Raw genomic sequence first — 61,552 nt, 5'->3', positions numbered from 1 at the left:
ACCCCACTTCCGGATTTCCTCCATAACCAGGGTGCCAAGTTACCTTTCCTTCTAAGAAGGCTACAGGTTTGATTTCATGAAGAAACTGAATCAGAAAGACTATAAAGTCAGAAATGCACAGCTAAGAGGGGTGTCAAGGTGTTAGACTATAAGTGGGTAATAGTGAAAGCTAAATACTGAATTATGAGGCCATTTTAACCCCCATCACATTTTGATGTCTTATATGTGCCCTCCAGACAGGAAATTAAAAGATTCTTCTCCAGGGAAATCATTGGTCTGAGAGAAAAGATCTACAGATAAAGGCTTTTAGATAGTCCTCCAATGAAACAGCCAAAGTCCCATGTTATTACTCTGCAGGGAGGCCAATAATGGGCAAGTAAACCATCACCTGATAACCAAGTTTACAGTAGTTTTCTTTAGTGTCTCACTCTTAAATATGAATAGATGCTCAAGGATCACCAAGCATTAGCGTATGGTGGTGGCAGGAAAGATGAAACCCAATCCGATCATAAAGGAGAAGAACTGGGCAGCCCAGGTGGCTCAGCGGTTTAGCGCCGCCTTTGGCCCAGGGCCTGATCCTGAAGCCTCGGTATCGAGTCCCACGTCGGGTTCCCTGCATGGAGCCTGCTTCTCCCTCTGCCTGTGTCTCTGCCTCTCTCTCTCTCTCTCTCTGTCTCTCATGAATAAATAAATAAAATATTTAAAAAGAAAAGAAAAGGAAAAACTGTGAAGAATCAGAGACAATGAATGAAAAAGAAAAAAGTACTTTAAGGAAACCACAATTAATATCTTCAGAGAGACAAAAAAAAAAAAAGATATTTAATTCCTGATTCAAAAATAGGAAATAGCTCTTGGGATTAAAAATACAATAGCAAAAAAAAAAAAAAATACAATAGCAGAATTTAATAATACAATAGCAGAATCTAACCATCTACCTATCAATCTATCTATCTCAATCTACATCTATCTATCTATCTATCTATCTATCTATCTATCTATCTATCTATATCTATTTCAATCCAGAGCTGGAAGATAAGCCAAGAAGTTTCTCAGCAAACAGAACAAGATAGAAAACAGGATCTTCGTAGGGGCAGGAATGATTTGTTATTTATCTTCTATATTCCTTGCCCAGCATCGCATCTGGAAAGGTCTCTTTCAATGCTGTTGAACTCCAGGCTGGATTACAAAGTTTCTGTGTTACACTAATTTAGAATTCCTTATTTGCAACTATTCATCCATCAGGGACTATCTTTTTGCCAGAATTCACAGATGTCATAGAATCCGAAGTTTGTTTGTTTGTTTGTTTATTTATTTATGATAGTCACACACTGATAGAGAGAGACAGGCAGAGACATAGGCAGAGGGAGAAGCAGGCTCCATGCACCGGGAGCTCGACGTGGGATTCGATCCCGGGTCTCCAGGATCGCGCCCCGGGCCAAAGGCAGGCGCCAAACCGCTGCGCCACCCAGGGATCCCAGAATCCGAAGTTTAAACGGCAAAATTGAAACCCGTGAACGAGCAGGACGCACTGGAAGCGGTTAATGCAGCTGAAGCCGCGGAGCCTCCTCGGTGGAGCCCCACGAGGTTGCATTTTCCGTCGTGCACCCCCAGCGCGGCTCTACTATCCGGTGACAGCGCCCGGCGCCGCTTAGGCTCCCCATCCACACCACCTTGAAGGATGAATGACTGAATCAGCAAACGCAACCCACGCATGAGTGTGAACGGAGGGGAGCTTGCGCGGAGGACGAGGTCGGGAGGACACGCGGCTGCCACCGCGCGCGCTCCCGGCAGACACCCGGGAGGAGGGGCGGGGCGGGGCAGACGCAGGCCACGCCCCTTGATGGGTGGAGCTAGGCCGCTCGCCTGCGTGCAAGGGCTTCTGGGAGCCGAGCCTCGGGGTCTCGGGGAAGGGGCGCCGGGAGCCGCCATCTTGAGCTGCCGGCTTGGTCGCTGCGCTCGACGCCGGGGCGGAGTGGCGGCCCCGCGGTTACCTGTACCGGACGCCGCCGCCGGGAACTGGGCAGTTAAGACGCCGGCTAGAGTGCCACGTTAATGGGTAAGTCGGGGTGGGGGCAGGCCAGGTTGGGTGAGAACCCCGGGCCAGGTCCCTTTGGGAGTCACAGGGTCCAGGGGCCACTGTTATTTGCCCCTTTGCTGGCGGAGGCTCGAGGACCGGGCCGTGCTGCCGGGTATTGGGGTTCCCCCCCGCCCCCCGGTGTAGCGCGGGGAGACCGCGGGGGCGTGGCCGCCGGACCTGGTCCTCGCTGCCGCGAAGGTGCCGGAACGCAGAGCCTCGCAGGCGGGAGGAGCCCTGCGGGCCGAGCCGGTGCCGCCGCCGCCGCCGCCCCGGGCCTGGGCCCCGATTCTCGGTACGAGGGCTGGTCGGACGTCGCTCGCTCCCGGGACGCGGCTCAGGCAGCGCGTTACGAGTTTCCCGGGGCCCGGAATCCGGCCCGGGTGGTGGCCCCGGGGGCCTACTTGCCGCACGGTCGCGGCCCGCCAGGTGCAGGTGCAGGTGCAGGTGCCCCGGGGCGGCGGGGGGGGGGCTCCTGTCCACGCCGGCTAGGGTGGGTGGGTTACATGCTTCTCTCTATAGCCTGTCATCTGCCTCCCCTCCCAAGATGGAAATTTAATAGGTGTTTTCCTCGGCGGTGCCTAGGAGATGAAGGATCCGAAAGCTATGAAACGGGATAGTGATGCTTCAAAACACTAGGACATCGGCATTTACACTTAGGCTTTTAAAACATCATTATTATTATTATTATTATTTTTTAAGAGAACGGACCTCTGACCTAGTGTCTCTTAATTACAACGCTCGGTGATTCTTATTCTGTAGGGAAGCGACTTTTCTTGGTAAACAAGGTTCAGCTGTGTCTTGTCCTCGCTGCCTGTTCGGTTGTCGGGGCTCTAGTTGGCAGGCAGGCTCCCCGTCTTGTGCCGATGTTAAAATTTTTTTTTTTTTTTTTTTGCTGCTAGGCACCCAAACCCGTAGGAATGGAGGCTTTTTTTAGGGGCATGAGAAATTCGGTTGATAAATAGAAGAAGTTCAAATTCCAGTTACTTTCCCAGCCTCAAGCCAGTATTTTCAAAGAGCTAAGTGAAGAAAAAAAAATAAGCTTATGACTGAAAATAAAAGGAAATCCTTTGTGCAACTTCGAAGTATGGCCCAGTGGGTTGAGCGCCTTGGGCTCAGGGTGGGATCCCGGAGTCCTTGGGATCCAGCCCCCCTTCTCTTCCCCCCCCCCCCCCCCCCCCCCCCCCGCATCGGGCTCCCTGCAGGGAGCATGCTTCTCCCTCTCTGTGTCTCTCATGAATAAATAAAATCAATTTGTATGAGATAGCAAAGATAGAAAAGGGAACAATCCTGTTGGGCCAGGCACCTTTAGAGATGACTTTTCTTGGACTTGTCCCGTTTAAAGCAACTGCAGTGAGGATGCAGGTGTTCAGTAAGAAGTTAGTACTACATCCGAAAAGGAAACCAATGATTCATGAGTTGTTGGGAGTAGATTTTATTTGGTTGACGTATTTATATTCAAGGTTTTATTTTTTTTATTTTTTATTTTATTTTTTTATTATTATTATTATTTTTTTTGTATTTATTTATGATAGTCACAGAGAGATAGAGAGAGAGGCAGAGACACAGGCAGAGGGAGAAGCAGGCTCCATGCACCGGGAGCCCGACGTGGGATTCGATCCCGGGTCTCCAGGATCGCGCCCTGGGCCAAAGGCAGGTGCTAAACCGCTGCGCCACCCAGGGATCCCTCAAGGTTTTATTTTTTTTATAAATTTATTTTTTATTGGTGTTCAATTTGCCAACATATAGAATAACATCCAGTGCTTATCCCATCAAGTACCCCCCTTAGTGCTGGTCACCCAGTCACACCCCCCCCACCTCCCCTTCCACCACCCCTAGTTCGTTTCCCAGAGTTAGGAGTCTCTCATGTTCTGTCTCCCTCTCTGACATTTCCCACTCCTTTTTTCTCCTTTCCCCTTTATTCCCTTTCACTATTTTTTATATTCCCCAAATGTATATTCATGCTTTTAATTGTGGTCACCTAGATTAATGGTCTTAGAAGTACTAGTGTTGAGTGTGTAGGTTGGGGAGGCACAAGGTGATTGAATCAAATGTGGGGAGAAGATATTAGAAATTGTTTCTTTACCTTTTAAAACTATTCCCTTTTTTTAAAAAAAAAACTTTTGTTAATTTTATAATGGGATGGATTTTTAGCCTAGAAATATTTGTATATAAATAAATGTGGGGATGAATGCACTAATATATTTTGCATACGTGAGGATATGTGATCAAAAACAATTAGAGGCCAATGACCTGGAAAAGCCTAATGTTGTAGGTGATAAATACTAAGATGCATATTGCTGTGAACATTTCATTTTGCTAAAATGTTTTATACTTATTGAGCATAATGCAACAAGTAATGTTGAAGCCCAGTTTGCTCTGCAGTGAACTTATCTCTGTTTTTCTCTTCCCAGAGCCTAAACTCTTATTAATAAAACAATTTTTATATATGAAATGCTTAGAGAATAATGCTGAACATTGTTATTATTAATAAAGTTAGATTGAGCTGTTTCTAATGATAAGTATTTGTAGGTCCACAGTATTGTTGCTATCCATTCATTAAATCCTTTGAAAGAAGGATTTTCGTCAATTATAAATGCACTTTAATTGCTAGAATATACATGTGATAGGTTCAAAGACAGAGTACCTCTTAAATCATTCTGAAGTGCTCAGCCTATTCCATTCTACTTTTAGCTCCACCAATAATGAAATTTTTCTGTCTTTACCAGTGACCTAATTATCACATCTTTTGCCTCATGTGGTATTTACTTATTGTTGGAACTTGTATTCGTTCAATGAATCAATGAATGAATAAATTGAGTGGCTTATTTTTAGTGCTACTACAAATGAAATACTCCTTTGTCTTTTGAATTCCCTTCTCTTTCGGGACTCTTACTTCTGATTATCTTATTCCTCTGACCTATTTCTTTTGGTTTCCTTTGCTCTTTCCTTTTCCCAATCGAAGGTAAACGTTCTCAAGATTTCTCCCTTGGCCATCTCTCTTTTATAGCTCTGCATGATCTTGGGTGATCAGTTTGGACTCTTCATCAGTTTTGACCCTATTTTTTAACCATCTATAGGTCTTAATCTCCTGTATGTGCCCTAAGTATTAATAAGTATATAAGTATAACATGTTTAAAATGAAAATTACTATACATCTAGTAGAATGGCTACGATTAACAACAAAATTCTGACAATACCAAGTGTAGACAGAACACAGAGCAACAGGAAGTCTTATACATTGCTGATGGAAATGCAGAATGGTACAGTACTTTGCAATTTCTTATAAAAAATGAAGCATACACTTGCCATATTATCCATCAATCCTACTTCTAAATATTTACCTGAAGAGAAATGAAAACCTATATTTACACAGAAACCTGCATGTAAATATTTATAACAGATTTCTTCATAACTGCACTAAACTAGAAACAACCTAAATGTCCTTCAACTAATGAGTGGATAAACTGGAATATCTATGCAATAAGGTACTACTCAACTATAAGGAGGAATAAATTGTCAATAAATGCCAACAGTATGGATCACACAAATACACTGTGCTAAATAAAATAAGCCAATTTAAGAACATTTTGCATTTCCAATTTGGCTAATTTACGCCAAAGTAAGACATACTGTTATTAATCCACTTATGTGAAATTCAGGAAAAGTCAGAACACTGAAGATGGAGAACCCAATCAGTGGTTACCAGGTATTAAGGGTGGGAGAAGGGTTAATAAGAGCAGCAACCAGGTTTTTTAGGGAACATGGAGCTATTCTGTATCTTGATTGCCTGTGCATTTGTCAAACTCATAGAACTTTATACCAAAAGAGTGATATTTTTACTGTATATAAATTTAAAAAATAAAACAATTTTTTGCTTTCATCTCAAAACAAGCTCAAAAACAAGTAAGCAATCAAACAAAACCATTGCTCTGATACTCCATCTTTATTCCCTGTCTTGGCTTATTTTGTTGCTGTACTGAAATAGCTCAAGCTAAAAACCATGGAGTCATTCTAAGGTACTTTTTCTTCTTCACCACATATTCCTTACATTTATTTGGTCTCTGATTCTTATCGAATCAGTTTCTGCAATGTTTCTGTAATCAGCCAGTCTTCTACATTTCCAGTTTAGCTACTGGTTTAGTTCAGTTCTTTATCATCAAAGTTTGAAACAATCTCTTTAATTTTTTAAATTTCTTTACTCAGGATCAAGTCCAAATTTCTCAACTTGATTTCAGGAACCATATGTGTTGTTAGTTACCTTTCTAGCTTTATCTCCTGCCTTTTCTCCTACAAATCTTTTTTGTTCAGGCATACTTAATTTCTTACCGTTTTATGTTTATGCCAGTCTTCTGTAAGAATGCTGCCTTTGCATATATTCCCTCTGCTTGAAATGCTTATTCCTTCCCTTTTCTCTCTTCATCCTCTTCCCTGGCAAATTTTTGCTCTTTTAAGATAAATTTCAGAGCTGCTTTAGCTCCTTAGTTAGTTGCTATATCTTCCATGCTCTTACAGGATTTAATGCATATGTTTTATTGTATAGTCTGTCTTCAACATCAGAAATGGCAGATAAATGCCAGCCTTTTCTTCTGTTTATTTTATAAGCATTAATTGATCATGAACATTCTCTCTGGTTTCCAAAAGTAAAATTATCACATTATTTTATTTTTTTATTTTTGTAAAGATTGTATTTGATAGAAGAGAGAGCACAAGCAGAGGGAGGGAGAGTTCCCCTCGAAGCAGAGAGGCTGATGTAGGGGTTGATCCCAGGACCCTGGGTCATGACCTGAGTCGAAGGCAGATGCTTAACTGACTGAGCCACTCAGGCGTGCCTATCACATTATTTTAAATGGATAATGTTATATAAAATATTGTAAACATACTTGTAAGGAAGTTTATGTAAATGTTAATGTTTTAAAATACATTTATATTAAAACTACTTAAAAATAAAGTATACAAGAATTTCAGCATTTAAAAAGAAGTAATTATACAGTAGTACTGCAAATTAGTATTGCAGTCATGACTGAATTCATGACCCATGGAGCCTTAGTTCTGAAGACAGCATCTGAAGTAAACGAAAGCAGCCAGACCCCCCAAAATGTTTGAGGTGTGCTTATTGAAGCCTAATACCATATTCCATTGAAAATAAGATCTTGCCAGGAGCTGTAGTATAGAAGCTTTCTACCCAACTATTTCATGATTGATTATATCCTAGCTGACAATGATGTTAAGATGTGTCCCACTTCAGGAAGATCAAAACACCAGGCACTGGGGAGTGCATCTTAAAATCAGTGAAGTTAGGGTCAATGACTTTATCTGTATTAAGACCAAAATCCATTATTTGTTTGATAGTTTAGTCCAAAAATATTTTGATCTTTTTGTTTCCATTTTGATATGGGAATGAGGGAACATATTCTTTATACATAATTTTAAGAATTAATTTTGTCTGTCTATTTAAGCCGTAAGCATGAACTTAGTTTTCCTAGAGTAGACATCTCATGTTGTTTTGAGAATTGTCAGTATGTTTTTTCTTCTCTCCTACCCTTAAGATGCCATGGCTAGTCCAGGGAAAGATAACTATAGGATGAAAAGTTATAAGAATAAAGCCCTAAATCCCCAAGAGATGCGTAGACGAAGAGAAGAAGAAGGAATACAACTTCGAAAACAAAAAAGGGAAGAGCAGGTAGGTGTCTTAAAATATTTAATTCTGTGTAACACAGAAACTTCATTATATAGATTTTAGAAGTTACGTTATTATTGCTTATTTTTAGATAATTTAAAATGAAAAAATATTTTTAGGAGATTGAATAAATCTATTCTTTATTAGACTACAGGAATAATTCATGAATCAGAATCCTATGCTATTTTTAATCACTGAGAGGAATAGCTTTTCTGTTTTATTGATAAACATTTTATGTTCATCATGTTTTATCCCAGTGTTAAGGAGTTTTTTACTCGAGCCTATTTAGATCACTTCCATTTGTCATTATAAAATTTGACAAAAACATTACATTCATTTGTTGCTTTGTGATTTTCACAGTTCTTGCTCCTAAGTTAATTACAGTCTTCTTCCTATGCCACTCATACTGTTCCTTCTATAGTCTCATTAGCCAGCTAGCTCTCCTAGCCTTCCGTGTTTTGAACTTTGTATATGTGACATAAGGAACGGAAAAATCATTTAAAAGAGTATATCTCAACATTTTTCATTCCAAGATATACTTAAATTTAGAAGTATATGTAAGTAATTAAGAGGGTTTAGTCCTCACGTGCATGAATTAAAATTAATCTATAGGAAGGACTAGCAAATAATAAAAAGTAGGGAAAGTCCTCCTCTTTTAGATACATGATTTATCATCTCCTTCTATCTATAGTATCTAACACAGTCCTTACTACCAGTCCCTGCTATAATATAGTAAAGACTCGAAAAAAAATCTGTTGAGTACATGATTAGAAAGAACTGTATACTGGTTAAAGAAGAGCAGTATTTCTTCAGCTATCAAAAAGAATATACCAGATTTTTTTTGTATATTTTGATATAGGAAATGTATCCATATATCCCCCTCAGTGATCTCACTATGCTTCATTCCTCTTTTTTTTCTTTATTTTTATTCATTGTTGAAATAATAAGGATAGGGCCATATTTCGTTGAGAGGTGTTCTCTATTCCTTAGTAATCTGCTATATGTTTGTTAATATATCACATTATTTCTCCTATGTAACTAATTTGCTTTTTTATTAATATTTTCTTGGAAAAATTCTTAGACATCTCATATATCAGTGTGAGCATATGTGCTTTTTAAATGCTATAAATGTAAATATGTACTCCACTTATGGGACTCCACTTAGTAATCTGCTATATGTTTGTTAATATATCGCATTATTTCTCCTGTGTAACTAATTTGCTTTTTTATTAATATTTTCTTGGAAAAATTCTTAGACATCTCATATATCAGTGTGAGCATATGTGCTTTTTAAATGCTATAAATGTAAATATGTACTCCACTTATGGGACCGGCCACTGGTAGAAGACCTGAGGTTAAGAACGACCCAAAGCAGTCTGCAGGATAAGAGCTAACCAAGCTCTTTGGAAAGTTCTAACTTTTCAAAGATAATTTAGGTCATCATGGTATAGTGATTGAGAAATACTATTTAGAATTCTAAATCATCAGTTTTGTTCACTTAAATAAAAAATAATTCTATGGGAATTCAGTGTTTTATGGAAAGCCCAGTGTATAAAGTGATTTCTTTTTATTACAGTTGTTCAAACGAAGAAATGTCTCTTTGCCCAGAAATGATGAATCTATGCTAGAAAGTCCTATCCAGGATCCAGATATCAGTTCCACTGTACCCATTCCAGAGGTAGGTATTATGAAAATGTTTTTCAAATTATACTTCATCAATGTTTCAGAGCTACTGAATATAGCAGTGATTATTCATGTAAAATATTTAAATGATAAAGTATATTTTCTTTGTTTTAGGAAGAAGTTATCACCACAGATATGGTTCAGATGATTTTTTCTAACAATGCTGATCAACAGCTAACAGCAACTCAGAAATTTAGAAAGCTACTTTCTAAAGGCAAGAATTGTTTTCAATTTGCTTATTTGATATTATAAGATTCTGTAATAGAGTTTTACTTATTAGATATTTTTTATTTCAAGGCATTTTCCTTGTCAGTAGGTCATTAGTTCTTAATTCTTTAAAATGTATTTGTAGGGGATCCCTGGGTGGCTCAGCGGTTTAGCACCTGCCTTCGGCCCAGGGTGTGATCCTGGAGTCCCAGGATCAAGTCCCATGTCGGGCTTCCTGCAGAGAGCCTGTTTCTCCCTCTGCCTGTGTCTCTGCCTCTCTCTCTCTGTCTCTCATGAATGAATAAATAAAATCTTTAAAAAAAATAAAATAAAATGTACTTGTAAATAGATCTATTTTTTTTAAATAAAGTTTATTTAAATAAGCTCCATGGCCAGTGTGAGTCTTGAACTCACAACTTCAGGATCAAGAATCACTTGCTGTAATGACAGAGCCAGTCAGGGAACCCTAAAGGAAGTATTTTTTAATCCTTTTTGTTTTATATATAGGGAACATTAACAGACAAGATTCTGGAGAATCACAAGAGTATATTTTATGTTGAAGCCAAGGGAGGGAGAAAGAGTTGTTAGTACTGGATCCCTGGGTGGCTCAGCGGTTTGGCACCAGCCTTCAACCCAGGGTGTGATCCTGGAGACCCAGGATCAAGTCCCACATCAGGCTCCTTTCATGGAACCTGCTTCTCTCTCTGCTTGTGTCCCTGCCTCTCTGTCTCTCTTTTTCTCTGTGTGTCTCTCATGAATGAATGAATAAAATCTTTAAAAAAAAAAAAAAAAAGAGTTGTTAGTACTTAGATCGCCAATAGCTGAAATACCTTGATTTTAATTTTGCATATCTTTGTTTTAAAATTTCCTAGAGATTTTATGATTCTCAAAAGCCTTCTGCATTTCATGAAAATTGATAAAGAATCCTACATAATCCAGTAGCATTTCTGTGAATAATGAATGATATCTGATGAAATAGAGTATCATTTGGCTGAGAAGCATTAGAAAATGGTTGGTAGGGGCGAGGAGACATTGCCTGGGGTATGCTTATAAAGAATTAGCAGGAACATTATCTATCAGTTGGTGTTTTGAGTGTTAGGCTGTAATACTCCATGTTGTGAAGGTAACCTTCTAACAAATAGTCTTCGACTTAAAAAATTTAAATTTTTGTGTAGAAAATATTTTAAGATTTCTCTTACTATAATTAATGAATAAGAATTTGCTTTCCAGTAGCACTGCAATTATTAGAATATTTGTTTACTTCCGTTAAGTCCACCTAAGGGTTTTAAACTGGGTCAGTGAAACCTAGGAAAGAGTTATTTTGTGCATCCTGTAAATTGACACAGGGACCAGGTTATTGGTCTGTGTAATAACTTAATTCTTGTTTAATTTTTAGAACCTAACCCACCAATTGATGGTGTCTTTTTGTGTCTGTGTAATAACTTAATTCTTGTTTAATTTTTAGAACCTAACCCACCAATTGATCAGGTTATACAGAAACCGGGAGTTGTACAGAGATTTGTGAAATTTCTTGAAAGAAATGAAAATTGTACTTTACAGGTGAGTTCTAAAGTTTTCTTTCTTAATGTCCTTTGAGAAATAACATACAATGAAAGTTTCTAGTGAACCTCTACAATGCTAAATATATTGTAAGCATTCAGGAAATACTTGGTAATTAAAGGAAGAGGTAGTGCCTGCCACCTGTCTTGCCTTGGTCATGTTATGATTGCTGGTTTCTTTTTGGGACTGTTAATTTATTTAAAAAATTTGGGAAAACTATATAAAATGATTCCTAATGGTAATAAAAATTTTGTACATGTCAACCTTTAATAACTTTTTCATTTTAGAAAACCTCAAATTAAAATGTTAATAATTTTTTTTTTTGGCTCTTAGCTATTTAGGGTTGTAACTTTTTAGTATGAACACTTTTACCTCTTAAAATATTTTTATTTGATTAGTTCTTTTTTTTTTTTTTTTTGAAAAAAATGAAATGAATATAATCAACTAAAAACATGACCAAGGTTAGGTTTCTCTAAATGAGCATTGCTTCTCAGTTATACTGTAGTGACAGCTGTAAGATATCTTCCAGGTAATTGGCTGCTAATAGTAAATTACTGAAGTTTGCAAGTGTTTTACTGTTTTTTTTTTAAAGAAAGATTGCTTTTCCTGATTTCATTGCTATATATATTCTTATGTAGGAGTACAGTGTGGAATCTAATCTATCAGGAATTGCACAAGACCTGCACCTAGTTTATCTCTGCTATTGTCAGTAGTAGAAGATTGTTACTGGTATTTATTTGAGTAAGAATTGTTGAAATTGCAACTTAAAATGTTGTTCCACTTATCTGAGTAACTTAGAAAAGCTCTTCACATTTTAGATAATAAGCAAAGGAATGTGTTGCACATGTGAACGTTACCTATCATGACTTTTATGCTGAAAAATTTTGAGAGTGTTTACAATAAGGATGCCTGAGGAAAAAGCCACTTGGTATTATATATAGTCATACTGTGCATTAATTTTCAAAGTTTTTGGGTGTTAGCGCTGTAAGGACTAAAGGTCATGACTTCTAGTCCATTTGTTTTATGTCTAAGCCCCAACTCCATACTAAAACCCAAGTCTCCCGATACATAGCTTATTTTTTTTTAAGATTTTATTTATTTATTCATGACAGACAGAGAGAGAGAGAGGCAGAGACACAGGCAGAGGGAGAAGTAGGCTCCACACAAAGAGCCCAATGTGGGACTTGATCCCGGGACTCTGTGATCATGCCCTGAGCCGAAGACAGATGCTCAACCACTGAGCCACCCAAGAGTTGCATGATTTATATAGCTTATTATTTGGCATTTTAATTCTAAATGAATGAAAGAGGAAATGAGTAAATATGTATAAATAAAATTGAGTGCTAGTTTTAGCCGTATATTGTGTGTAAGTCTTTGTATTACAAAATTAAAATATTGTCCCTCTCTGCAGAAATTCGTCACTCTTTTTTGGGGAAGACAAACATGTAAATAGATTTCTGATGCCGTAGTATACTTAGTGCTATAACAGAACTATAAACAAAGTGTTTTAGGAGCACAGAACATAATTACTCATCTGTGTAAGGGAAGTTAAAGAAGACTTCACAAAGGTAGTGTTGTGTGGCTAGTCTCAAGGATGAACGAGAATTGGCAACCCAAAAAGAGGAAAGTTATTACCAGGTTGTGGGAACAGCTCAAAAAAGCGTAGAGTATTCAAGAAGAACATTGGGGAGTTTGGCATGTATTAATCATTGCAGTTAAGACTTAACAAAATTCAGCAATATGGGCTTGGGATAGCTATAGCTTTGTTCTGTTACCCAAGATCATATGAAATATGCAAGTTCTGATTATTGGTCTGTTGAAAAGGTTTTCCAGTGGAGGGCTACAAGCCATGGTGGCCTACAAACAAGTTTTGTTTGTCCTGCATGTGTTTTAAAAATGTATTCACATTTAGATATTAGCCTTTAAAACGTTGGGAATTTCATATGAAAATCTAGATTTTTGGCTTCTTTTGCAAATCAGAAGAGATGGCATTCCTGCCACTTAGTAAAGATCTAGTGGACCTGAATAGGACCTGGGCCCACCCTATTTTTTTTAATAAAGTTATTTTTTTCCCCTTCTTTTTAGAAATACCATAATCATGCTCTCCAGTTTGCTATAATTCCCTGGTTAGTCATATCACTCCTTTTATTGTTCTTTTATTGTTAATTATCTATTTTGTCAACTTGTGAATTCAGCAGTCTTTAATGCTTTCTCCTGGGTATACCTAGGAAAATATTAGGGGGTAACTTTTTAATTGTTCTTTGTTTGTTTAGAATTGGTTAGGACTATGGATTAGGACTAGGATTATATTTTTCCAATATAAATTCCTCCCTTAAAAATTTAGTCTTACACATGATAGTAACTACTTTTATACCTCTTAGTACTACTTTTGGATGAGTTTTCATTCTATTAATCATAGTGATAGGTACCTTTCATGTGAAAAGTTGTCTATGCCAAATATTTTTAAAGTTATAGTCACTCCTTAGTTTGTTGATTTGTAGATCATTTTCAGTAATTCACTAGTTAATTGTGTATTGGGAACCATGGATTGAATTTTCTGTTTTGTTACAAATCTATCTCATTTAAGTATATCAGAATTTAAGTAGGATTGATATGAGTGACTTCTCAGAGGTTCTGTTGCTCATAGGAGTACTATGAGCCCTGCTTGTGGATCTGCTCATAGTGAACTCTGACTTTGAACAAGTCAGCTAAGTCTCTGGAATTCTAAGTTTCTTAATTTCTTAAAATGGGGAGATTGGAACTAGATGATCCATGCCTAAGGAAAGAAAAGTACCTTTTAGGATTCTAAGTTCCATAAAAATACTGTTGCTCTATTAAGTAGTGTCTTATTGATTTTTGAACTGCTTGCTTTAGGACACCTGGCTCTCTGAATAGTAACCATTAGGAGTTTTGTGAATTATAATTTCACATGTGTTCATATATTCATGATTTTGAAATCTTTCATTATGTTCTTCTCAGTTTTTGTTTTTCCAAATTGAATCCTTTTTTAAAACTAAGGGTTTTATTTATGAAATCTGATTAATCTTCTATAATCATAAATCTTACAGGCTTGTCCAGCTAACTCTTTACTCCCTCTCTTCTTCCTTTCTTTCTGACATTTCTTTGGTGCTTTCATTTATTTCCTTAGTTTGAAGCTGCATGGGCATTAACTAATATAGCATCTGGAACTTTTCTGCATACCAAGGTAGTGATTGAAACTGGGGCTGTTCCAATATTTATTAAACTTCTTAATTCAGAGCATGAAGATGTGCAAGAGCAGGTATGTTTTTATATTTACTAGATTTTAATGCCCTCTAGAGAGTTGCAGGTGCCTTGCATTTGTTAAAATATAGTAATTTTTCTTCAGTGTCAATTTAGAAAGAAGGCAGAATGAACTGTCTCAGGCATAATCCTGGGTTCTCTCTAAGTGTGATCTCAGGTATCAGAAATTACTATTCCTGAGTATAAAACAGCATACTGGAACTCAGAATTAGTAATTTACCCAGTCACAGTAAATTGCTGAACCAAGTTTTAAACCTGAGCTAGTCTGACTCTGTATTTTTTGCATGTACATAGAATTATGTTGTTGTGTCTTTTTAAAATACCACATTATTTTTAATGGAACTATTTTTAAATAAACATTTATAAGTAAATTCTCAGAGTCGTAAAGAGGGAAAATTTAATCACATATACTTTGTACCAATGAAAGAAAATAAAATGTTTTGAAGTTTCTGTTTTTGAACTATTTTTATTGCAAATCGATTGTTGGTCCACCATTCCATTCATCTGTTTAGTTGATATTGGGAGGCTTTTCTAATGACGTGAACTATTCTTCCAAGAAAATTTTACTCATTACACATTATCTAGTCAGGTATGTACCATAATTTGTTACCTTTTATTATATATTAAAATTATTTTCAACTAATTAATATTATTAATATTATAATGAATATCATTATATTTCAGTCTGTATGTGTGTCTTGATTATTTCATTAGGCAAAATGATTTAACCCTGGCAAATGAAACATTTTTTTAATTCTTAATATTTCAAGTTGACCTTCGAAGAAGTTACACATACTGATTTCCCCAACAACAGAATATTAGACTTCAGGGTGAAAAATCTCTTTACTTCAAAAATTTTTTCTTAAGGTGGTTCTATGGCTTAGTTGGTTAAAGTGCCTGTCTTATAAAAATTTTTGTTAAAAAATAGAAAATAAATTTAGGTCTAGAGTAAATGTTAAAAATATTGACCCATGTTTTAGGTGTTAAAATTTTCCCAATTGAAAAAGTAACTTATGTCTACTTTTGAACTGACTTTAAAAATTTGAAGTGAGAATGTAATGAAATGATAAGTTGCATTTGCATAATTCATTTAATTGAAATTTAATAAGTGAATAATTTGATCTTCTACTTCTAATTATTTAAAAATTAGAATGAACCTGGACTAATTCTAAACTTATTTTCAAAGATCAATCCAAGCCAATTCTTGTAGTATCTTTACTTTACTTTTCTATATTTTGTCTCTCCTTCCCTTTTACAAATTTGTCCTTACCCAGTGAGTGGATTCCTTGGCATAGGTATAGGTAATTGCAAATTTCACTAAATTGATATATTTTGTCTCCATGTAGATTCAGCATAGACAGACTTTCTCTTAGTTGAACAGAATAATGATAATTTCACTAGTGTAATTAAAAAATGTTAATGCCCTGTTCTTCTTCGGTTGATTAAAAATATTGTTAATAAATGGTACTTTTAAACTTTCTTTACTGTCCTATTAACATGTTTTCATTTTTTTTTTAACAACTTGGAAACTATTACTTTGTTCATTCTGTAGAGAGAGTATCTCATTTAAGATATTGTAACAGAATATTTTTTTCTCATTTTCCTAAGGCTGTTTGGGCACTTGGTAATATTGCTGGTGACAATGCAGAATGTAGAGATTTTGTTTTGAATTGTGAAATACTTCCACCTCTTTTAGAGTAAGTACCTCTATCACAAATTAATACTAGTTTCAGAAAAGAAAACTATATTCTACATTATATTCTACATACATAATTATGTTTTTCAGTGATGCTTTTAAATTTGGTATGTGGTTAGCTGTATTTGCAAGAGCAATAGCTTAAACGTAGGTAAAACAAACAAAAAATTCCAAATTTATCATTTCTTTTATATTCTCTTAAGCTGTACTTAAGTTATACTTAACAGTGTTTTATTTATTTTTTATTTTTTTGATTTTATTTATTTGAGAGAATGAGGAGAGTGAGAGAGCACAAGCAGGAGGAGCGGCAGAGGGAGAGGGAGAAGCAGGCACTGAGCAGGGAGCCTGACACAGGGCTCAGTCCCAGGTTTCTGGAGCCAGAAGCAGATACTTACTTGACTGAGCCACCCAGGTGCCGCTAACAGTGTTTATTGTGTATTGATGCTTACTGTGTTGAAATAATAATTATACAAAATAAGAGTATGTAGTAATTTTTAGTACAATAAAAATTTAAATTTTGCTAAAGAAGGGCATCTTTAGTACATGAACGGATGATGTATATAGGATATCAGGTTTTTATATTTGATGTTGAAATGTTCAGAGATCAAAGATCGTAAGAGATTTTTCTTTCAAAATTATAATTTACTTAAATGATTTATCTACTGGTTTCTTTTTCAAATACATTATACACTTTTTAGAAAAGCAATTACCCTATAATGTAAGGACCTTTACAGAAATTACATAAAAAATTTTTTAAAAAATATTTTATTTACTCATGAGAGACACAAAGACACAGGCAGAGGGAGATGTAGGCTCCATGTAGGGAGCCCAATATGGGTGGGACTCGATCCCAGGACTCCAGGATCAAGCCCTGGACTGAAGGTAGGCACTAAACCGCTGAGCCACCCAAGTGTCCCACATAAAATTATTTGAAAGGTAGATTCCTTTATTAATCTTGGTTATTATTATTTACTAAGAGGGCTTTTTTTTTGTTTTGTTTTGATGCCACCTGCAGGTAGTGAAAAAGGAAAAACTAATTGAGATGGTTGAAAGGAAAAATTTTATCATTTCTGTGTTATTAGCCATCTTTTCCAAGCTGAAGAATTGAATAGGAAGAATTAATTTTTAGTTACTAGTTTGCAAAAGATATGTTATTCCTTTAGAGAGAGTAAATTTCCATAGACAGAGTGATTTCACAGTATTTCACTCAACATTGAATACTTACCTATGTGCAGGCTACTGAACCACTTGCTACGATGTCATTATGTCATTAACTTTGGACTTATTCAAAATTAATCCAAAGTTTTGGGAATTGAACTGAGCTATGAAAGAAAATAGTGATTTAGAGTTCAATATCAGAGTTATTTTGAAATTCATACTATCAAAAGTATCTCTTAAATTTTCAATTTGAGATTTTTTTAGCCTGATAATATGGTTCATAGATTAAGCACTTTATTTCTTTTTACTTTTGCTCTCTGTCTTGTTTTCTTATTTGTTAATATCTCAAGTTGGCAACAGTTTATGAAATACTAAGTAAGCATTTCTTAGTTTTAATTCCTTTAAATGTTCTAAGGAGCTTCTAATCATGACCAAAGAAACCAAACTAAAAAATAAAGCTCTAATGGAGAAAAAGTACCCAGGAATGTAGTGCTGGTTATAAACATAATAAATTTCAGAAAAGGAGTAGGCTTAAAAAATTAGAAAGTTTCAAGCTCATTAAAAAATTGAGAAAAGTAGTGAAAGAGTAATTATGTCACCTCAGCTACTAGATGCTCCCACTTTAGTTGGGCAAAAGGAAGGAAGTGATTGGCTTTTATTAAGATTATGGATTATTTGTTCATATTGAAATTCACATTTTAGTTAATGTTTAAGTAAATGTAAAACTTCTATTAATGTACGGTTTTATCAATTCTGTTTGAGTTTTAATTTGTTTTATTCTACTTTATTTGTTTCACAGTAAGCGTAACTTTGCAGTAACCATAAACCTTTCAGCAAATGTAAATCTTTTATTACTGTAGATTTCATATACTGACACATTTGTTTTAACTTTAATTTGTATAATAATTCCATTAATACAGATAAAGAAAAACAATATATAACAGAGTTTAGCCAACTACAGGCCTCAGGCCAAATCTGGCCTGCTTCCTGTTTTGTAAATTAAGTTTTATTCAACACAGTCATTCCATTTGCTCACTTAATATCTACAATTGCTTTTGTGCTGCATCAGCAGAGTTGAATGGTTGCCACAGAGAAAGGCCTGGAAAGTCTAAAATATTTACTGAAAAAGTTTCTCAGCTCCTGATTTAAAAAGTCAGTGTAATTTTTTTATTTCTAAACGAGTAATGGTTTTAGAAGACAATTAGGAAAACCTGTACAACAGATTTTTTTTTTAATATATAGTAATATATACATAACAAAATTTATCATTTTAACTATTTTAAAATGTACAGTTGTGGCATTAAAGAGTGTTTTGTACCTATCACCACTATCTAGTTCCAGAACTTTTAGCACCCCAAGGAGAAACCCCATACCCAGTAAGCTGTCATATTCCGTTTCCTCCTAGCCTCAGCTCTTGGAAACCACTAATATGCTATTTATGGATTTGCCTGTTTTGGCTATTTCATATAAATGGAATCATACATTGTGTCACCTTTTGTATCTGGCTTTTTTCACATAGCATATTGTTTTCACGGTTCATATTATAGCATATCAGTAATTTTTTTATCAGTATTATTTTTATGGCTGTATAATATTATATGGATGTACTACCACATTTGTTCACCCATTCATCAGTTGATGGTCATTTTTTTTTTTTTCGACTTTTGGATTAAATAGTATTCTTCTAAATACTCTTATACAAGATTTTGTTAGAATGGTAGTTTTCAATTCCTTTTAGGTATACCTATGGATAGAATTGCTGGGTCATACGGTAACTCTAACTTCTGGGGAACCACCAAACTATTTTCCATAGCAGCAAGGTTATCTTCATTCTCTGGGTTATCTTCACTCTTGATAGTGTCCATTGAGTCACAAAAGTTTTTAATTTTGATGAAATCCAGTTTACATATTTTTTTGTTTTGTCGTTTATGTTTTTGGTGTTGTATATAAGAAACCATTGCCCAATCAGAGGTCATGAATATTTGCTCTTATGTTTTCTTCTAAGAGTCTTATAGTCTTAGCTTTTATATTTTCATCTTTTTAAAGATTTTATTTATTTGACAGAGCACAAGTGGGGGGAGCATCAGGGAGAGGGAGAGGGAAAAGCAGGCTCTCTGCTGAGCAGAGAGCTCAACATGGAGTTCGATCCCAGGACCCTGGGATCATGACCTGAGCTGAAGGCAGATGCTTAACCAATTGAACCACCCAGGCACCCCTGTGTTTTCATCTTTGATCCGTTTCAAGTTTTTTATATGATGTGGGGTGTAAGGGGACATTCATTTATCACAGCATAATTTGTTGAAGAGAATATTCTTTATTCATTGAATGGTGTATATTGTTTTGATTACAGTACCTTTGTGGTAAATTTTGAAATCAGAACATGTGAGTCCTTCAATTTTCATTTTTTGGTCAAGATTGTTTTAGCTTTTGGGGTGCCTGGGTGGCTCAGACAGCTAAGCGTCTGACTCCTAATTTCGACTCAGGTCATGATCTCATGGGTTGTGGGATTGAGCCCCACATTGGGGTCTCTGCTCAGGGAGTCTGCTTGAGATTCTCTACCTCTCCCTCTCCTCCTCCCCTGCTCATGCACACGCTCTCTCCCTCTCTCTAAAATAAATCTTAAAAAAAAAAAATAAAGTGATTATCTGTAGAGTGTATTATAGATGACTCATAGGTTGTTGTTTGTTTTTGAGTTTTTACAAAATGTTATTCTGCCAGTCACTGCCTTAATTCAATAATTTGATCTGTTTATGTTCAGTATAATTACTGACAAGAAAGGACTTCTGCCATTTTATTGTTTTCTGTATATTTTAGATCCTTTTTGTTTCTCAGTTCCTTATTGCTACCTTTTGTGTTTGATTTTTTGGGGTAAGAGATTGTATTCCATTCTCATTTCCTTTTCTGTATATTTTTTAGCTATTCTATTAATGATTAATCCAGGGAGCACAGTTAATATCTTAAACTTACAGTATTCATTGGAATTAATACCAATTTAGTTGTGATACTATGAAAAAACAGCTTCTGTACATCTCTGCCCCACCCCCTTTAAGTCATCAGGAAAAATTAAATTATCTCTTGTATGGCAATTAAAGTAATTATAAATCTACAATTATTGCTTTATGTGTTTGTCTTTTAAATCATATAGAAAAATTACAATTCAAACTTACCACCTTTTATACCTATCTATATGATTATTTTTATTCTTTATTTTTTCTTCTGGTTTTGAGTTATGGTTCATTGTCCTTTCACTTCAGCCTAAAGGACTCCTTTCAGTTACTCTTGTAAAGCAGATCTACTGGTGATGATTTTTCTTAGCTTTGTTGTTCTGGGATTCTTACTTTCTCTTTGATTATTTTGAAGGCTAGTTTTGCAGGATACAGAATTCTTAGGTGACATTTTTTTCTTTTAGCAGTTTATTTTTTATTTTTTAAAAATTTTAAAAGATTTTATTCATGAGAGACACAGAGAGAGAGGCAGAGACATAGGCAGAGGGAGAAGCAGGCTCCATGCAGGAAGCCTGATGTAGGACTCGATCCCAGGACTCTGGGATTACACCCTGAGCCAAAGGCAGATGCTCAAACACTGAGCCACTCAGCTGTCCCTCTTTTAGCAGTTTAAATATATAATCTCACTGCCTTCTGTCTTCCATGGTTTTTGATGAAAATTTACCTATTGAACTTCATGAAAGAGTTCCCAGTTAGACAAAGCAAAGGCATGCCCCTTGTATCAGTCCTTCAGACAGCACCCACACAAATCAAAACAGACAAACACTATTCCTTGGAAACAGGTCTCCTTAGCTCCCTTTTCGAATCAGGAACTCACAGTGGGAACTCTAGCTTTCTTCTTCAGACTGCTGCCAGACTGGGGAGGAGTTGGGCAAGGGTATGTCAGACTGCCTGAAATCTCTCCTACCACATTGCAGCCCTTTCCTAGCTAAAAGTTTTCTTGGTTACTATAAACTTTTGGCTGTCTTCGAGAATACTAATAGATAATCTTTTTAAAACAAACATGCCTTCTCAATAGCTGATCTTCATTCAGTTTGACCCTGTATTCCTTGCTTCTTGAAATTGTATAATGTATTATTTTCATAGTTCTAAAAAAGGTAATACTTTTTTTAAAGTATATAGAAATAATTTTACTTAAGCACCAGACCAAATATTTTGCTTTTTTTTTTTTTTTTTTTTTTCTAAGATGATTTGGCCTTAACTTATAATGGTTAGGCTACTCTTGGTAAGACTTTATGCATTCCCTTTTCTGGTCCTCTAAAATCCCAGTAAAAAGATTTAATCTTCAAAATTGTATTATTTATTACTTTATATTGTGACTCAAAATAATCTATCAAAGTTTTAAAAAAAATAAAGTATATAGAAGTAAGTCCATTTTCCATAACATCCTTTATTTTGAACATGTTTTATGTCTTGTAAGGATCTATTCAGATCATAGATTCAGAATTTTAAAAGTAAAGTGGTATATTTATTTTATTTCCAGAAATATAATGATTTTTAAAATTTCTTTTTCCAATTTTACCACATTAGACTGACTACATTATAAAGTATACTGAGAATTTTCATAGTTTCTGATATAAAATAGCTAAAGAGGAAAAATGAATGTAAAGTGACAATTTTCTTTTTTCTTTCTTTCTTTCTTTTTTTTTTTTTTTTGGCAGGTTATTAACAAATTCAAACAGACTAACAACAACCAGAAATGCTGTATGGGCCCTCTCAAATTTATGTAGAGGCAAAAACCCTCCTCCAAACTTTAGTAAGGTATGAGTAAAATATACAAATTAAGGAATCTATCTACATAAACTTTTAAGTTTGTTTATAATATATATGATTGCCTCTCAGCCACCATTGTCACTTGATGTTTATGTATGTTAGTGTTGACCTTAGAAATCTTCTAGTTTTGTTCTCATGTATAGGAAATTGAAATCCCCCAAAAGGTTAAGGTAATTCATCCAGGTCCACTATTAGTTGTAAAATTGGAAAAGTAAAAGTCCACAGTGGCTTGTGTTTTCCCAATGTACTTTTTATCTGTTTAGGATATCTTTTTCCCCATCTGTTCATATTCTGCTACAAGAATAGATTATTAGCAAATCTCCATTTTTAGTTCTATTTTCTTACCAATAAGATATTGTTAAAAAGACAGAACGTAGATAAATTTCTGGGCTATTATTACACTTCTTTTGAATTCAGTATCCATGAGTGAAAGGGGAATATTGACTATAGCACTAAGAACTTAAAATCTGGTGAGGATTTAAAGTTTCTGGGGGCAAAAAATAATAAATTCCTAATTCAAAAATATGCATGAGTTGTTATGTCTTCTCATTTATACTTTTATCATTCCAATTTGAAATTTAAGATTTAGCCACATTTCATCTGAACCACCAACATAATTTTAAAATCTCATTGGTACCATCATTTATTGATCTTTTAGCACACTCCATAGCATGTTAGAGGTTCAATCATAGTTCATAAAATTTTTCCATTACTATCCATAACATCCATAAAATTTTTCCAAATCATATTCCACATATATTGACAAGTACGTAATATGACTAAGAAGCTGGTTTAAAGCATTGTAAAGTATGCTACAAATAAAATGAGGAACAAAATTATTACTTTTTTTTAAAAATTTTTATTTATATATTTGAAAGAGAAAGGGCACACACTCAAGCTGACTCCCACTGAGCACAGAGCCCAATGCAGGGCTTGATTTCATGATACGTGAGATTATGACCTGAGCCAAAATTGAGAGATAGATGCCTAACCTGCTGAGCCACCCAGACATCCCCAAAATTATTTGGTTTTACTTTAAAAAATTTTTTTAAAGAGATTCTATTTACTTATTCATGAGAGACACACAGAGAGAGGCAGAGACACAGGGAAGCAGGCTCCCTGCGGGGAGCCCAATGTGGGACTCCATCTCAGGACTTTGGGATCACACCCTGAGCCAAAGGCAGACGCATTATCTCTGAGCCACCCAGGTGCCCCCTAAATTATTATTCTAATTAGAATTTGGTTTAATATGTATCTTAGAAAAGTTTTGTGTAAGCTATACCACAGTTCCTGGAGGAAACAACTTATGAAATAATGTAGCAATGGCCTTAATTAGTTAAAAGGATTTTTTATAATTTTCACTTTAATTGTAGAAGTATTTCTTTGAGTAGAAATACCATAAGGGATGAGTATTTGAACTGAGTATGATACAAGGAAAAGAATATATGGTACACAAGTACCTAGTAAATGACCTTTTTAAAAAACAAATGCATTATATATAAAAACATCATTTGGCAATGATTATTATAGAATTGAAAAAAAGTTTGTATTTTGAGGAGATAATAAGGATCAATTCAACTGATGGTGATGAATCCTTCAGCTATTTGTAGGTTTAGATGTGCATATGTAGAATTGGCTTGCTAATTATATATTCATGGTTTTAACAATCAGTAATTTTTAAAATTTACCTTTTAAAAAATGGTATGGGATAACTGTATTTTGATTGAGTTTTTTGCATTGTTTTTCATTTTATGTTTTTCTGTAAAATACTTTCCTCTTAAGAGTTTGTAGTTTTTTTCCCCTTAGCTTTTGAAATAGTATGCATCTGTATGTGTATATGTTGAGATGATAATTATGCAGTAATAGTTGTAAACATATAGCTAGTTTAAAATCCTATGTTTCATTTTTTCCATTTTTCCTTAGTAACAGTATTGGATTCTTTTTTTAAGTACTGTTTACATTTTGCGATCTTTTTGTGTTCTAATTATATTACATGGTTTTTAAGAGTTCTTTAGCCATAGACAAGCAATAAAGATCTAAAAATTTTTTTGTAATAACAGGTATCTAATATAAAGAACTCATTTTTAAAAAGTTTTTCTCAGGGACACATGGGTGGCTTTGTGGTTGAGTGTCTGCCTTCGGCTCAGGGCCGAGTCCCAGAGTCTGGGGATCAAGTCCCACATCGGGCTTCCTGCTTGGAACCTGCTTCTCCCTCTGCCTGTGTCTCTTCCCCTCTCTCTCTGTGTCTCTCATGAATAAATGAATAAAATCTTTAAAAAAAAAAAAAAAAGAGTTTTCTCATAGAGATGCTTTTCCTGAAGAATTTGCTTATTTGAAAGATACTTTCAAATTTTATGAATTTATAATTTATAAAACTGATAGTCTAAACCACATATTTGAGCTTTCTGTTTTTATTTTTTAATTTTTAAAATTTATTTATGATAGTCACAGAGAGAGAGAGAGAGAGAGGCCGAGACACAGGCAGAGGGAGAAGCAGGCTCCATGCACCGGGAGCCCGACGTGGGACTCGATCCCAGGTCCCCAGGATCGCGCCCTGGGCCAAAGGCAGGCGCTAAACTGCTGCGCCACTCAGGGATCCCTTGAGCTTTCTTTTTAAAATGATTGCCTGTATGAAACATCTCATGGAATATTAAGACTTTGAGAAATTCTATAATCTTGAGAAGCCATGTGGTTACCTGAATTACAGGCCAATTCACATTTATAATGGTGAATAGATATTATTTAATAGCTGGTAGAGACTGTTGCTTATTTTCTTTTCTGTCCTACCTATACTTATACTTCATTTCCATCCTCACTCTCAATTAATGACTCGGCTTCTTCACTGAGAAAATTGAAGCACTCTGAAGCGAACTTCCATAGGTTATTACTGTCACCATCTGTATCGCTATGCATTCCTATCATCGTTGGTTACTTTAACCATGGTTCTTTATAAAGTTAATTCATCTGTTTGTACACTATGTAGATTTCTGTCTTCATCGCTCCAGGTACATCACTTCTTTCCTTCTAATAATTTAAAGATACTGTTATTTCTCTCATGTTAAATCTTTTTTTAGTCCCTGAAAGCCCTATTAGTTTCCCTGTTTACTGCCACCCCATTTCTTTGCTTCCTTTTATAGCAGAATTCCTCATTTGTCTGTTCTCATTGTCTGTTCTCTCTCCTTTCATTTTCATTGCATCCTCCAATCAGAATTTTCCCTCAGTCACTGCACTGAATCTACTTTCACTAAGGTCATGAGTGTCTTTACATTGTGACATTCAAGGGTTAATGTTTAGACCTTTTCTTAAATGACTTGCTACATACATCACAGTGGTGATTTTCCTCAGTCTTCATGTTACCTGATCTATTGCCTTCACATGATACACTTGGTCACTTCTTCCTCCTGTGTAATTTTTTTTTTTTTTTTTAAGATTTTGTTTAGTTACTCAAGAGAGACACAGAAGCAGAGACTTAGGCAGAGGGAGAAGCAGAATCCCTGTGGGGAGCCTGATGTGGGACTTGATCTCAGAAGCCCAGGTTCATGACCTGAACCGAAGGCAGACGCTATCAACCACTGTAATCTTTTTTTTCACTTAGTTTTCAAGCCACTACTTTCTTAAGTTTTCCTTCTACCTCAATGATTGCTCCTTTACAGTTTCATATAGTAGTTCCTCCTCTTTTACCTCCTAAAGTTGAGAGTACAAAGTGAATGGTTTTGGCTTTTCCTTATATTTATCTGCATCCGGTTCTTTATTGATATTACCCATTATGTGACTTTAAATGTCATCCACATGCCAGCAACTTCCAAATTTCAGTGTTTGACTCAGATCTTTTTTCTAACTCCAAACTTAGCATTTTTATTTGGCTATCTAATAGACATCTCAAATTTAACATATTTAAAATACAATTCCTGTTTTTTTGCCCAGAACATTCTGTGCTAAGTTTTTCAGACCCATTAATAAAATTTTCATCTTCTATTATTTAAATGAGGTACTTTAACATTTTTACCTGCTTTCTCTTTTATCTCATGCTCTGCATTCATTCCATCAGTAAATTCTGTTGCCTCTCCTGAAGAATATTCAGGTAGGGGTTCTTCTAGCCAAATTTGATCCTTGCTTGAGGATCAAGATGATAAGGAAAGGAAATAGTTTTAACATTGAATAAAAAGAATCTGTGAGTCTATCCTAATACTAAAAATAGGGAAAGGAAAGCTCTTTTTTACAGAAGAATACCAATTAATACATGTAGAAGGACTTTGTATTAGAAAAGTCAGCCACCATGCTAATAATTGATTTGGGCAGGGATCATCAGTGAGTTCTAAGACACTTAAGTTAAATATTGCTGGGGAACAGAATATTTATATGGTTGGAAAGTATTGCCCTGCAGAGTATTAATTACAAAGTAGGGAGTACGCCTGGGTGGCTCAGCAGTTGAGCATCTGCCTTTGGCTCAGGGTGTGATCCAGGTTTGGGGATTGAGTCCTGTATCGGGTTCCATGAGGAGCCTGCTTCCGTCTCTGACTATGTCTCTGCCTCTCTCTGTGTGTCTCTCATGAATAAGTAAATAAAATCTTTAAAAAAATAATAATTACAAAGGGCATAGGAGGGAGTTTTGTTTACTTTTGATAATTCTAGTGGACTCTTGTCACCTTAACCAAATGATTAAATTTAACATTACTAAGAAGGGAAAACTGACATTATGTGCCTTCAGATGTGACATGACTAAAAATAACACATCATGACCTATGTAACACTCTTGCTAGAAATGTTTAACCTGAATCTAATAACGAGGAAACAGGAAGACCAATCAGAATTGAGGAATGGTTTGTGAAATAAATGTCCTAGACTCTAAGAATATTAGCAATGTGAAAGCACACAAATAGGATGAGGAGCTATTCATGATTAAGACGGTAAAGGCAGACCTATTGGGATGGTTAAAATCTAAAGAACTAATAATACCAAGGGCTGACGAGATAATGGATAGCAACTGAAATTCTCACACATTGCTGATAGAATGTAAAATAGCATACATTTTAGTAAGAAGACAGTTTCTTACTATGCTATTTAGCAATATGGTACTTACCAGGAAATAAGAAATAGTATGTCTACAAAAAGACCTGTATATAAATGTTTACAAGAGCTTTATTCATAATCATCAGAAATTGGAAACAGCCCAAACGTATATCAGCTGGTGTATGGATAAATAATTTCATTCATAAGGTGGAATACAACTCCACAATAAAAAGGAAGAAACTATTGGTGCATGCAACAGCATGAGTGAATCTGACAAGCATTAAGCTAAATGAAAGAAGCCACACACAAATGCTGCATCTTGTATGATTTCATTAATATAATATTTTGGAAAAGACGAAACTATAGAAACAAAAAATCAGATCAGTGATTACCTGAAAGGGACAGAGAGGGTAGTTTTAGGGATGATAGAAATATTCTATATCTTGATTGGGTGGTAGCTGTACAACTGAATGTATTTGCCAAAACTCTCGATAGAACTGTACACCTAACTATTATTTTTACTTTATACTTCAAACTTGATTTTTTTTTACGACACTTGTGAGCTATAACAGGTATATGCAACATTTAATTACTGATTAGATCATGGATTGAAATTAAGTTTTAGTTTAAAAGATTTAAATTTGCTTTAGACCTTAGATAATATTGTAGCAATGAAAAATTTTTTGATGTTTCGATTTTTTGATAACAGTTATGTTGTGACAGGAGAATGAAAAGAAATACCGATATACCGAAATACAGGAGAATGAAATTTCTTAGGAGATACATGCTAAAGGATTCGGGGGGGTGGGAAGTATGATAATATTTGCAGTTGGTTCCCAAATAGGCCAGTAAATATATTTTTAAAATATATTTTATTTGTATATATACACATACATATGTATGCATATTTCCCATTTTTATCTCACAATTCTATTCAAAAAACATGTATTCAAGAATTGAGATTTAATAAAATTTGTAACTTTTACTGCTTCTACAAGGTAATTCTTAAATGAACTGGCATTCCCCCCTCTCCTGGCAAGTGTGTGGGTGTAAAGAATAAAAGGTCTGTGGTATATTTTGGTACTGCTGCCTTAATATATGCTGAGTTTTACCCACCATTGCTTTTGTGGCTTTAAGTGCAAATGTCAACAAAAGACCAATTATGTGTTAGTATAATTATGAAAATGGCTTTTACATTAAAGATTACTTCTCCCAAAGGTTTCAAGAATCCTGCAGGGGTCCATGGACCACACTTTGAGAACCATTGGCCTACAACTTAATGCTAAATATCTGCTTAATTACATAATTCCCTCATCTTCTTTAATTGCTTGCTTTTTTAAGCAATTTTTCCATAAGCTCTACTCTGACTACCCTTCATAATAATGTAATCTCTCAATACCCCAGCCATTGACTCACCTCCACATTTTACTCCACATTTTTTTCAACATCTTTTAACATAATACATGGTTTTAAAAATTTATTACTTATTTAAATAAAATATCTTTCTTCCACTGAAATATAAACTCCTTAGAGTTAGGAGTCTTTGTCTCTTTTTGTTTCCTTATGTATTCCAAACTTCCAGTATAATTCACATTAATAGGGCTTAAGACTCATTGGGTAGATTTTCTGTGATTTTTCTATGAGAGATTTTATCATTGACACTTAAAAAAATTATTTTCACAATCATTTTATATTCTCAAGAATTTGTTTTTTGCTCTTTATATGGAATTTTTCTGTATAGGTGTTAGCTTTTGAATGGACCCAGCAAATTATCTACCTGAGGTTTTATAATTTCTTTGAAATTTTTTCTAAAGTACTAGAACCTTTCAAAAGCTGTAACTATTCTTTATTTGTGGCATATCTAGATTTAGTATATAGCTCTTGTCCGAGAATAGACTAAGAGATACTTTAGGTTACTGATAAAAAAAACTTTGAGTATAGAATCAGTACTGATCATGGCAATAAAAAGAGCAATCATCTCTATGCTAGTTACTGTTCTAAGATGCCTCATACATTGCTACTAATTTAACAGTACTTTTTTTTTTATTAAAGATTATTTATTTGCTCTCATGAGTAAGGGGGAGGATAGGGAGGGGGAGAGAGCAAGATTGGGCAAGCACAAGCAGAGGAAGGGGCCGATGGAGAAGTAGAGTCCCTGCTGAGCAGGGAGCCTACTGCAGGGCTGGATCCCAGGACTCTGGGATCATGACTGAGCTATAGGCAGACACTTAACCTACTGAGCCACCCAGGTGCCCTTAACAGTGGTATTTTATCCCTGTTTTATAAATGAAGAAATGGGTTTTAGAGATACTAAGTAATTTACCCATGGTCATACATCTAGTGAATCTAGGTCTGTCTGACGTGAGAAAGGAAGGATCATAGAATTTGTCTAATTATGGCTTTGTTTCATAGATTTGGAAACTGAGTCTCAGGTGAAGTGATAGGTTTATTTCACAACTGATTAGTTGTAATATTAATATGAAAGAGATTAAAGTCTCTTGCTATGTGTGTGGTTTTTCTTTTTTTGTAACTGAAGATTCAGAGTTTTTAGTACATTAAAAAGTACAGCTTATTAGTGACTTCAGGTTTCTTATTGTATTTTCTCTACCTTTAGTCCTCAACTGACTATTAGATTTATTTCCAGCAGTGTACATGTAATAAGTAGGTTGAGGTTTATTTCAGTTGGATCATATTTCATGAGCATTGTATTAAACACTTAACTAAAACATTTTTACTTCTGTTAGTTTTGGTATGCCTTTTATGGGTGCATTATGTGTGTGATTTAAATATAGGGGATCTCAAATACGTATTTCAGTACTCTTAAAAATGTAAAATTACCACATATTTAATGTAAGATTAATTGGAGGGGCACCTGGGTGGCTGAGTCAGTTAAGCGTCCAATTCCTGGTTTCCGCTCAGGTGGTGATCTCAGGGTCCTGAGATCAAGCCCTGCATTGTGCTCCCCATTCAGTGAGGAGTCTGCCTCCCCTCTCTTTCCCCCTCTGTCTCTTCCCCAGCTTATGCACTCTCTTTCTCTAAAATAAATAAGTCTTTTAAAAAAGATTAATTGGAAATAATCAGTTACATGTTCATATATATGATCATAATTTTAAAACAAGAGAATGTTTTAATTTCTCTGGTATTTTTGTAGCATTAAATTTTTGTTTTAAAATGAGGTTCTAAAAAACATAAAATGAAGTTCTAGATTTTCCTCAGGAAACTCGATCTTAGATAAAATAGTTAATATTGGCTCTTTTCTTCTAGGTTTCACCTTGCTTAAATGTCTTGTCACGATTGTTGTTTAGCAGCGACCCAGATGTATTAGCAGATGTGTGCTGGGCCCTTTCTTATCTCTCTGATGGACCCAATGATAAAATTCAAGCAGTCATTGATTCTGGAGTCTGTCGAAGATTGGTGGAACTTTTGATGTAACTATGATTTATGATTAATAATTGTATGATTGTGTATTAAATCTAGCAGTTAGAGTAATGGCCTTATAATAATCTCTCAAGAGGTACTATTTTTAGGAATGATTGATGAGCTATCAACCCCACTTTTCAGAACAGCTATCATGCTGAAAAGTTGATCTTTTTTAAACTTGTATCTCATTTTCTAGTTGGAACTAATCATTTTGTGAATGTCTTTCATCAGTTTTAATCTTTTTATAAGTGGTAGGGACTTAATTCAACAATTAGGTATAGAATGCCTGTTACTTGCTAGAGTGTTGTACAACATATTGTTAATGAAGTATAGAACATGGCATCTGCTCTCACAGAACCAGTAATCTAGTTAATTGTTACAGTAATCAATTTGTAAAAGCCCATGTAGTGAAAACATTTTGTTGTATTTCATTTGTTCTAGTATTTCACTTGCTAGGCTACTATTGCTACCTTTTTAAAAAAGAACATATTTTTTATAAAAGAAGTTAAAAACCTGTAAGAGAATTTGTTTTAAAAAGATTATCATTTTCTTAAAAAAATTTTATTATACCTTTTCCTTTTATCAAAAAACCGTTAGGTAGGCTCAAACAAGGCAGATGGTGTGAAGAAAAGAGCTCTAGTACAAAGACAACATCTGCCTAGGCAGGCAGGTCCAATGGGGGATCAGGGCTCAAGCTTGAGGTTGGCACCCACAGAGCAGAATAGCAAGCAGGCTGGATGGAGCAACACATGATAGATAACAACCTAGTTGGATCAGAAAATTGGTCATTTATAGGGGAGTTATGATAAAAGAAGCCAGTTTCTTATTCTAAAAGAATGGAGGTACAAATATGGAAAGGAGGAAATACAGAATAATCCCGTGGCATTAGATTAGAATGTGAACTCACAGCTTTGAACATAAAGAGATAGATGTAGAAATAAGTGTGTGTGTGTGTGTGTGTGTGTGTGTGTGTGCGCCCTCTTAAAGGGTGTGGGAGGTAGTGACACATCTGTACTAAAAAGGCAAATACGCCAAATCTTGGTTTTTAAACACTACTCTTCCAGGAACCAAAGTTCTTGGATAAATGGCTGATTCTAGGGCTGGGACTGAGAAAAATTAAGATGAACCCAGAAAGTAGTAAGTGCTCAAAGAATGGAGAAATGTCAAAAGGACACAGACCCACTTGAGGGAACTCCTGTGTAAACTTCCAAAATTCGGATGATTTGAGCATTAAAATAAATTACAATAATATAACAATAGAAATCTGTGAGTCCACACTAAAATAAGTAGGTAGATTAATAGACTGAAAAAGAGCATATAGTTGGAATGATGGTATTATAAAATGTTTATTGGCATCAACATTAATAATAATTCAGACAGTACACATCAAGGGGTGGTGAAAATAGTGGTGCTGGTGCAAGTGGGGTAAGGAATGAGATTTCATATAGTCTAAAAGTATATCCTCTCAAAAATATTAAGTATAAAGGGAAAAACAGTAATATTAAAATGGAGAAATCTGACAGACACCATCATAAGTGACTGGAGTTTGGTTCTACTATTGTGGGCAAAACAGGTATCAGATGCTATATAATGTAATGAAGGTGATAGCATTTATGATATCCCAGCTAAACATATAATTTGTGTCTTAATCATGAGGAAGCTTTGGACAAAACCTAATAATTGGCTTCTGATTAGCATAAATGTCAAGATCATGAAATAAAGGAAAAATTGGGAATTGTTTTGAATTTAAAAAGACTAGAGACATGACAACTGGGTGTAATACATAATCCTGGATTAGATTCCTTATTACAGAGGTATTACTGGCATAATTAGTGAAACTTGAGTGAGATCTCTGGGTAAAGAGTATATGGGAATATTTTGTACTATTTTTGCAAATTTTTTGTAAATTGTAACTCTTACATTGTATGTAAGTTCATATTTTTATTATTTTTAGGCACAATGATTATAAAGTTGTATCACCTGCATTAAGAGCAGTTGGTAATATTGTGACTGGTGATGATATTCAAACACAGGTGAGTTCAGACTTTAATATAAATTGTTAACATAATAGATTTTAAGAAATTTATCTAGTTTCATACTATTGGTTACATATTAATCAAGACTTGAGCATTGCCATAACTATATAGGTATGTATAATGTGTCAGTAAGCATATTCTCGATAAGAAGTGATCAACCTCAAATATCTGTATGTGAAAGCACTATCCTAGATCTATATCAATATAAAGAAGTACAAGATAAGAGGTTGGGTCTCAAGGGATTTATAATAAAATTGAAGGGAAAATATGTATTAAAGCAAAACAAATTACCCAGGTTAATGAAAGTTTGCTGAGAGCTGATTGGTCAGTAAACGCTATAGAAGTTTAAAAGAGATCACTGTGCTGAGAAATCTTTGTAGATTCCATAAAAGAATTGTAATTAAAACTATATTTTAAAGGTGGAGAAGAACTTAAGTAAACTAGAAGATTTATGTGAACATAGGTACAGAGGCAGACATGTGTGATTTGTATTTAAGAAACATTCAGCCTGACTGGAGAAGGAACTGGTAGGGTTGATTGATAATAGTTTTAACGTGGAGTTGGTTGGAAGTGGGAGGGCTTTTTATAGTGGATTGAAGACCTACTTCAGTGAATTCAGAGAATGGAAGGAAGGATGGCAAGAAACATTTTCTGGGTTAGTAACCGTGTGTCTATCTGTGTTTTGGAGGATGGTGAGATACTAGAAAAGATATGATATCAAGATTGACCTTAGTTCTGGGGCAATCTTTCTTGAAGATAGGAACTTAAGCTCTGATGTTAAATTTTCGTTTGCCACCATAAATTTATTCTAATTTACATATTATTTTTCAGGTTTAATCTTTTCAAGTTCTATTTAGATATATTAGTTAAGTAGTTGGTCCTTGGTAATTGATAGTTATTAATTTAAAATAGCTCTTTAAACAAGAATACTCTTCTAAACATAACATTTTCCAGCAGAATTTTGGTGTACTGCTTCATACATTCTTCAGCAAGTAAATTTAATGTAAATTATTGCGGGTATTCCGAAAATAGGAACATAATTATGCCATGGAATGAAGAATGTAAAGGGACAAGGCAATACATATTTCTTTACAAAAGAAAAGTGGAACAGTAAAAAATTTTAATGAAAAGTAATGTACTTATTCTACACATTGAGGTCTTACCAGTTATGGAATTAGGTACTTTCAAACTATTTGATTTTTTTTTCATCATTTCATTTGGTAAAACTAGAAGTTGGATTCTGACCAGTCACTAAATCTATCTTGAAATTTTTGTATCAATTGAATTCTTAAGTATATTTGTAAACTTGAAGGACACACTTCTGACTGTCCTGCTTATTTGCATTTTAGTGGTTTGACAGCACTTTACTGCAACAAGTTTTGGCAAGATGGGACAGTAGAAGATAGCAAGTACCTAAGTTTTACTTTGAAAGGAAGTTCTTTTTTCTTAATTTAGTTTTTCATGAGCGATTTTTGTATTTCTAAATTAGTCTATCTTTGTGTAGTTTTTTGCTATGAAACTTTGTTTCCATTTTTGATTTTTGTTTCAGGTAATCTTGAATTGTTCTGCATTACCATGTCTCTTACATTTGTTGAGTAGCCCTAAGGAATCAATAAGAAAAGAAGCCTGCTGGACTGTTTCTAATATCACTGCTGGAAATAGAGCTCAGATTCAGGTAAATATCTTTCAGATCTAAGAAAACAGGAAGATCTCATAAGTCAGTTTGGACAAAAGTTACCATATTATCAGTGATTTTTTTTTTTTTTTTTTTTAGTGTTACTTAAAAAGATTCTTGAAAAGTATTTTACAGAACATGGCCTTTTCTCCTCCAAAATAATAAGATTTATTTATAGTAGTTTGGTAAGGAATCGTGTGATGTGTGTATGTATAAAATTGCCCACAGTGCTAGATACATATGACTAGTCTTAAAAAGAGATTGATTTTTATTAGTTTTAAGTAAGTTAGGTAATAATATTCCTCTCAAGGCTTTTAAGTGATGATTTTTTAAAGTCTTATTAGGCTACTTGAATCAAAAATTACTTATCCATTTTGATCAAGTTATCTTACCTTGTACGTTTATCATCCTTTTAAGTTTATATTCTATTAATATATTTTCCAATCTTGAAAGTATATGAAAGTTTATTGAAAGATTAGAAGGATTTCCAAAGGTGTTTCCAAAAAACTCTTTTAAAGCCAACGGGTCTTATTATTTCTCTACTTATTAACATTTTTAAAACAGCATTGGAGTTGTTTATGCTGTATCATTTTTCCTTCTCAGGCTGTTATAGATGCAAATATTTTTCCTGTTTTGATTGAGATTCTTCAGAAAGCAGAGTTTCGCACCAGAAAAGAAGCAGCTTGGGCTATAACTAATGCAACATCAGGAGGCACTCCAGAACAAATAAGGTGTGATACAGAGTTTTTTTATTCGATTTCAAATGTGAACAGAAGGGGATCCCTGGGTGGCGCAGTGGTTTGGCGCCTGCCTTTGGCCCAGGGCGCGATCCTGGAGACCCGGGATCGAGTCCCACGTCAGGCTCCCGGTGCATGGAGCCTGCTTCTCCCTCTGCCTATGTCTCTGCCTCTCTCTCTCTCTCTCTCTCTCTGTGTGACTATCATAAATAAAAATTAAAAAAAAATAAAAAAAAATGTGAACAGAACAAAATGAAGTACTACATACTTTTTATTTGTTGATGAAACTAAAACATTATTTCTAAGTCCGTTTAGTATGCATTTTTATTTTTTATTTTTTTAAAGATGTTATTTATTTATTCATGAGAGACACAGATAGAGATGCAGAGATACAGACAGAGGGAGAAGCAGGCTCCCTAGAGCCTGATGTGGGACTTGATCCCCAGACCCAGGATCACGCCCTGAGCAGAAGGCAGATGCTCAACCACTGAGCCACCCAGGTGTCCCTTAATGTGCATTTTTAATGTGAAATGAAAGCATTTTGTTACATCAGTTATATTGTTCATTCATAGTAGGGTTTTTTTCTTTTTTTCATCAGTAAAGGATAATTAACATCACTTGCCTTGGCAGACTATTTCAGATTAAAAATCTGAAAAAGAACAGTCTGTATTAATTTAAAAAATATACTATAATGGACATTAAATATTTTGTATATCATTAGAGTCACATACATATAACTTTATTATATAGGAATGGCTGGTTTGAACATCCACTCACTTAAAGTAATTATTAAAAATAAAATTAAAAATAATACTGAAATAGACATTTGTTTGTATAGTGATGTTCTCCTAGTTGGTTGTTAGCCTTACCTGCAGGTGGTATCTTTTTTTTCTCTATACTAGTTTTCTTTTTTTCTTTTTTCTTTTTTACAGTTGGTTTTTGAATCTAGGTCTTTTGTTATTTGTTTACTTGTTTCTTTTACTGACAACATAAGTAGTAGATACAGGGGCTTTGAAGTCAGGCTGCTTTCAAATCCTGTTCCCTGAATAAAAGTTGTGTGACCTTGACAAAGTAATTTTACCTGTCTCATCATCCACAGTTGCGTCACATTTTCAAATGAATTTGGTTAATGGATAATCAGTTATGGTAGTTTCTTGATAATTAAATGGAATTCATATATTGAAAGTGCTTAACATGATGCCTGAACGTTAAGTTCTCTGCTGAGTTTAGCTGCTATTATCATTATTATTTGTAATCATCAACTTTTATGACCAGAGTTGTTTCCTAAATTTCTTTTTATCTTGTACTTTTACTCTCTTTTCCCCCATAGCAAGGTTCTACTTTGCACTTATATAAAAGTCTGACTTCCTGCAGAATCTTCTTCTATGGATTTGTCTGAAACTCAGGACTTTTTAAGTTTCTGGAAGTGACTGTAGAGGGTATTTTCTAAAGAGTGTTTAATTTATGTCTTAATTTATAAAACAAGAAGTCAAGCTACTAGCTATTTTACAAATCACTGAGAGGATTTTGAAATATACCTGTTGTGAGATCTTTGTCTTTTTGCCTTCATTTATACTATTATCTTGATGTCTTAGATTCATATTTCTATATATTGATTACATCTTTTCTGCTTTTTATTTTCCACTTTCTTTCCATTACATTTCAATCTCATTATATTATGAATATAAGGAGTAATAAAACAAGATCTTCCCTTTGTTCTGGTTTGCATTTTTTATAAACTAATATTTATCTGCTTTGTGAACGAAAGTTTGTTCATCTACAAATAGTTGTATTTTTTCAATTTGTTTTCATTATTATGTCTAGTCTATATATTATTACCTAAATTTATTGGTATGAGTCATGTGTCCAAAATGAGATCATTATTTTTTCTAGCCATTTTTGCCATTTCATTAATTCTACATATATGGAAGGAAATCTTGATCTTAGATTAATTTCAGCATGCATACCAATAATATTTGTTGAATGTTTGATATTGCCAGTTGTACTAATTCATTTCAGTTATTGAGTGCCTGGAGAATATCAGATACTTTCATATATTTTTTGTCCTTTAACTCCATACCTCTGTGAGATTTATTCAACAAATATATTGATTAAAGAATATAGCAAGTGAATACTCTAATGAAGGTATATACTTTTTTTAAAAAAAAAGAAGAGTGGAAACTAACTTTTGAATGCTTAACTGTATTTTTACAGCAACCCTCTGAGCTTGGTACTGTTATTACCCCGTTTTTAAGATGGAGAAATTGAGGCACAGAACACTCAAAGTCATACAACTAATAAGGAATGCAGTTGGAACTTGCATGCAGTCTGGCTTTAGTACATGTTTTTTTCCTTTAGCCTTAATGGACTTTTTGCCAAGTAAATAAATCAGTTACTTTATTTATGTTATAGAGAATGGAAAAGAAGTGCTAAAAACTATAAAAGAACAGAGTATTAAAAAATGAGTGGAAGGGATGCCTGGGTGGCTCAGCAGTTGAGCATGTGCCTTCGGCTCAAGGCGTGATCCCAGGGTCCTGGAATCAAGTCCCACATCGGGCTCCCTGCAGGGAGCCTGCTTCTCCCTCTGCCTGTGTCTCTGTGCCTCTCTGTGTCTCATGAATAAATAAATAAAATCTTTAAAAAAATGAGTGGAGTAACTTTTGTGAGAAATGTTTATTAAAATTACTCACAACATAGGCTGTTTTGCTCCTAGAAGCCTACTGTATGCTTCTGAACACAGGAGATATTTTAGAGCATCAGCTATGATTGTTTTTGTGGGAAATTTGACTTCGATGTCACTTCTCCCTATTTCTCTCTCCTCCCATATGACCCCAATGTGTGTGCATAGGCTCACATTTTAAAAAAGAAAGCACCTTGAAGCCACTATTCATAGTATTCATATGCTGTGCAAAAACAGGCCCAAGTACCAATTTGCTTGCATGTGTATTTTTGTAATATTTGTAATATTACTTATTGCTAATTGTGTTAAATGAGAATAGGAGAGTAAAAAGTTTTCTTGTTCTTATGTAAGTGCAAATTAAATGTTTTAATGTTTGAGTTTGTATAAGAATATTTTTCTTAATTGTTTATATAACATCACTGAAGAATATTTGCTATAAATAACATTTAAGTCTTTCTAAATGTGTTTTTTTTCTCTCTGCTTTTTTTTTCAATTACTCTGAAGGTATTTGGTAGCTTTAGGTTGCATTAAACCACTTTGTGACCTGTTGACTGTTATGGACTCTAAAATAGTCCAAGTGGCTTTAAATGGACTTGAAAATATTTTACGTCTTGGAGAACAAGAATCTAAGCAGAATGGGATAGGCATTAATCCATACTGTGCTCTCATTGAAGAAGCATATGGTAAGCAGTGAGTTCAGAATGTATCATATAAGTAAGTCTTTTTGTTTTTAATTGACATATAGCATTACAAGTTGGTCTCAGGTGTGCAACATGATTCAGTGTTTGTATATATTGTGAAAGGATCAGGATCACCATCATAGTCCCCATGCAGTACATTCTATCCCCATGACTTATCTATAACTAGAAGTTTGTACCTTTTGACCTCCTTCACCCATTTTGCCAACTTCCCCCACTGGCAACCACGAGTCTGTTCTCTGTATCTATGAATTTGGTATTTTTTTTGTTTTTGGATTTCACATATAGGTGATATTATATATATAGTATTTGCCTTTCTCTGTGTGGCTTATTTTATTTAGTGTAACGCCCTCAAGGTCCATCCATGTTGTCACAAATGGTAAGATTTCATTCTTTTTTATGGCTGAATAATATTTTATTATATTCATATATACTAGTTTTTTAAATCCATTCATCTGTCAGTAAACACTTAGGGTTGCTTACATACCTTAAATGCCACTGTAAATAGTGCTGCAATGAACATGGGGATGCAGATGTCTTTTCTAGTTAGTATTTTTGTTTTCTCTGGATAAATATCCAGAAATGGAATTTCTAAATTATATGGTAGTTCTGGTTTTTTTGAGTAGTTTAATTTTTGAAGAACTTCTATACTGTTTACCACAGTGGCTTTACCAATTTATATTCCTACCAACAATGCACCAGGGTCCCATGTGCTCCACATCTACACTTGTTATTTCTAGTCTTTTTGATAATAGTCATCCTAACAGATGTGAGGTGATTATTTCATTGTGGTTTTGATTTAAATTTCCCTAATGATTACTGATTTGAACACCTTCTCAGGTACCTGTTGGATATCTTTCTTCTTTGGGAAAATGTCTATTCAGATCCTCTACCCATTTTTTAACCAGATTGCTTGTTTTTGGTGTAGAGTTGTATGAGTTCTTTTATATATTTTGGGTATAAACACCTTAAGCTATATGATTTGCAAATATTGTCTCCTTTTCTGTAAATTGCCTGTTCATTTTGTTGATGGGTTCCTTTGCTGTGCAGAAGCTTTTTATTTTGATGTAATCCTACTTGTTTATTTTTACTTTTGTTGTCTTTTGGTGTCAAATTCAGATGTCAAGACCAGTGTCAAATAGTTTATCACCAATGTTTTCTTGTACTTTTGTGGTTTCAGATCTTAAATTCAGGTAATCCATTCAGGGCATGTTTTTGTGTACAGTATAAGATAGTGGCCCAGTTTCTCTTTTGTATGTGGCTGTCCAGTTTTCCCAGCACCATTTATTGAAGACACTGCTCTTTACCTATTGTATGTTACATTCTTTGCTCCTTTGTAGTAAATTGATTTTATATGTGTATTTCTTTCTGGCCTCTCTGTCCTATTCCATTGATTTGCTTTTTTGCCAGTAAGTTTTGAGAATTCTAGCTTTGTAATATAGTTTGAAATCAGAGAGTATGATGCATCCAGCATTGTTTTTTTCTTAAGATTGCTTTTGGCTGTTTGGGGTTTTATGTGGTTCAATATAAATTTTAGGATTGTTTGTTCTATTTCTGTGAAAAATGCCATTCGTTTTTTGATAAGGATTATATTGGATCTAAAGATTGCTTCGGGTAGTTCAGACATTTTAGCAATATTAATTCTTCCATTCCATGAGCACAGAGTATCTTTCCATTTATTTGTATCATCTTCAATTCCTTCCTTTTTATAGTTTTCAGTGTGCAAGTGTTTCACCTCCTTTGTTAAATTTATTCCTACGTATTTTATTCTTTTTGATGCACTTGTAAATGGGATTATTTTTAATCTCTCTTTCTGATAGTTATTGGTGTATAGAAATGCAATAGATATTTGTACTAATTTTGTATCCTGCTCCTTTACTGAATTGACTGATTCGTTTTAAGTTTTTTTGGTGGAGTCTTTAGGATTTTCTATATGTAATACCATGTCATCTGCAAATGGTGATACTTCTTTTTTAAACTAGATGCCTTTTATTTCTTTTTACTGCCTAATTGCTCTGGCTAGAACTTCCAGTACTATCCTGCTATAATACAATTGAAGAGGTTTATCTGTAATTAAATGAAAAATATTTTCAGCATCACCCAGACTTAGTGGAGATTTTTCTTCTTGTAAGCAATAAAATAGAGTGAGTGCTCTAAATTCTGCTTATCTTATAAAAATAGTTTCACTTATAGTTTGTACTTTTGGTATATTATACAGTAGCTTCATTGGATTTGTAAATAGTACTCTATTCCATACTGATCTCCTCTGGCTCATTCTCTGAGAGAATGTGTGTGTTTTTTGCTCACTTTTTAGTTTCTTCATTTTGTTTTGATGCTTTTCCCTTTTTGTGGTTTTTATAAAGAGCAAAATCAATCTGGAAAGGACCTGTGGAGTACAGAATCTGAAATTGTCATTCTCTAAACTTTTTTAGAGAAACCAAACTTATTTGGACAAAATCATAGCAAGGTGGAGTCTTTGATCTTTTTATTCCCAAGCCTGTGTTACTCCCTCATACCACACTGTCTTATGTTCTCATTCTTGAAATTTAAAACATAAGTGGTATTGTCTATCAGCATATGCAAAGATTTGATAAAAATAACAACCCCCCATTGCTGATGGACTGACAGATCCTATTAGTTCAGTATTTTGGTTCAAATATTTGATGAAACCTGGATAACAATATATATGTGTGTGTGTGTGTGTGTGTGTGTGTGTGTGTATAAATATATATGTTTTACATAACAGGTCTGGATAAAATCGAATTTTTGCAAAGCCATGAAAATCAGGAAATTTACCAAAAGGCTTTTGATTTGATTGAACATTACTTTGGTGTAGAGGAAGATGACCCAAGCATTGTACCTCAGGTGGATGAAAGTCAACAGCAGTTCGTTTTTCAGCAGCAGGAAGCACCAATGGAAGGGTTTCAACTTTAACTTGTTGGGGAAAAATTAATGGCTACAAAGGGTAATTTCAGATATCACTTCTTTGTTACAATGTCAGTAGGAATGTTTGATGTGTTTTTACTTAGAACAGAAAAACAAGTTGATGCACTTTTAAAAAAAGCAAAACAAAATTTCCATTCAGATGCAATTTTCATTATAGTTTTGTTTTTATTTTAGTGTACCTATATTTGTGTTTTTGTTTTATCTATTTTTTGTAACTATTTCGTGAGCAATTAAATACATATGAAATTATTTAATAACTTAAGCTTGAAAAGGAGAACTTTGGTAAAGTATTACATATAATGGTTCTGAATTTTTTCTAGCATCTTGGAAACTGCACATTAGCAGTACAGCTGATAATTGCATTTGGCAGTAAGTCTGACATGCCCAATCTACTAAATCTACCTCTATCTTGAAGCAAAAACAAAAAAGCTTCAGAAGCATGAAATAGTGTAAAAGCTAAATTAGAATGTGAAAATATCTATTACCTTAAATTATAAATCACTGTGCTGTAGGTTATACTTTGCAAAAAAAAAAAATTACAACAGGAAAAACCTGTAAGATTTATTTATAAAACATAGAAGTATTGTACTGATAATCAATTAAAATGTGGCAATTGTGAAGAGAAAAGCTGTTCTTCATGTTGAACACATTAAAATGATTACACAACATTTAAATATTTGTGTTTTTAACATGTAAATGCTATTATATTAGTATATTTTGTATTTTGACCAAATATGCTACCATTTTTGAAATAGTGTTTTATTATTTTTTCACTCTTCATTTTAAAAAGCATCATGATAGAGATGCCATCATGAATCTAAAGTAGTGCTGCATAGCAAAAATAATACTGTAATTCTTTCTCTGATTTTTTTCAGAGCAGTAATTGAAAAGTTTCACTTTTTGTGTAATGATAAACTTAGGTACTTGAATGGCAAAATTATCCTGAAGAAATCACCTTGTTATGTGTTAAATTTTAATAAATGACTTAATGCTTAGACACTAAAGGATGACACTAATGAAAATTGTTAAGGATTCTTTGATATAGTTGAAATATGTATTATGGATTTTTTTTCATTTTTCATAATAATCAGAGGGCCATACTGCTGCTTGTTGTAAATCAGTGTATTAAATTACATTTGTATCAGATTGGTCAATATAATGTATGTGTTTTATGTATTAACAGCAAAAACCTCTTCAAACCATGAAGCTTTTTAAAAAAGTTTCAATAGAAAAAGTATATATTATTTATTTATAGATGCATATGTATATGGTGTCTGTGTGTTATTCTCACAGTGCTGTACTTGGTAGAGCTTTCCAAGCAGATATGGTACTGTTGAAACTCAGTCTTTTCATTTATAGTTAAATGCAGGCTATTTACATTTCCAATTATATACCTGAAATACTTATTTAAAAATTAGTATACAATTGTTTTAAGATGGGAGGTAAAGCATTTTTGATATGATTCATAGTCTATTCTGTAAAGAAAGATTTCATTTATGATAGCATTTATAATGTTTCTGCTGGAAATCAGAGGCATGTTACGAGAAGAAAATGTATATAGGAGTACTTTTAAATTGTATGACACTTTGTAAATTATGTATCATGAAACTATGCTTTTGGCAAGACACTTAAAACCTACAGCCCTAAAATACAGGTTTAAATGGTGTCCATAATGCTGACTGTATCTGCCAAACCTCTTTTATATATTGTTAAGTAGAGGATTGTATCTGTGCCCTATTTATTGTAGTGGAAGTTACAAAGTTTAGTATAAAAAGCTTTTTTTGTGGTATGTATATTTAAAAGAACAGGGTAGTTCTGTCCAAAATTACCAAATTGATGGTGAATTTATGAGATAAACATTTTTTTGTGGTACAGATGGTTCCAAGTATCAGGTAACAGGGTATTCCACTCTTTCTAATCAATTGAACTTGATAATGCAGCATAATTCATAAACTAACCAGCTGTGCCTGCTTTTATTTTGAGGACCCTGTAGTCACATAACTATCTAAGCTAAGTCTTTGAAACAAATAGTTCTTATAGAAGGAAAAATAATATATATATATGTCTATACACCCATACACATAAAAAATGATTTTTGAGGGGACAATTTTTAAATTTTGCCAGTAAAACAAATCTTGTATCTCTAAATACAGAATATGGCCATGTTTTAAGCATCTAAATATAAAATTATATTTAATTTCTTAGATCTGTTATTTGGGTAATTAATTTAATTAGATTTGAATTCAGGAGGGAGTATCTAATAGTTGAGACCAGCTATTGACATGCTGATGACTTAATTGAATCAAGAGTAGCAAATACTTTGTTATTAAAAATTTTTTACATATGACTACTCTTTTCAAATAAAATATTTATTAAAAAGCTCCAAAATGTATTTCATTAATCTTCACTCACCCTTACGGAAAAAAAAAAATTCTTTTTTAAACTTGCTCTCCTAATGAGATATTTAAATTGAATAGAAACTGTGCCAAAAAAAAAAAAAATTAAAACATACTGTAAAAAGGGGAAATGCATGCAACATTAATGTAAAAATCAAAAAAACACTTGAAAGAACCTTTTACATTTATTTAAATTCATTGTTTTATTTTGTCTAAATTTTAATTTGTACTAGTTAATCTATGCAATCATGCTTACTTGTTTTGTATTTGCAAGTACTTGACTCAGTAGCCTGGTGTTTTTAACAAGTTTTATTTTTAAAGGTGTTTCTAGAACTTAAATTTTTAGTGTCATTTTTTTCACTTAACTGGTTGCACCAGAACAAGAAGGCAAAACAAAAACAAAAACAAAAAACAACAAAATCTGCTGGCACAAAAATAACATCATTTGGTACCTGTAAAACTTTTTTGCAAGGTAAAGGTTGATTTATTGAATAAAGGACTAAAAGAAGCATTACCTTTGCCTCATATTTTTTCTGAAAAGGAACATTATGGAAAAGGTAACTAATAAAGGTCTTAGTGAGCTGTTCTGAATTCAGCTATCTACTGGCTGCTTTGTGAAACTGTGAAATCAAAGTAATTGTTAACCTTTACTCATTTTAGTTCATAGCATTACTGTTTTATGAAATGTGACATATTAGGAGCCAATATGCTAGGGCTCTACAAGGATAATGTGTCTTCAAATTCTGAATTGGGGAGCGGGATGAGGGGAGGATATTCTTGCCTAACTAAACCAACAATTGAGCAGTATGCAATATTATGAAATGTTACAGCACTATATTAAAAATAATAAAATACTATTTTACAATTGCATTTATATAAATGTGTCAGTTTTATTTGTTCTCACTTAGGATGGTGTATTCCTGATGGAACAAAAACAGATGCTCTCATTTGCCCCTCCACTTTCTAAAACCAGATTGTTGTTTGTAGCATATCTGATAAAGCCATATTTATATGATAAATATGATAAAGCTTTTATTTAAAAACTTGTATGTTGTGCTATACAACAAATTTATCTTTGTATTTCGAGCTTTGGCAGTTAGCATTCACATGTTTTGAGATTACTTTTTCCTTTTCTCTCTCTTTTTTTTAAGATTTTATTCACGAGAGAGAGAGAGAGAGAGAGAGAGAGAGAGGCAGAGACACAGGCAGAGGGAGAAGCAAGGCTCCATGCAGGGAGCCTGATGTGGGACTCGATCCCGGGTCTCCAGGATCACGCCCTGGGCTGAAGGCGGCGCTAAACCACCTTTTCTGCCCTCCTTTTCTGTTATTTTAATTATTTAATTTATTTAATTATTTCTGTTATTTTAATGCAATACAGTGCACTATTTAAGGGGTAAAGTTTTAAATGTGATAAATAGAAATCTGAGAGAATATCCAATTTAACTTACTAATGAACTATGGGACACAGGGTACACACTGTAGCCAAGCCTAAGCCTTCTAGCCTAGTATTTTTGTTTTCTGCTGCTGCTACTATATTTTTTGCTTTGCCTGGCTTTGTTTCCTTCAGTATTTGAAACTAAGTTTAATCACAGAATAGTGAAAGTGATTGGATCAGTTATTTTTGGTACCTTACTCTCAATAAGGCAGTCTGCAAGTGCGGGGCCTGGTATGGACGGCTTCCACTGTGTCAGACCCTCCGAATGCGCCCGTCTGGGGGCCGCTGCGCTCAGAATAGAGCTTCACGGAAGGGACGATCTCTGGCGTCCACCCTCCCCGCCAGAAATGGCCACCGTGCTCTGTAACAGAGCCAGACTGGTTTCCTATCTCCCGGGATTTTGCTCTTTAGTTAAAAGGGTTGTCAGTCCCAAAGCCTTTTCAACTGCAGGATCTTCAGGTTCTGATGAGTCTCATGTGGCCACTGCACCGCCAGATATATGCTCTCGAACAGTATGGCCTGATGAAACTATGGGACCATTTGGACCTCAGGATCAGAGAGATTCCAGCTTCCTGGGAACATAGGTTTTGATTGTCATCTCAATGGGACTACATCACAAAAGAAAAGCCAACTTCATAAAACTTTACCTGATGTTCTAGCAGAACCTTTATCAAGTGAAAGGCACGAGTTTGTGATGGCACAGTATGTGAATGAATTTCAGGGTAATAATGCACCTGTTGAACAAGAAATCAGCAGTGCAGAAACTTACTTTGCAAATGCTAAAGTAGAGTGTGCGATCCAAACGTGTCCAGAATTGCTGCGAAGAGAGTTTGAGTCCCTGTTTCCAGAAGGAGCCACCAACAAACTAATGATTCTCACTATAACACAGAAAACTAAGAATGATATGACTGTTTGGAGCGAAGAGGTAGAAAATGAAAGAGAAATGCTTTTAGAAAAGTTCAGTAATGGCGCTAAGGAAATTTGCTATGCTCTTTGAGCTGAAGGCTATTGGGCTGACTTTATTGACCCATCATCTGGTTTGGCATTTTTTGGACCATATACAAACAACACTCTTTTTGAAACAGATGAACTCTATCGACATTTAGGATTCTCTGTGGATAATCTTGGCTGCTGTAAAGTGATTCGTCATAGGCTCTGGGGTACCCATGTGGTTGTAGGAAGTATCTTCACTAATGCAACACCAGACAGCCATATTATGAAGAAATTAGGTGGAAACCAACAGTAATGTCAATTTATTGGCTGTACTATTGATATGTACCATTTGGGTTGATCTATAAACACTGTCAAAAGCTTCAATTTTTAAAATTTACTTATTTCTGGGTATTTATTTCAACATTTATGAATTTACAGCATTGGCAAATGGTATAATTTTTAAATCTCAAATGTTTATTCATACTATCATTGAATACATGTTGATCACATCCACATCGTATAGAATGTGATAATTAACATGTAACCAGGACATGATCTCATATTATTTCTCCCCTTTATTGGAAAAACTTTAGTTTTATTTTTCTCTAAAAATAAATCAATCACACATTTGGTTATGAAAAAAAAAAGGCAGTCTGCAATTTTAGTGACAAATGAGTTCCTGAAAATGTATGAAAATAAAATGTAGAAGTCAAACAATAGACTTTATGCAGTGGCATTCCCTCCCCAGAAATTACTAAGTACATCCTTTAATGTGTTTTTGCTCAATTTTATATATGTTCTTTAATTTCCTTTCCTCTGGTATTTGAAGAGTTGACTTAAATTCAGGAAACACACGATTCCCCCCTTTTACCATATCAATTTTTATATTTGTTTCAGAAGTTTGTCTTAGGAGATATATATACATCATATCATTATTCATAGCACTTTTAACATTTCAATTTTCCATTCTGTTATTAAATAAAACCTTCAAATAATTGCGCTGGCTATAAAGCAACACCAGAACTAGAATGTTGATTGGGAGCAGCCCCACCAAATAAACAATTTGGAATGCTCAGTAGTTCATGCACAAGCATTTTAATATGGAGACAGTAGGCAGTTTAGGGAATTTAATTTGTAATGCTGAAAAGTGCCTCTTATTTAAAAATTAAATGTCTTAAACTTGTAGACTACTCATGAGGGATCTCTCCTGTTCTTTTGCATTTATGGTTGTTAACATGTTTTTAAAAGCTAAAATAGCATGACAAAATTTAATATACTCTTTAGGGTTTCAGTATGACTATTTCCTAAGCATTCCATCTTTTAAATTATTTTATTATAAAATATGCACAAAGAGAATAACGCGTAAGAAGTTTGAATAACAAAATGAACACCTACATATACACCACTCAGTTTAAAAAAATTATGAGTTCTTTGCAACCATTATTCTGGATTGTGTTAATAATTCCTATGTTTTTCCTCATTGTTTTGCCTCATGTTTATGTATCCCTAAAATAGTATCACTTCCCTGTTTTCGAAATACATAAAATGGAATATTTCACTTCACATATTCTATGATTTTTTTAGCTCAATGTTAACTTTTTTTTTTTTGAGATGCATTCATATTGATGTATATATCTGGTTCATTTTCTTTGCTGTATATACTATTCCATTTTCTGACAACATAATTATAAGGCACGTCTTCTATCTTGTTCTTCAGGATTATCATTGCATTTTCACATAAAGAATTCACTTTTCAAATTCTGTTAAGAGCCCCATAGGGTTTTGGGATGAAATTAATCTAGAGGACAATTTTGGAGGAATTAACATCGTTATGAGACTAACTCTTCCTGTCCATGGACAAGTTATAGCTTACCATTTACCTAGACCTTCCTTATTGCATTTCAAAAAAATTTTTTCGCAGTTTTCTTCACGAAGATCATTCACATTTTTAAAGATTTACCCCAAGTTATGACCCTTACATTTTTCATTGTAAAAACAATTATCTTTGCCACCTAAAATTTTCCAACTTGTTGCTGGGGTATAGAAATATAATTGAATTTTTATATTAATCATGTCTAATAACCTTGCTAAGTTAATTCCAATTTATAGGAGATTTGTGGTTTTGTAGACCATATGAACTGAATAATGGCATTTAATTGTTTCTTATTGCATTAGGTAGCATCTCTAGTACAATACTGATTAGAAGTAATAGCAAGCATTTTGAACTTGTTCTTATTTTTTTTAGTGCCTTTAATGTTGCACCACCAAATATGAAGTAGTAGATGTAGGTTCTCTTGCTATTTTCAGATGCTGTGTTATCAAAGTTGCCTACTCTCCAAAAATCAAAATTCAGGACATTTTCAAGGTCATTTGTGGACGTTGTGCAGAGTGGTGAGAAAATGGAGTCACCCAGGGCACATGTTCCCAGCTGAGGTTGAACAAAGCAATGCTCTGCTTTTGTATTTCAGCTCTCATACTATAAACTATCCTGATCTACTTAGTGCCACGTTCCTTGCATCTTATTTGTTGGTAATCTTGCTGTTTAAAATGGCCTGTAAGTATAGTGCTGACGTGCTGTTTAGTGCTCCTAAGTGCAAGAAAACAGTGATGTGTTACCCAGGCTTTGTTTAGGCATGAGTTAGAGTTCGTAGGCTGTGAGTTCAGTGTTAATGAATCATATATATAGTCTTAAACACACAGAGAACAGGTTATGCATTGATTGGTTGACAAAAATGTTAACAGAGGCTCTCAGGAAACTAATATGGGATTTTCCCCTTGGAGTAATGATTTAGTACTTGCTAATTCGGTGTTTGCAGCAACTTTATACAATAACTCCCATGAATAATGAGAATTGACTGGGTTTTTTGTAGATAGTTTCTGTCAGCCTTAAAAAGTTAAAAGTACTCATTCCTAGTGTAAGGTTTTTATTTTATTCTGTTTTTAACCAGAATGGAGTTGAAATTCCTCCCCTGTTTATTCTGCATCATGAATAGGCATATGGTTTTTCATTGTTAATATGCTGAAAAAAAGACTTTCCAGAATTGAACTTATTTTAAGATATACCCTATGTGTCATGTATCCTTTTATTGCTTTTAAGCTCCAAATGCACTCTTCCTCAACCTACTTTGTGATATGTTTACTGGACTGTAAACATTTCTCCTTTGCCAAGTGGCATTGATTTGTCAATAGAAGGCACTGGAGAGACACTGACAGAGGAAGAAGTTTTCTTGACTAATTCCAAGTGTGCTTTTCTTAGTGTTTGTTCCTGTGATGCTCAGTCATCGTGCAGAAGACTTACAGAGAATTACCCCAGTGATCCAACTGGTTTTCTAGCAAGTTGCACAGGCACCCAGCAGGTGGCTTCCCAGTTTAGTTTCACTGCAGCCCCAGCAGGCATGTAAGGAGACTTGCAGGGACCCCAGTGGGCAACTTCTCAGTGAGATTAAGGAGCATCTTGCAAGCAACATTCTAGGAAGTTCCTCCAGCATCTCTGAGAGCAACTTCCTGATGAGTTTTGCTGGCACCTCAGTGGACAGTTTTCTGTTTGTCAGCCTCAGCTGGAGACACCCAAAGAACTTAGCTGCCATCTAGGGATGCTACATACCAACGAGGTCTGACTCTTAACCTTGGAGGAGAGGGCTCTATCCAGGTTTATTCCTTCCTTGGATACTCCCTTTGTCTCAGACATAGTGGCTGTTCCCTACATCTGCTTTTCCTGTTATTTATCAGACTTCTCTTTACAGTAGCCAATCCTTCATTACAACTGTTTTTTCATTAAATTTTCCCTGTTCAGGTATCAAGGACATGCTTTCTTTAAAAAAAAAAAAGTTTTATTGAGATATTTACCCACATATCATACAGTTTATCTGCTTAAAGTATACAGTCCAGTGGTTTCTATATTCATACGGATGTGTAACTATAGCCACAATCAATTGTAGAACATTTTATTTTGAGACTCACTTCTTTCATTTAGCATGTTTTCAACGTTTATCCATGCTGTAACATATACCGACATTTCATTCCTTTTTATTAATGAGTAATATTCCATTGTATGTATATAACACATTTTATTTACCCATTCATTGGTTGATGGACATTTGGGTTGTTTCCACACTTTAGTTTTCATGAATTGTCCCCTTATCAAATAACCCTCTTTAGATTTGATAATATTCTTTGCTCTAAAATCTACTTTGATATTACTATAGCCACTCCTACTTACTTTTGTGTTAGCATGGTATATCTTTTTCATCCTTTTACTTTTAATCAGTTTGCTCCTTTATAAAGTGGATTTCTTGTAGGCAACATATGGGACTTGCTTTTTTATTTTGACAATATTTGCATTTTAACTGGAGTGTTTGTAAATCATTAACAATTACGATTATTGATTTAATTTAGTTTAGACTTACCATCTTGCTTTTTGTCTCTCTTTTTTTTGGTCTGCTTTTTCTTTTTCTACATAGTTTTGGATTAACTAAGTATTTTTTAGGGTTCCATTTCATCTCCTTTTTGACTTATTAGCTATAAACTATATTTTTCATTTTTTATCAGTTGCTTTAGGCTTTAAGCATTTTTAACTGTGGCTACTCTCAAATAATATGGAAAATATCACACATAACATTTCACTTTGGAGCACTTGAAATGTGGCTAGGACCACTGAGAAATTGAATTTTTAGTATTATTTTATTTTAATCAAGTTAAAAACTGATAACTTGGTTATTAGAAACCAAGATAACTTGGTCATTATATACTTGGTATATTTGGAATAACTTGGGTATGGGTATCTTTTTCTTACTATACATTTTATGAAGTCTAAGTATAGACTAAGTATTTCCAAATAGAATTTAGCCTTTGAACTGAGATGTAAAATCCACGTTGGATCCCAAAGACTTAAAAAGGAAAAAAGAATGTAACTTATTTTGTTAACAATGTTTATATTATGATTACTTGCTAAAATACTATTTTGGCCATATTGGATTAAGTACCATTAAAGTTCATTTTACTGATTAGTTTTACCTTTTAATATGGCTTTAGGAAATTATAAATTTAATTTGTGGTACTATTTTTCTTTTGACAACACTGGTATGAGCAGCTTAAATCCAATATACTTCCATTTTCTCCTCTGCCTCTATTCTATTGTTTTCACACATTTTACTTCTCTATCTAAACCCCATAATATATTCATGGTTTCTCATAAATTTTTACTTTAGTCTATTATTTTTAAAAGGGGTTTTAAAAATTCTAAAGTTCTTTTTTTTAAAAAAAGATTTCATTTATTTATTCATGAGAGACACAGAGAGAGAGAGAGAGAGAGAGGCAGACACAGGCAGAGGGAGAAGCAGGCTCCCTGCGGGGACCCCCATGTGGGACTCGATTCCTGGAACCCGGGATAATGCCCTGAGTGGAAGGCAGATGTTCAACCGCTGAGCCACCCAGGTGTCCCAAAAATAATACAATTTTTTATATTTGTCCTCATAGTTTCCACTTTTGGGGGTCTTCAATTCTTTGTGTAGATGTAGATTTCCATCTGGTATCATTTTCCTTTTACATGATGGATTTTAATATTTTTGTATTTTAAGTTTCCTGGTGGTGAATTCCATCAGCTTTTGCATTCCTGAATGAATATGTTTTTATTTTGTCTTCATTTTTGAAAGTTTTTTTTTTAAGAGAGGAATGGGGGTGTGCAAAGGAAGAGAGGAATGGCATGTGCAAAGGGATGGGAGTGTGCAAAGTGCAAAGGGGGTGTTCAAAGAGAGATACTTTAAAAAAATATTTTATTTATTCATGAGAGACACACAGAGAGAGAGGCAGAGACATAGGCAGAGGGAGAAGCAGGCTCCCTGCGGGGAGTCTGATGTGGGACTCAACACAGGCCCCGAGGATCATGCCCTGAGCCAAAGGCGGATGCTCAACCACTGAGCCACCCAGGTGCCCCCAATTTCTGCTCTTCTGTAATTTCCAATCTTTTATTCCCTTTGGATTTACTCTATATTTCTTTTTCTAATTTCTTAGAAATATTTAATACATTTGTTATAGAACTTTCTTTTCTAAGAAAAGCATATTAAGGCTAACAATTTATTTTGAATTACCACTCAGCTACATCCCACAGGTTTTGATATATAGCTTTTTCTTAATAATTCAGTTCTAAGCATTTTAAATTTTCTATTATGACTTACTTTGACCTTTGAGTCATATAGAAATGTTTTCAAATCTTCAAATTTTAAAAATCTTATGACAATAAATGACTACAAACATTATGCCATTAATTTCTAAGTTGTGCCATAATTGCATGTAGTTTGAAAGTTGATGAAATGTGCTTTATGGTTTAGTATGTGCTGTTTTAGGGACATGTGTGTGCTATGTTCCATGCATGCTAAAAAAGAATGCATATATTATTAATTTACTCACATCTTTTATATATTTACTAATCAGTGGAATTTGTCAGTTTCTAAGAAAGATGTATTAATTTCCCCAGATAATGGTGGGTTTGTCCACTTTTTTCCTTGTAGTTCTGACAATTTCTTATGTATTTAGATGCTAAAGTTGATAGTTTTACATTGTTCTTGATCTATGTAAGAGTCCTACCCAAATACAGTGGAACTTTGGTCGAAAATTAGATTTTACAGAATGCTTAGTGAATGACATACACAGAGTGCTCATTTTAACATTAACTGTATTAGCCAAAAACTGGACCAAATATCCAGATAAACTGTTGCATATTCATACAAGGGAATACTAAAACAAAATTAAAATGAATAAACTCATGCTATACAAAATTTGTGGAAGGATCTCATGACATAATGTTGAGTATAAGAATCCACCCTCACAAGTGCATATTGTGTAATTCTCCTATAAAGTTCAAAAACAAGCAAAACTCATCTATGGTGATAAAAGTCACAACAATGGTTATTTTTGGAGGGTAATGACTGACAGAGGGCACAAAGGAGGTTTCTTAGGTATTACTGGTGTTCCCCATCTTGACCTGGACAGCGGTTATGCAGGTGTGTTCACTATGTAAATATGTTTCAAGCTGTATACACTTTTGTGCATTTTTCTGAATATAGTTCCATTTCAGCAAAATTTTGCTAACAAGTAAAGATAAAAAGACTTTGTGCTCTTTATAAAATAAAACCATGGCAATTATTTTGCTAAATATTCTATTTTACCTATCCTTTATTGTTTGTAATAATAGTCATGATACTCTGATTAACACTTCATCACTTAGCATTTCATTTAGCCTTAGCCTGTGCAGCCAATGCAGCTTCTTCACGCCACTTAGCTTTCTTTGCCAGGTTCCAACTTGTTAAGGATTCATGTCGTTCTGCAGCCTGAAAACAAACAAACAAAAACAAAACAAAAAACAAAGCAAAGCCTTGTGACTGTCTGGAAAGAATCTTTTTACAGATAGACATATATAGGAGATACTCCAAGAAGAGGAGAAAATTAACTCAAGACATCTGTCACAAATAATATCCAATAAAAATGATCCTTTGGTAGAGAAAAAAGTTTTTAAGTTGTTAGACTTCTAGTCAACAGGATGACTGACATTGGAAATCGGCCCTGACTCCCTTGGCACACAAAGACATATTTTTTGGATAAAAAATAACAAAAATATTTTCAAATAGTTATGCTCAAAATCAAGAAAGGGAAATCTTTAGGAATCAGAATGGGAAGATCTCAAAAGGCAGGGCATAAGCAGGATTGAAGACAGGATAAGGAGGAATGGCTTCAGGGAGAGGGGCAAATAGGGTTTTTAACAGCTGTGGGCTGGGAGTTTAATCTCTACACCAATAGGTGAGGCCAGAGTTAGGATCTGGGGTTGGAAGTATCAGATACCCCAAAGAAATGACTACAATCCCTCACACTAGCCCAAGGAACTGGCAAAGAAACTAGGCATTTACCGCGGGGGTGGGGTGGGGGAATCACCTCAGAAAAGGAAGGATGATCAGCATCATAATTAGGATGGAAAAGTTCTATCTAGAAAATAGATCTGAGGGAATAATCTAAGTGCAGTACAGAGACACAAATACAAAAAATAGAAAAGAAAGTTAAGAGACATGGAGAATACAATTAGACGTTCCAACATACATGCATAATATGGAAAGAATAGGATGGGCGAAGAGGCCATATTTGAAGTTATGACGGCTTAGACTTTTTCAGAAGCGAGGGAAGCTATTGGTCTTCAGACTGAAGAGTGTACAAAGTCCTTAGCAGAATAAAAAAAATGTAATAGATATTGATGAATGCCTAATCCACCCCTCACACTTCATATATCCACAGTACAGGACTTGGTGTGTTTTGCCTGTCGTGTCTATCAATTCTCTCCCCAGCTTTACACAACTCCACAAATGGTGGCACCATCCACCTTATTGCCGAAGTCAAAAACTCAGGCTTTTTGGTTGTTTCTTTCTTCCATTTTCTTTCCTCTTCCCACATCAAACTTACCACAAAGTTCTATCCTTTCTATCTCCCCAAATATATCTCAAATTGCTAACCTTTTCTCTACCACCATCTATCACAATCTCATTTACAATATATGCATTAATTATTTAAAACAAAAGCTGAATTGGAGACAGGCAAGAAGGATAGCTGTGAGACCCTTTAGAAAAGACTGCAATCAACTAGGAAATAGATGTTGGTTATCTCAGACCAGAGTGATATCGGGAGAGATGTTGAGGAGTGGTCCAACAGTAGGTATATTTTAAAGTGGAGTCAACAGGATTGCTGACGTAGAATGGCTTACTTGTGAGCAGCTGGGAAGATGATAAAATAGTGAGCACCTGGGCAAGGCCTTTTTGGAGGGTGTGGTCAGGGAAGGTCTCTGATGGGAGTGAGAATAAGCCAGCTATGGCAAGACCAGGGGAAGGAAGGAAAGCCTAGTGACAAAGGGGTTAGTGTATTAAAAAAAAAAAAGGAACCTGTGTAGATGGAGCATAATGAACAAAGATGTTATAAAACGAGGTGGGTCCAGACAGTATCAGACTCTCGTCTGTCATTTAGGAGCTAGAGAATCATCACATTGGTGGACATTTTATCTACAGGAGGCTATACACGAGAGATGACAAAGTCTCTTTATTTTTGTTTGAATATTTAAGAAATATTTAGGGAATTTCCCATTTGATGAGAGTCATTTCAAAGCACACATTCTCTGCCACGCTAATAGAAATGAATGGATACATACATAACATAGTAAGCTTACAGCCTCAGTCCTTATGTGAATTACTGGGCCCAGATACTCTCAAAAACCTAAAAAATTACCCAGGGGAAGAGTCACAGAACTAGGCAGAATGGTAATTAGCTACACGTGCCCAGAGAGCAAAGATGTATGGGCCCAAGCAAACCCTTCTACATGATGCGGCAGCCAAAACTTAGTTCCAACTCTGGCTGTGCTAATAGGACATAGTTCACCAACAAGGAAGTTACAGTCATGCTCTGATGGGTCCAGCTGCAAATGCCACAGTGAAGAGGGACACTGATAAACTGAAGTGTGTTCAGAAGAGAGCTCAAAATAGAGGGAAGTTGTAAGAGGGGAATTAAGACTGGAAAAGAGAAGACTCGTGAGGATGTGTTAGATGTCTCCCAATATTTGTGGGGCTGCTCTTCATGGTAAAAAGCAATCAGTAGATGAAAGGATTTGGGGAAACAAGAACACAATTAGAGTAATCAGCTCTTAATTTCTCTCTGGAAACCACGTACTGGAGATGACAAGGAAAGGGTTCACATACAGGAATTAGACACACAAGTTGACCTTGATCACTTCCAACGTTTGCCTTTTCTAACGATTTAATGATTCTATGTGATAGCCTACGATTGAGTTCATGACTTAAAGAACGATCTAGTCTGGGTAACTTTCACACAGCAAACTTCTTTTTGTGCAGATTTTAACCAGGCTATGAACTGTTTTGTTTTTGTTTTTATCTTATAAACAGAAACAAGCTTTGGTTCCTCCTGTCCATGTAGTTTGCACTTGTGGACTCAAATTTCCATGAAAGAAGTTGGTTCCAGGAGGACAGATATTTATGGGTGGCTCAAGGTGTTGAAGACAAAATTGTGCTTACACTGAAAGCACAGCACAATAAACCCCAAGTTGAGAACAAAACTCATAATATTTCTTGAAATTCACCTGTACAGCTTTATTTTAAAGAGAATACTCACCCTTTTGGCTGACGCTATCACTGCAAAACAGGCGATAATGGTGAGTCCAATCATTATGTAACAAGCTTTCACTCGAGCCTTGTTTCTTGCAGCATCTATCATTTCTGGCCTAAACCAAGATGTGTATTCTGTTAATTATATTGGAGCAATCTGCTTTTTCTCACTGGCATGATAGATAATCATTTGTTATGTAAATATTCCCTAAATTTCCCTCAATGCCAACCGCAGATGTGGAAGACACATCCCAAACCTAGCCTGTTACATTACCAATTTCAAATTAACAGGTATATTTAGGTCTGAGTTACTGTCAGTCAACATGAATCTACAGTGTAGTACAGTTTCTGATTGTTCAAAATATAATGACTAGAAATGATGGTCTGACTCTCCATCATTTTTTAGTCATATATCAGGGTAAAGAATTTATGTATATCTATGACTCGTGTTCATTTGCCCCTCTATTGTTAAGTGAGCTTCATTTTTAGTTTTTTTTTTTAAAGATTTTATTTATTTATTCATGAGACACACACACACAGAGGCAGAGACACAGGCAGAGGGAGAAGCAGCTCCCCATGCAGGGAGCCCGATGTGGGACTCGATCCTGGGACTCCAGGATCATGCCCTGGGAGGCAGTAAACTGCTGAGCCACCCAGGGATCCCCTTCATTTTTAGTTTAGTCTTTTAAAGATTTTATTTACTTATTTTGAGGGGGACAAGGGGAAGGGGCAGAGGCAGACAGAGAGAGAGAGACGATCTCAAGCAGACCCCCACTAAGCCAGGAGCATGAGGTGGGGCTCCATCTTAGAACCCTGAGATCATGACCTGAGTTGAAAACCAAAAATCATCCACACAACTGACTGAGCCACCCAGGTGTCCCTCCTTATTTATTTATTTATTTATTTATTTATTTATTTATTTATTTATATCTATCATTTATTTGAGAGAGAACAAGCAGTGGGGAGAGAAGAGAGAGAGAGAGAGAGAGAGAGAGAGAGAGAGAGAGAGAGAGAGAGAGAGAAGCAGACTCCCTGCTAAGCAGAAAGCCCAATGTGGGTTCAATCCCAGGATCCAGAGATCAAGACCTGAGCTGAAGGGAGATGCTTAACTGACTGCACCATTCAGGCTCCCCTCTCCTTTTTAGTTTTAAACAGGTTGTTTTTTTTTTTTTTAAACTTATTTACCTCATTTTATTTTCTCATCAGGCTCCCAATCCCTTCTTGCCCCATCCCATCTAATCCTGAATGGAAAGGTCCTTTACATTTTGTGAGGATCACTATGAGAGAAAAGGTGTTTTCTTTGTGGCTTTTGCATGAAGTTTTAAAAAGAAGTGATCAAAATCACAAAGATTTGTCGAAGAAAAAGAAAAAGTCACTTTCGTTTTCTTATTATTCTGAAATTTTATATACTTATTGAATACTGGGGAGGCTTATTTATTAATATAAAATTACAGGCAAGTTGAGATTTTAGCAATGCTATTTAACAAACCAGTATTAAAAACATAATCATGCCTGTGGGCCTTTTATACTGAAATTAACAATTGGCAACAGGTTTATAGATACACATGATTAAATAATGATTCTTGAGAATGTATGCAGCAGTAGTCTTTCTTATCTAAAGTCAAGTTTAAATAGAATGTAGTTACATTGGAAAAAAAATTCAGAAAGACAAGTTGAGATTTCTCTTAAGAATGAAAAAAGTTTTCTTTAACTTTTCCACCAGTTTAAAAAGCATAGAAAACCAGTATCTAGCCTGTTTTCCTTAGATTTGAGACAGGTTAAGATGCACATTTTAAGATGTTGGTTGCAAACAGGTGAATATGAAGACATTATTAGATTATATTTGTTGCTGAGTTTTGTTCCAGATGGAGCCTAGAAGATATGATCTTTTTTACCTATCCATCTGGCTTTGATCTGCTATACCAAATTAGTTTAGCACTGAAAAAAAAAAAAAACAAGAAAAACCATAACTATTATTAAATATCATTAGTGTGTGATAAAAAAATTATAGGTCACTTGTTAATTACATGTCCATTAAGAGCATACAAAGTGAAAGCTGTTCACATTGTAAATCTAACACTCAGTTTAGGAGCCATACCCCTCTTAAATAACAATGCTTTAAAAAATTACAGAAAACAGCAAAATGAAAAATATTCAAATACTTTATTTAATGTTTCCAACCCCAAACTACAATTCCTTTCTTAGACATCTTATTCAAAGTTAAATTCTCCTGTTTATAACACTTCTTTTGACTGTGATCCTGGGAAAATTAAATGATTTCTATAAAATGGTTCTCTTCACACATAGAGCTATATTAATGTAATCCTGGGCCTACGGTCTCTCGATGAGCATTAATTTACAATACTGCAGCTTCTTTACATTTTTTTTCAGTTATCATTTGATTTACTATTGAAGTATTGATTACTCTGTTATAGCACTAAAACTCAAAATTCCAAAAAATTAAGGACAGTGTTTTAGCTTTTCTGAGTATAATTTCTGCTTTGGGCTAAGTCTGTAGTTTCAGAGTCTATTCATTTTAAGGCAAACAATCTTTGTTTTGTAATATTGAAAAATGTCTCTGTGGTTGAATAAATGTTGAATGCAGATTCAAATTCATTGTTATTTCAAATTCCATGCCCATTCCTCATTAAATAATTTGATCCAAGAAAGGAACAAAATGTTTGAGAATTCATTATTGAGTGGACATTTCCCATATTTTTTTTCATTTATTTGATATGCTTTGGGTAACTATTACATTAAAAAGTAATAAAAGTGTTACTGAAGTAACATTGTGTGTCAACTACAATTTAAAGGATGTAAATTTAAATTTCAAAAAAAATGTAGGTAATATGTGCACAGCAAAATGTAGGCCTAGTTTCCATCATCCATTCTACTAGTCATTGATTATATTGTATGAAAATAATATACAGGACATCTAAAATCCTTATTTGATATTATAGTTCTAGTCTCTCCATTTTTTTAAAAAGATCAGTTGAAAAAGTAGTAGATTGGTTTTCTTCTTAGTTTCCTTCATTCTCTTTTAAAAATTGACTTCCTTGTAAAAATGCTGGGAAGTGGGATCCCTGGGTGGCTCAGCGGTTTGGTGCCTGCCTTTGGCCCAGGGAGTGATCCTGCGGTCCAAGGGTCGAGTCCTACGTCGGGCTCCCAGCATGGAGCCTGCTTCTCCCTCTGCCTGTGTCTCTGCCTCTCTCTCTCTCTGTCTGTCTGTCTGTCTCTATGTCTATCATGAATAAATAAAAAATCTAAAAAAGAAAAAATGCTGGGAAGTAGTTTGGGCTTGCATAAACCGAAACTGTAGAAAGACAGTTTTTACTTGTTTGGACTAAGTTAAACGTACCCTTGGGGTGAAGTTGTCACGTTGAGTTTTATCATTTAAGCGACCCTCTGTCTTGGGCTTGGGATGCTGAAGAGGCTAGGGATGCTGAGCTCCGAGGGTCCTGGCCCCGGGGACACCCGGTGCTCCGTGGGCTGCAGAACCAGCCCCAGGCGTCTCCAGCTCCAGAACGGGAGGTCCCTGGACGCAGATTCCTCCCAGAGACTCTCAGGCCCTCCCAAGAGCCAGGATCCTTCGCTGGGCGGGGCAGGGAGCTGCTCCCAGGGCAGAGCGCCTCTCCCCCTCTGGGGACCCCGCAGGACCCGGAGTGCACGCGTGGGCCAGGCCTTCTGCGCGGCCGAAGGGCTCAGCTTGCGGCTCCGCGCTCCCAGGGGCAGGTGTCTGGGCGGGGGTGGAAGTGCCCCCTGAACGTCTGGGTTTTCGCTCAACTTCAGCCTCTCCTTGTAAGCTTAGACGCCCACTGTCCCGTCAAGGAATCTGACCTTTAGCCGACCACGGGGAGGTGATGCCCCGGGCACCTGCCGCGGCGCACGCCGCACTTACGGGATCCGAGGCGGGATGTCCTCCATCGCTTTGAAACGCCCGGTCCACAGCAGGATTTTCTTATCGAATTGCGAAGGCTTGTGCTCGGCGGGAACCCGGTGCACCTTTCCTGCTGCGAAAGCGACAGGGGTGGACGGAGGAACCGACTGACCGGCGGCACGGTGGCTCAGCGCACGCGCGCCCCCACCTCCCTCGGACCCCCAGCCCCGGCCCCGCGGCCGCCGCCCCGCCCCGCCGCGCCCCCCTCCCGGGTCGTTCCCAGCCCCGGCTCACCGGGACCCTGGGGCCCAGAGCCGCTGGGGGCCCGGCCGCTGCAGTAGCGGGGCAGACCCCGAGGCCGCACAGGCGCCGTGGGCCGCGGGGCGGCTTCTCCACGTGCTCCCGGGGCGCCGCGGAGGATGCGCCCCAGGCGGAGGCGCAGGAGGCCCCCGACAGCCGCGAGCATCCTGCGCGGGCTTCCAGGGCTCCCGGCCGCCGGCGGAGCACTGCTCCCCGCGCCCCGCCTCGGCCCCGCCCCTCACCCCCCGGCCCCGCCCCGGCCCCGCCCCGCCATGCCCCGGCCCCGCCCCCTCACAGGACTGGCCCCGCCCCTGCCCCGCCCCTCGTCGCGCTGGCCCCGCCCCGGCCCTGCCCCGCCGCGCTGGCCCCGCCCCTCGCAACACTGGCCCCGCCCCCCAGGGACCCCGGGCCCCGCAGCTGGACGTGCGCACTCGCTCCCCGGCTCCGCCCCCCGCCCGAGACCCCGGCCCCGGGTGGCACGACCCTGGGGGCCGAGTCCCAGGCGGCGACCCGCCCGCCTCTGCGGGAAAACTGTCGGAGCAGATTCACGACCCCCTGGGACTGCTCCCTGCAGCCCCTTTTAAAGGCATTTTTCTTCGTATGGAGTAGAAACGCGTTTCCCTCCGGCTATCATCACCCTTTGGTTCCACTGCTTGGTTCCAAGAGAATAAATCGAAACCCTCCGGAAAGAACCAACAGTCCTTCAAGGGCAGGACACGCCAGATGTTGCACGTCAGTGTGAAGACATGCAACGAACTTCTGAATTCCCCACGAAGACAGTTCTTGAAGCTGGCTCCTCATCCCATCCTCCACTCCCATGCCTTTTCTCTTATCTAGGCAAAACCACCTCAGTTGCTGCAATTTATTTCTCTCCATCTCTTCATTTCTTGCTAAGACCACAAACTCTCCAAACGTTCTTCAAAAGGAGCCTTTCTTCTACCTTCCACCATTTTCCCTCTGCAAAAAAAAAAAAAAAAAAAAGGAAGTGGTGGGATCAGCTAATCTCTGACATCCAAATGGAAACAAGGACTGAGGAAAGGGCTTATTGGAAAGCTGTCTACACTGAAGGACTTTACTTATTCTGCTTACTTATGCTAGGTAAGAGTGCTCTTTGGGACCCAGCACCTGGCCCAGCTCACCCTCCTC

At 35.6% G+C, this 61,552-nt stretch overlaps 3 protein-coding genes across 3 annotated transcripts; 2 read left to right on the top strand and 1 right to left on the bottom strand.

The window, feature by feature from the left end:
• The first annotated feature begins 1,815 nt into the window (after positions 1-1,815).
• Positions 1,816-44,586, top strand: KPNA5 (karyopherin subunit alpha 5). Its single transcript, XM_026002430.2, has 14 exons — positions 1,816-2,056; positions 7,624-7,757; positions 9,331-9,432; positions 9,552-9,651; positions 11,110-11,204; positions 14,353-14,484; positions 16,095-16,183; positions 22,007-22,106; positions 30,393-30,556; positions 32,503-32,581; positions 34,134-34,259; positions 34,863-34,990; positions 38,181-38,359; positions 41,121-44,586. Exons 1-14 carry the CDS (start codon positions 2,053-2,055, stop codon positions 41,306-41,308), a joined length of 1,620 nt encoding a protein of 539 aa, XP_025858215.1. The 5' UTR covers positions 1,816-2,052; the 3' UTR covers positions 41,309-44,586.
• A 783-nt stretch (positions 44,587-45,369) lies between these two features.
• On the top strand, positions 45,370-46,468 carry LOC112922767 (methylmalonic aciduria and homocystinuria type D homolog, mitochondrial-like). The gene is given in 2 exon segments (XM_026002429.2): positions 45,370-45,708; positions 45,711-46,468. Coding segments are annotated over 2 exon segments (1,011 nt in total). The 5' UTR covers positions 45,370-45,384; the 3' UTR covers positions 46,398-46,468.
• Positions 46,469-49,892: 3,424 nt separating this feature from the next.
• Positions 49,893-60,615, bottom strand: FAM162B (family with sequence similarity 162 member B). Its single transcript, XM_072765518.1, has 4 exons — positions 60,401-60,615; positions 60,128-60,239; positions 56,237-56,345; positions 49,893-53,409 (listed from the first exon to the last, which is right to left on the bottom strand). The coding sequence occupies exons 1-4, from the start codon at positions 60,570-60,572 to the stop codon at positions 53,311-53,313; spliced, it is 492 nt and encodes a 163-aa protein (XP_072621619.1). The 5' UTR covers positions 60,573-60,615; the 3' UTR covers positions 49,893-53,310.
• Positions 60,616-61,552: the final 937 nt, after the last annotated feature.

Source organism: Vulpes vulpes, chromosome 1 (assembly GCF_048418805.1).
Source record: "Vulpes vulpes isolate BD-2025 chromosome 1, VulVul3, whole genome shotgun sequence".
Taxonomy (NCBI): Eukaryota; Metazoa; Chordata; class Mammalia; order Carnivora; family Canidae; genus Vulpes; species Vulpes vulpes.
This window is presented reverse-complemented; position numbering and strand designations above follow the sequence as displayed.

Bases quoted from the DNA above. Each gene is read 5' to 3' on its own strand.
- KPNA5 (XM_026002430.2), top strand. The intron at 11,205-14,352 runs GTGAGTTCTAAA...TTATTTCCTTAG, and splicing joins ATGAAAATTGTACTTTACAG to TTTGAAGCTGCATGGGCATT. The intron at 22,107-30,392 runs GTATGAGTAAAA...CTTTTCTTCTAG, and splicing joins CTCCTCCAAACTTTAGTAAG to GTTTCACCTTGCTTAAATGT.
- FAM162B (XM_072765518.1), bottom strand. From the start codon at position 60,572: ATGCTCGCGGCTGTCGGGGGCCTCCTGCGCCTCCGCCTGGGGCGCATC. The intron at 60,240-60,400 runs GTGAGCCGGGGC...TCGCTTTCGCAG, and splicing joins CTCTGGGCCCCAGGGTCCCG to CAGGAAAGGTGCACCGGGTT. The intron at 53,410-56,236 runs GTGAGTATTCTC...GTTTGTTTTCAG, and splicing joins TGATAGCGTCAGCCAAAAGG to GCTGCAGAACGACATGAATC.